The sequence below is a fragment of the Gymnoscopelus microlampas genome (genome assembly GCF_963454915.1).
Source record: "Gymnoscopelus microlampas genome assembly, chromosome: 8".
NCBI classification, from domain to species: Eukaryota; Metazoa; Chordata; class Actinopteri; order Myctophiformes; family Myctophidae; genus Gymnoscopelus; species Gymnoscopelus microlampas.
Window position 1 is genome coordinate 39,183,013 of NC_139945.1, and position 61,369 is coordinate 39,244,381.

At 41.3% G+C, this 61,369-nt stretch overlaps 2 protein-coding genes across 2 annotated transcripts; one reads left to right on the forward strand and one right to left on the reverse strand.

Moving 5' to 3' along the window:
* Positions 1-18,914: 18,914 nt before the first annotated feature.
* Positions 18,915-20,879, forward strand: LOC311050426 (succinate receptor 1-like). The gene is made up of 2 exons (XM_084064511.1): positions 18,915-18,960; positions 19,212-20,879. Exons 1-2 carry the CDS (start codon positions 18,958-18,960, stop codon positions 20,160-20,162), a joined length of 954 nt encoding a protein of 317 aa, XP_083920637.1. The 5' UTR covers positions 18,915-18,957; the 3' UTR covers positions 20,163-20,879.
* A 20,185-nt stretch (positions 20,880-41,064) lies between these two features.
* aadac (arylacetamide deacetylase) lies at positions 41,065-60,712 on the reverse strand. The gene is made up of 5 exons (XM_084064141.1): positions 59,656-60,712; positions 56,369-56,597; positions 51,210-51,279; positions 43,876-44,047; positions 41,065-43,040 (listed from the first exon to the last, which is right to left on the reverse strand). Exons 1-5 carry the CDS (start codon positions 59,794-59,796, stop codon positions 42,414-42,416), a joined length of 1,239 nt encoding a protein of 412 aa, XP_083920267.1. The 5' UTR covers positions 59,797-60,712; the 3' UTR covers positions 41,065-42,413.
* Positions 60,713-61,369: the final 657 nt, after the last annotated feature.

Below are 61,369 nucleotides of genomic sequence, written 5' to 3' on the forward strand. Positions count from 1 at the left end.
TGATACACACTGCCTCATTTTTTTGAACACATACAAAACTAAATCTACATGTGCATGGATTTGTCTGATTTTTCAAAAGAAGAATCGTTCTGGGTAGAAATGTAGATCATAATGTGTAAGAGTCAAAGAAGCTGCATTGGGTCAGAACAGAAGAAGGGCATATTTGGGGGGCATGGAGAAAGAGAGCTGCCTACAAGGTGTTGAAAGAAAAAGGACAAGACCAGCAAGCATACAGTAGATGTGAAAAAGTGTTGCATGAGAAGAAATGAGGACAGGGTGGTCACAGAGCGTGTGCCATGACGTGCAAGGATGTATAAGCTCAGTCGAATGCATAAATAAGAAAGATGAGGATTTAAATAAGGATTTACATCACAGGTTTTAAGTTGACTATGAAGAGGTCATTGAGTTTCATTAAAAGGAACGGAGACAAAGCAGTTCTACGAAACAGAGTTGTGCCAGGGCGAGGTCGAGAGACCTACGCAGGTTCATTTCGGATGCATCTCCATCCAGACCAAAATGCAATTTAGTTCCACCCCAACCTCCCCCTTTTTGACCCCCGCGACCACGTGGGCTCCATTTTCCTGCGCAGCATAACTCAAGGACGACAAGTCAGCCAGCCTATATGAGCTTAATCTAATCTGTGGGGCTGAATCAGGGCTCGTGGGGAGACAGGTATAGGGAGCGGTGATGATGTCACCCATGTCCTCTCTACCTGCTGAGAGAGAGAATGAGTGCAAAGAGCAGAAGAGCAGGAGACGGGGAAATTAAACTAGGAACAACACAGATTGTCTTTCCTTGCACTTTGTTCACACTGTTCTTTTTCTGTGTACAGCAGAAGTTGAGACAGGTGGTATAATCACCACCCGGACAGAAATGGAGGTGATGGACCCAGGGGTCCCTCTTTCCACAAAAGAGCAAAACCACGGAGACGACGGCTGAGTGCCAACATCAGTGTACAACATGGACATCATGTACCATGATGTATTCACTCTCATAAGCACACGTTTTTGCATTGTGAACATACACACACAAACTATATGTGAAAACAGACACCATTTTTACAGCACATTTATGTGAATCTGTCAGATAAATAGAGAAACCTCCTCGACCGGAGCAGGAACAACCTTTAGATAGCCTCTGAAAGTGGCTGTTTTCCCGATTTGTTCTGTCCGTGCTACCATTTCCTGCAGAAAAACACTGTTTGCCTCTTTTTCTTTCAAGCAAGGAGACCAAGACGGATCCTTGCGGGCATGATATTTTGAAGGGCTGTTGACCACCTTGACAATGCCTGGCGGGGTGAGGCGTACGTCCTCCAGAGCCAACACATACAAACCAGGAAGTCCAAAATTCGACACAGTGACGTCATCGTTCCCTGCCTCTCTCTAACCTGATATAGAGGTTTAGGATCTGGACATTCAAGGTCTCTGATCATTCTCCTGGCCTGTTTCGGGGGTAAATGGTAAAAATTATATCGCGCTTTTATCCAAAGCGCTTTACATAGATTGTGCATTACATTCACCCATTCACACACACATCCATACACCGATGGCGGAGGAAACCATGCAAGGCACCAACCTGCTCATCGGGAGCAGCGTCTTGCTCAAGGACACTTCGACACTAACCCTGGGGGTAAGTCAGACTGGAAATGTAACGTCGGTCGGTGCACATAATTTTAAACTCCCCCAACCCCCCCCCCCCCCCCCCCAAAAAAAAGAAAAGAAAGAAATCTTCATAAACACAGCTAAACGTGAGCAATTGCATTTCTCCAAGGAGCAAGCGTTTGCTCGCCTAATTTCTTTATTCCTGTGGTGCACCGACACATTAGTGACGTCCTCGGTGCTGAGAGACCCATACAATATATGCAAATCACAAACAGATGTTGCTGGTAGGCTTTTTTTTTGAATTTTTGTGTCACACAGCTGCAGTGTTGGGCCTACTTCAAACCAGGCCAAGATATGGGTAAAAAGTTTTTACTAAAAAATATTTTTATTAGCTTGTGGAATGGGCCACAAATGTGCATTCAAACTTCTGTTTAGCAAAGTGTATGCAGTAGGTAGCTCCGGTTTACATTTCTGGTAATGATATACACCCCTTTGCGTTTAGCCCTCAATGTTCTATTGCTACCTTGTACTAGCTCATGACTTGAATCCAAAACAGCTCCTTAACACACATTAGCTGTGCTCAACTGACCCTGAGAGCGGGACGCTATCAGGGGTTGAAGTAAGACATGACAGAGATGATATTAGCCCATGCTGCTGAGGCCAGTATTTAAGCTCTACGACATGTCGTCTGACTAGAACATAGTGATTAGCTGACGGTTAACTGACCCCACAGTGGTTTGGAATTGATGCGTCCCTGTAGAGACTAGGGAGGAGGCAATCATATCAGTAACGCTGAGAAAGCCTGACACAGCATACACTACCAGCGTGTGTAAAACAAGTCTTGCATTTTGCCTCTGGAACCAGTGATCCTGAAAATGCAATAAATATATATATATATATATATATATATACACACACACACACACACACACACACACACACACACACACACACATCTCAGAGGAAAGTGTGTGTGTGTGTGTGTGTGTGTGTGTGTGTGTGTGTGTGTGTGTGTGTGTGTGTGTGTGTGTGTGTGCGTGCGTGCGTGCGTGCGTGCGTGCGTGCGTGCGTGCGTGCGTGCGTGCGTGCGTCTGTGTGTGTGTGTGTGTGTGTGTGTGTGTGTACCTACCTCTCTGTGTGGATTTGGGAGTGAGTGTTATTGTAGGCTCGATTCGGACAATGGCAGTTTTTACGGGTCACTTCCTTCATTGGTTTCAAGTTAAATGCCCCTTTTCCAGCAGCTAGAGGAAGTAGAGGAGGGAACTTGCTGTAGCTGTCTCTCAGACACATACTTCACAGTGGTGCTTCTCTGGTTCCTTATTCCAGTAGAGCTGTGAATGTTAAATTGCCAATAGCAAATTGTACATTATTACAAATGATGGGCTTGTTTGTTTCTATGGAGAAAAAAAAAAGGATTGGAATGAGTTTGGTGAAGCACAGAGAAAGGAGCGGTAAAAAGCTCTGTTTGGTTTAAACTTTTAGGTATAAGTTATGCAGTCTATAGATCTCAGCCTATATTTTTAAACATCACTGACTGCCATCCATGTTGAAATGGTGTGGAAATATAAGTAGGCATAGGTAATTCACCATTTTGAAAGTCACTACGCTGTTCATCTTATCTAACATTATTGTTTTACTTATACAAGCCATTCAAATGTATGCATCACTGTATCAATCAATACCCCTGGAAAAAAATGTTCCTTACAAGTACTGCATTTCAAACTTGAATTTTAGCTTGAAAATAACCTTGATGATTCTGAGGGCTGCAGCCCCTAAGCTACTAGATAACTATATTAATTAATATGTTTCTATATATTAATTTACAACAATACTTTTAATGAACCTGCTACTAGTAACATGACATTACTTACTGAAAAATATGCTTTTTGTAAAAGTATTGAGCCCCTTTCACTTTGGTAAATCGATTCTCAATTCGATGAGGCACACAATGTTAATTACTCTCATAAACAATCTGCATTTGGGGTTCTTTTGTAGTTTAGAATAATAATGGTTCAGAATGAACAATAACAGATTCAACTAGAAAATTTGTTCCTCGGAGCACAAGTCTCCGCCAGCAGACCCACATTGGTGAGGATTTTTGGTAAGGAATTTATTCCAAGATTGGAACTTTTTCTGCTAATATCCCCTGACTAAATGTTAGCTTGGCTGATGGCACTGATGTCACTTCGAAACATGCAATGCAATGTTTCGAAGTGACTCACCTATTTATAGGTATGTATTTCGTCATGCGTCTTGCTAGCCAATCAAAGCACACCCTTTCAACATATTGTCACGTGTCACGTGAAGCTTGACCAATGTTAGCTTGGTGGAACCAAAGGAAATCAAACGAAAACATACTCTCAACTAGAAAAAAAAAATCTGTGGGACCTGTCACAAAGTTTGAGACCTGTACTATGCTGGGAACTGGAGTATGGCTGTTTAAAGCACAGCCAATACGAAGACAGAGGGGGTGGGGCTTCAGCATTACAGACCGTCCCTATAGAAGAAACCACAAAACGGCAATCATAACTGCGGTGTCAAGCGGGTGCCGCTCCGCACTGCAACACCGCAGCTACAGGCAGCGGCTCTGTGGATTCGTCTATTGGTGGTCTAAGCCATAGACATATAAAGGTAGATGCCTCCTTTGGCTCTGAGGTGCCTGTATCTCAGGCGCTATATTGGAGGGGGCAAGCTTCCGCATGCGTCACAGAAGGGGGCGTTCAGTAGGCCAATAAGAGGCAGGTGGGGGCGGGTCTTTTAGTAACCCAGCCCTTTACCCTTTAAGAGGCAGCCACGCAGCAACTAATCAGTTAAACACTGTGATTGGCCATTAGTCAACGCGCTGTGATTGGCCAGCAGTCACTTTGAGTGGCAGCGTGCCCCCTCTAATATGGCGGCCGCGATACAGGTCGCTCCAACGAACTGCAGCGGCCAATGAGGTATCTCTATAAGGTATATCTATGGTTTAAGCCCACAAACAAAATGGAGTTGGTAGCATCCTGCAAACTGGAGTTATTATGGCTGTTTATAGCCCAGCCAATAGGAAGAAAGAGGGGGAGGGTCGAAAAAGATCATTTCCGGGGTAAATACGTACAACGGAGACGTGGATGGTGCTAATAGTTGCTACTACTACTTTGCTTAGGGATGTTCAGCAATACAAATGTTATTGCGAGCGCAAGTGGAGCTTACTATGAAACCGTGCTCGGCTTGTAAGTGTCTCTGTCTCTCTGTGTGCAGTATCATGTGTGCACTGCCTGTGTGCAGCCAAGTAAATGTCCAATATAGACGTACCATACATCAAATGAAAGGTCTTTGAAAACTGAACACACCTGTCACGGTTGCGTTTAAGCCCGCCCCTTCCCCCGGAAGCCACGCCCTGGAGAAGGCTCCTAAAAACTCCCCATTGAAACCCCATGTTAAATGAAAAGTGCCCGAATTGCTCCCAAACTTTTTCTACCCCCCCTAAGTGGGGGTCTACGAACAAATACTTCGGCCTCGGATTTTGGCTCCGCCCCCCGGAAGTGGGTGAAACAGGCACTTCAAACATTTTGTTGAATTGTTCAAAAACATTCAAAAAATTGTTTTGGGGAATTTGTATTTTTCTAAGATGCTCCTTGTAACACAGAATTTTGTGGTATTTTTTTATTTTTAGCCGCCAGCTGAAAGCGCGGCTCTGTATTCACTCTGACTCTGACCCAACAGATGTCCGACATGTATTCAACACTTTTTTTGCTATTGGCTGTCCTGGCTGTCCTTCACTACTTCACAGCCAATGGGGAGACACTACTTTAAAGCCAATGGACGGCCGTCCTAGCCAATGGACGGCCGTCGTTTACAGCACCCGCCTTGGTATGTTGTTAGCTGCTAGCATGGCCTGCTACTTGTATTGTGTAACTGCTGGTTCATAATGCAACCTGATAATAATGTCCAAAGCATGTCTGTGAACGTTTACATCCATTACTGTGTTGGCATTAGTTGGGATTAATGATTATTAGCCAAACCAACTTAATATGAGCCGTTAGCGTGTTGCTAAGCTAACGGACGTTTAGCGTTAGCATGCGGCTAGCGTTAATGCTAACGTCGTCACCGTGACTGAACTAACAATGTAAACATCTCATCTACAAACTTTATGAACCTTACTGTGGTTAATGTTATCAGTGCTACCCAAGTAGTCCATTGAAAAGTATTATTTTGGTGTATTTTGTGTATTGTAACTTGGACACTGTAACTTAATGGTAGAGGGGGACGCGTTGTACGTTCAGAATGCCTCATGGGTAATGTAGTCATTTTCTGCTATTTCGGTTCTACTGTGATAGACTGTATTGGGGCAAAAAAAAGCCTGCCGCTGGCGGCTATATTATGACTTGTCATATCTTGTTTTTTTATTGGTTACTTTTTTTAAATATTTTTTTTCATTATTATTTTTTTGTTTTGTGTTCGCTTCCCGCGTTCGCGCGTCTTACTTGTGCATGTACACAGTGCATAACCCAATGTCTGCAAATACTTTGAGTGTGCATATCCCCGGGTATGGACTAGTTCTCATTATTATTATTATTATTATTAAGTATGGTGGGAGGCACACTTAATAATACACCTGTTTTAGAGGTCCATCAGTTAGCTTAATGAACTTGCAAAGGTTTAATCTGTGCCATGAACTGAAAATAGAAATACAACTACTCCTTCTCCTTTGGTTTTTACAGTGGATTACATAAAAGGTGAATGTCGCCACCTACTGTACCGGAGTGTGTAACATCATCTAATAGACCAATTATTTGTTTACCAACATTGAGACTGGATGCACAGGTGATTGTTTCATGCAATCAATTCTCAACCTGTTGTTTCAGGGTGCGCTGGTTTCAGCACACCCCAACCCCCTCTTTTGTGTTGGCTAGTGAGGCGCGTCCTAGCGAGACCTGACAGAATGGGTTTCATTGCACGCATACTGGTTGCACGCATACTGGTTCTTATCAGTGTGACGTCGTCTGTTAAGGGGTCTATACTAAATATTAAGCATGTTTTTTTTTTAAATCACTTTGAGACTGTAATTGTTTGTTCCCCATCTCCAACAGAAACTTAACAAAATATAATGTTAGAAGGCTAAACATTATTTCAAACATAATTAAAATATTGTTTTATTAAAAACAATGCTGACATGAAATTTAGGGGTGCTTGACAAGAACTTTCAGGAACATTGTGTAACGTACTGAATATAAACAAAACATGCACAAACAAAGAATTGTTGAGGTTTATGTAAATAATGTGACCAATGTTGTCAATGGACACATGTCAGACACACGTCAGCCCTCGAACGGATTTCATGTATTTCAAATGCACAGCCATAGATCAGATCTGTCAGATATTGTCCTCTAGTTCAGGGGTTCTCAACCTTTTCAGTAATGACATTATTTCCCGCGACCCCCCGCGTGCACGCACGCGGTCCCGTTCGTGCGCGCGAAGGTTATTTAATTATAATAGGTTATTTGATAATTGTTTATTATCAAAAAAAAATTGCAAAAAGTGGGTAAATTGAGTAAATTAACTGATAAAACATGAATTAATGATAACATAAAAAAATATTTTGTTTAAAAAAAAATTATTAATTTTTTTTTTTTTTTTTTTTTTTTCAAATTCACCAAAAAATCTGGTGACCCCCCCAAATTATTTGGCGACCCCCCTGGGGGTCGCGACCCCCAGGTTGAGAACCACTGCTCTAGTTTCATATCCATTTGAAAATTCTGTCAGAAAATGTGTGTTTAGTAAAATATTTCCACTTTTCCAAGAGCTGCACCCATTCGACGGGCCGAAATGATTGCTCATATGGGGCACACAATTGACAGGTGGGATTAATTACCCCACACCTGTCAATTGTGTGCCCCATAGGAAGTTTACATTTGTTGAGTCCAGCAACCTTTCGGCCCCTTGCAGGCAGAGAATGTCAGTGTGCAGCTGGTGGAAAAATATAAAAGAAAGATATTTTACTACTAAACACACGTTTTCTGACAGAACTTTCAAATGGACTCCAAGTTGTAGTAATTAACTATTGGGTGAGTACAGCGCCACAATACTTAATGCTGCCACGATCAGTGTAGGCTATAGGAGCGATCTATGGCTGTGTATTTGGAATACATGAAATGTATGTAATATCAAAGCCATTCTAGGGCTAAATGACATGTAGCAACTGGTATGGTCGTTTAAGTGTATGGTGTCTTCCTAAGTTTCTGCGCGTGCAATAACTTGGCCCATGTCATTCTGCTATTATACCCCCCTCTCCTCTACCTCCTGCATCTCTGCCACAAACAGCCTGGGGCACAACAACCCCTAGGCTGATTTTGTGCAGTAGTTTGTTTTCAACTTCAGGTCAAAAACTACAGCAGGCTACAAACATGGCAGACTAGCAAGTAGCAACGCAGCTGCACCAAAAACATTAATAATGAATGTGTTCGATTTTCATAGGTGTGTTCATGCAGAGCGCAAGGGTGGGCCAATGTGCAAGCATAGACAGTATTGACACCATGATTGACACATGCACCTAAAATGTAACACACCAATTATTCATTTAATTAGCTGCAGCTGTGCTGCTAACAGCAACATGCAGCCTACATGTCTTTAGCCTGCTGTAGTTTTTGACTTGAATCACTTGATTGGAAATAGGGGAAAACAATTAGCCTGACTCTGTATAAACCAAGCTATGCTCATGAAATGAACACATCTCAGCTAATCTGCACAAAACGTGAAGTGTAAAAGCAACAATGTATTGATGGGGAGTAAACTTACCATATTATTGCTGAGTGCCTGTCTCAAGTTGTTTGCAATGCAGCTGCGATTTTAACGAGATGGGAGGGCACTTGACATCACTGGCACTGCATCAGGTGAAAAGTGAAACAAAACTGACTGAAGGCAGCCAGCAAGAAACGGACGCTCCAAATTCGCCGTTTTTCGTCTTTGTTTTTTTTCTTCACGCCGTTTGGTGCCCCCCAAGGGTTGGTGCCCTGTGCTTCAGCACCTCAAGCCCGTTGGATAAGCCACCACTGCCTCTATTATTCAGTTTGATAGCTGCTCCGAGAAACAATGGATGGATTATTGAGATGTTCTCTGTGACAGGCCTAGGTGCAAAATGTGTGAGTGAGAGAGAGAGAGAGTGGTAGAGGGGGGCTGGTTCAATTTGAACATGATTCTTTAGGAAATGATCAGTGCATCATAAAATCTTAATCTTTATTCAAATCTTAATTTTAATTCAAATCGATTAAATTAGATTAATTTGATATGAATAATCCATTTCAATGCAGAATTATTTTAAAAAGTGAGGGACTTATTATCTCACGATTCCAGAAGGAGCTTATTTTGTTCTCATGGGAGCGGTATATTGTGCTCAGTAGTTGTGACAAAAATATCTCAATCCAATGGTTAATCTTCCATGAAAATGTTGGTCATGACCGAAAGATACAAGTGGTCAAAATGTGTATAAGGCGCATACAAGCCTGATGACCTTTGCTGCGTGTCACGTCACTCTCTGTCTCTCTTTCCTGTTTCCTATCTGTTTCTACTGTACTATTCAAAATAAAGGCAGAAAAGCCCCCCAAAAATATATATTTTTTAAGTGTTTCCTTATAGGAGAGTGGCTGGCATATCCCTTGGGGATAAGGTGAGAAACTCATCCGCTGAGGGACTCAGAGTATAGCTCCTTTGAGTAGAAAGGAGCCGGTATGTTTGGACATGTAGTAAGCTAGCTCTGGTTCATAGCGTTAGAAGGAGTTCTCCTTAACGCTATGGACCAGAGCTAGTAGTAAGCATGCCTCCTGGTCACCTGAGGTTTTCCAGTCACATCGAGCTGCATGGGAGAAGGCCATGAGGACCAGGTGGAGGGATTATGCTGTATCTCCACGCCTCTGGTAACCCCTGTCAAAGCTGACTAACGTGGGCCAGGAAAAGGGAGTCTGGGGTCCCCTGCTGGAACTTCTAACAGATAAGTGGTTGAAGATGGATGGAGGATTGAAAATATATATACTTTTAATTCACATTTACTCATTCTCATTTACTCTAGTATTGGAGAGAAGCAGTGGAATATAGACAATACAAACTACACATATTCAACCCATTAAAGATTTTTGATTTTAGTGTTGGCTATTCAAAAATAGCAGATCTACAATCTCACTCGAGCTTGTACATCTACTTTTTTTTTTTTACATTTTTGAAAAATCTTTTTTGAAGGCATTTGTAGAATCGGCCCAGGTCTAATGGGTTAAATTCAGAGATGGAAGAGTAGCAGTAATGTAAGAGGACAGGACAGGAGTGTTTGAGAGGAGGATGTCGCACGCACGCACGCACGCACGCGCGCACACACACACACACACACACACACACACACACACACACACACACACACACACACACACACACACACACACACACACACACACACACACACACACACACACACACACACACGCACACACACACACACAAGAATATCACTGCCTGCAATGTTGCTACACCACCTGCTGTACTGTAGTGCATGTCACAATAAATCGATGCACACACGTACAGTACAAAATACGCGTATGGGCCCCAGGCACACAACACCCCCCCCCCCCCCCCCCCCCCCGCGCCCCATCGAGTTCTGGTCCAATTAACTGTCCGTCGAGTGTCATCAATGTTGATAATTAGTACAGAGTTGTACTGATAAGGTTCTAAGTGTGTCACCTTCCACAACTGGGGCAGGGTAAACTGCAGGGGCTCAGGGGATCGCCCCACTCAGAATGGGGCCACCATACTACGCACACACACACACACACACACACACACTTCAGACGGGCACACGATACTACACACACAGTCAATCACACCTCAGACAGGCACACATACTATACATGCAGCGGCTCACTTATAGGCTCTCTCTCTCTCTCTCTCTCTCTCTCTCTCTCTCTCTCTCTCTCTCTCTCTCTCTCTCTCTCAGCATGCACGTATGCATGCACTCACGCGCGTGCGCGCACACACACACACACACACACACACACACACACACACACACACACACTCTCTCTCACACGCACACACATGCGTGTACTAGCACACACACACACACACATGCACACGCAGACATGCACACGCAGACATGTGCACACACGCACACACACACAGATTATAAGTTTGCATTTACACTTTGACACTTTTTATTTATATTTATGTATTTATTTATTACATTATTATTATTATTATTAGTAGTAGTTGTAGTAGTAGTATTAGTATTATATTTTTCTGTGTCTGTCCGTCATAACTGTGATACTGCCATTACAACAAAATGTAGGTCTGTCTGTCTCTCCGTCTATAGCATTGGTTCTCAAAGTGGGGTCCGGGGACCCCCAGGGGTCCTTGAGGGGGTTCCAGGGGGTCCCCAGCAAAATGTGTGAATATAGCATCACAATAATTGTAACCTTTTATACTTTGGCTATTCAAAAAAAAGCAGATATACAAGCTCATGAGCTTGTAGATCTGCTATTTTTTTTTAAATCTTGAAGATTCGCGCAAATCTTTGAATATATTTCTTTTAAAGCGAACATTTCAACACAAATCTTTTGCTTCTGGGAGTCCCTGGCACAACATATTTTCAGATGGGGGTCCGCGGCCAAATATATATCAATTTGGGGGTCCCTGGCATGAAAAAGTTTGAGAAGCACTGGTCTATAGTATCTATCTCATACAACACAGGCAATGGGGCATACAGTAGGACCTTTCATTTGCTCACTTCATTACCAATCTATGAGTATCTATTGCTCCAACACTATCTATCTCCCCACCGCCTGCACCTTCCATTTCCTGTCCATCTAACTGCTAACTGTTCTTCACTTCTCTTTTGTTTTTGTTTTTTTGTTGTTGTTGGCTTTTTTTTGGTAATGGACTCATCATTTTAAAACGTAGATTGACAGGAAATGGGGAGAGACAGATGGGGAGTGACACGCATGCAGCAAAGGTCGTCGGGAATGGGATTTGAACCCAAGACACGCTGTCAGACCCGAAGTGCCCGGACCGCAAGGCCAGCGATCCGGGCTTTATTAAACTACTTTTTATAATAATAACTTGCAAGTTCCACTGACAGCAGTTGGCACAATGTTGTACTTGCAGTGCCTGTGTTTGTGGATCATACTGCCCTCTAATGGGGAATAAATACATCTACAGTAGCATCACAGGTAACAGAGTACTAACTTTAATGACCTGGCCTTCCAAAATAGCCAGATCCAAATTCCCAAAATAGCCATGTGTTGTTCATCAAACCGACACCATTCCATTCACCATAATTTATTGAGTTGCTATTTGTACAGTAATGCATTTAAGCAATATTTCATGGGATATCATTTGTATAGTCATATTTGTTTTTATATAATGTTTGTACAGTAGCCGACAGTATAGTTATCCCCGTGGCACTTCAGCACTCCTCTCTCTCTCTCTCAATCTCTCAATCTCCCCACACACGCACGCACGCACGCACGCACGCACGCACGCACGCACGCACGCACGCACGCACACACACACACACACACACACACACACACACACACACACCCACATACAGTAACTGTGTCAGGGTGGTTGTAACTTAATCCACCAGCTGAGGTCATGACCTGTTAGTTTAAAATAGAGCATTAAATCATTAAGCCTTGATAGATGGGGCAGAAAAGGAGGGGGGTAGATAGATGGCAGTACAGTCACCTGATTTAAGGGAACATGCAAGTCTGAACTTTCTTGAAAGATCAAACAGGGAATCAATCAGAAAAACATGTTTTACCTCTGCAATCTCAGGCAATGAGCACAGGATGGTGCTATATCTACACATGACTTGTGGACTGCATCTTGGTTTATGAGTATCAGTCGTTTAGGAGTAATCTGGTGAAGAATATTATTCTTATATTCTGTAGTGTACTGTATGGTGTTCTGTATGGAACGTAGCAGGGTAAGGCATAAACTACATATGCAGCTCTTTCTGAATGTGGCTAGATTCATATCAAAACAATACCAAACAGGACATATTTCCAGGGCATTATATACTAGTGACTTTTCTGTTTTTGCTCTGCATTGTACAGTATATCTTCGCAGAAAATTGCCGATCTACAAGCTCTCAATATGTTTTGTTGTGACACGTTGATAGCTTGTATCTACCGTCCATTTTCTTCTAAAGTGTTTACCAGAATAGGGATGCTATGGGGTTTAACATAGCTCTCAAATTTCTAAAGTGACTAAAGCCACATTTCTTGTCATTACCCAGAGATAAGACATTTTAATCAGGTTCTCTCAGATCACACAATCATTTAGCTAGCCTCACGTCTTAGTAACCTAACTAGCCTAACCAGCAAAACACATCATGCTAACGAAGATAATAATCTCTGTTAATTTATATGACAGCATATGGAAGGACACTTACGGGTCAATTCTGACCCCCAGGCGTCTATATTGGCGCCCTAATGTTCTCCCTTAATACTAAATCTTTTGGTGAACCAATGAAAAGTATTAACAAGAGCTTGTGACTAAATGATTACTATAGTGTACATTGGATCCATTGGAACGATATCCTTCAACTGTAGGGCCTAGATTACGCATGCATACATTATCAACATACATGATCATGATACTGAATGCCCAGCAGTCAGGTTATTAAGGAAAATTCATTGATCTTTAACTTCTTTTCTTTCTTTTCTTTTCTTTTTTTGCCCTTTTACCTGCAATTTAGTCTCATGCCAATTAATTCCTCCCCACACACATTTGTGTGTTGTCACCAGGCCTGTAATTTCGTCATTTTATGGGCACAGCCACTTGGCCTTTGGTGGCATATATTTTTTTTGCGCACAAACGTCAAATGCCAGGGCAGGAAGGTCATCAAATGAAACAATGATTTAAAGTCCACATAATTCTTTAAAGGAGACACACCATGAATTTCATTTTTATTTTATTTTTATTTTTTGGGCTCCCCAGTGTCTCTTGTACCCCAAAAAATATTTTTTTTCAACATTCAGTCATTCATTCTCATTTCAGAGATTTTCAGAATAGGCGTGTCTGAACAGGCCATCTCAGAATGGCATGTTTGCTTACATCACGAACCATTCTGCCCATGTATTTTGACAGAATTGCTCAGTAGCACCCCTCTGCCCAACAGGACGTTTTGCTATTGCAGCTGAAAGTGCTTTATAAGCCTGAGAGAATTGACTTGGGATGAGTATATATCTGAGTGTTGATTTAGGCTCAAACCTTTTGAAAATGGTTTGAGGGACATACACCATATGATATTAAATATCACTTTTTTTTTTTTTTTTAATGTCTCCTTTAAAGCTGTTTATTTCACGCTCAGCCCTGCATCAGACTCACTGGACTCTTTTGAGGATGGAGAGAGGGTTATGTGGGGTTAAGAATTCAGAATCGTAGGAGTATGTGCATAGACAAATATCACCCTCCCCACCCCAGCTTCCCTCCCCTGAACACAAGCCAATTGTGTTCTTATAGATGCTCAACAAAGCCGTATGCGCCGGAGTGGATTCACTAATTTTCTTAATTTGACATGAGTTTTCTTTTTTTTTAAACCTACGTCAAGACAAAGGAATTCTGGATGTTGTAATGTAGAAAGTGCACAGGTCCCCAAGGAATGCCTTGGTGGTAATAAAGGTTATTGTAATCCTTTGCCACTAGAGAGCACTATTATACCACATGGAAGTGCTATAATGAAAAAAGCTACAGTATAGGCCCATGAATAACCATTTGCTTGTACTGTATCTTTTTCATTTGTTAGTTGAGCCCTGAGGCGATTGCAAAACTATCATGAGTGATGATGTCTGTCTGCCTACCCATGCTGCTCTCTCTGACTATGCTTTTATCAGTTCATTCAGATGTTAACGCCCAGTGATTAGATAAGCTAATCCCTAATTATTAGATAAGCATAGTCAGTGGGCTGGAGCGGCGATCTGTCACAGTCCGCTCTTCAGCTCATGGAAGTTTTGAACATTTTGTCCTACTTCTGTTCTTGTTCCCTGTTTGGTTTAGGTGTTTTGTTCTTGTTTCTTAGCTCTGTATGTTGTGTATTAGTTTTTCATTCTGGTGATTCTATCCCTATCCCTGTGTTGATTGTCTAGTTGAGTTCTCCTGTGTAGTTATCAGTTCCTTGCTATTCATAGCTCCATGTTAGTGTGACCATGTGTTTATTCTGTTTAGCTTAGCCTATTACCAGTTTGTCATGAAAGTTTGTGTTTGGGCTCTATTGTTTGGAAACCACCTGCCTACATTTTGCCAGTTTTTGGAACAACCTTTGTTATTCAAAGAAATAATTTAAGTTGAACCTTTGCTGCATTTGGGTCCCATTCCTCAATCACCTTAACACAATGCTCTGCTAATCGCCACAGAGTGTGTGTGTGTGTGTGTGTGTGTGTGTGTGTGTGTGTGTGTGTGTGTGTGTGTGTGTGTGTGTGTGTGTGTGTGTGTGTGTGTGGTATGCATGCATGTGGGCCTACAGTATGTATGTATGCATGTAGGTATGCAATGAGTCATCAATACACAGTATCATCATCAAATCACAAAAGAAGGCCATCAACTTTCATAACAGATCTCTTTCTCAATCCCGTTTCTGCAACAAACAGTAACATTTGTTGCATTTTTCAGGCTCCCTATGGGTGTAAGTGAAACCGCTTTTGGCTCTGCATTTTTAGTGATATATTTAGATATTTCCTATTAATTTGATCAGACACGTGCCCTCCTAAATATCTCATTGAAAACACACACTCTTGGTTCTGGTAACTGAAATTGTTTATCTAGTGCATAAAGAGACTGTCATTTTTCAATTAGTTGTTTCATGCATGAATTTCATGCATGCACGTGATGCAACTTTACAGTGCTGAAAATAATAGCATAATGAAATTCACACATTTCTATGAATGTGTGAGCGTGGAACACACACGAGTGAGTGCTTGTGCCTGAGGTAAATCTCACTGAAATCATTGGAGGAAGAAAACTCTTTATCACTGAGCGTGGTTCTGTTCCTGCGACAGAAAGGCTGGAAACATCTGTAGCAGCCTCTGAATGCCTGGGAATAATAACAGCCATCGTGACTTGATGTGAGAAAGGAGCCTTCTGTTCTGTTCTGTATTCAATGTCAACAAAGTCACTGTAGCTCCTTCAGATATTCAGTGCCTGTGTAGATGTGGGAACATGATATTCTCAATTTATTGTTTTCCATACATAAAGACAACAGACAATCACAATAAAATCACAACAAAATGCATATAGACAAAACCACATAAATTGTTGTTGTTTTGCGGAATGTTTCGGGTGTCTTATCACTATCAGGTGTGTTTTTGACCTTGGTCAGTTTTGTTTTCACCGAACCTATCTTCCAGTCAAAACACTGGATTGGGAATATTTGTACTGCACCATAGCTTTTTTCCATGTGTAGCAATGCCACAGCACTGGATTTCTTTGAGTGCTTCCTTAATTCCAGAGAGGTTTCAGCAGAGTGTGGTAGATTGTGGAAGTGCTTTTTTCAACAAAGCACTGGTGCAATACATCAGCTTTAGCTGTTGGTGTCTGACAGTGTGAAATGCCATGCTTTTAGTAGCTCAGTTACATTTTAGGAATTATTATTTATATTCATTTTTAAGTAGCTTACCCAGTACTGGTCTTAAGCCAGTTGATGAGCCATGTGGCTCAACTGCCCACACCTCTCAGAGCCCTTATTCAGAAACAGGGAAAACATTTCCAAGAATCCCTGCTCAATCAAGGGCAGTGGCCTTATCTGAACTTATAAAGGCATTTTGTATAATATTTTGAATGAAACCGATCTGAACACGCCCCAAGTATGTACATGTCTGTAAGCAGTCATTGGTTGGACTTTGCCTGATGTAAGCACAATGAATTGTTTGTTTATAGCAGTTGATGATACAGGCATAGGGGCTGGTCTCTTTTTGGCCATTTGCATAGAGGCAGGAGAGGTGACGCTGCAGTAATGTAGAAATTAAGATAATACTGTATATAATACCATTCATAGGCTGGGTTGTTTAAGGACAGGACTGTTTTGTTCTCTTCCATCCTCACATGTCTTTCTCTGCAGGGAAGAGTAAGGGTGTTGTTTTACCCTCTCTATCCCTCTGACTACTAGGAGTAGACTGTGTGCTTTCGAGGTATGCCAATATTACTAAAGCTCCATTGCCATAATACACCATCAACACCACGGTGCACTGGAGAAGGAGGGGTTGCCTTCTGTGTTGAGATTGCCCTTTCCCCTCTCAGTGGCTGCGTTGTGGCCCGCTGGTACTGTGGGCCTTGAACTTTAGTTCAAATTTAAAGAACGTAGCCAGTGCACATTGAGCATGCCTGGGACACACAGACAGACACAAGTTTTGTGATTTAATAGATAGAAGATAGACGAAAAGACAACAAAACAGATATCATGATCATTTCAACGTATTACATAGTCTAATGGCTTAAGTGACTAAGTGGGGTACATTCTTTCTTGCGTTCTTTTGGGAGGAGTACACCAACTTATTTTAAATAGATGATGAACAGCTTGCTAGGCAAATGGAGAAGTGTGGGCCGATATTTAGCTTCAAGTGTTGAATTATCATTGAAGTGTGAATTATGAAGAAATTAAAAAAAAGGTGAGTATTTTATCCAATAGTCATCTTAGTTACTGTTTGGAAACCAAATAAGGTGTGGTGATAGTACAGCTCATAATATTTGCCTGATGAAGACCTAACAGTCGAAACGTTGCAGTAATAATAAAAAGCGAGTTTCTTGGAGCTTGAAACAGTGTGCGGACCTCCTCCCTCTTTTTCTTGATAGTACAGCTCAACCATCATAAAAGCTTTTGTGAACTAAGACTAATTTAACAGACTTCTAGAGATTGGAAACTCGTTGTTGGACTCGGTACTCTAAGTCATCTTTAATTTGGCTTCCTTTGTGTACTTAAATGATATTACTCATATTTTGATGATACAACAAACATAGTCAATCATAGTAACGTGTGCTATAATGCCAATACAAGGCAAGGTAAGTCAAAAAAGGAACATAAAAGTGCTTTACACATAATACACAACATTAAAAGCATTAAGGAACAATGCAAAATAAAGACAGTATAAAAGGATTTGAATACAACTACAAATAGTTCTTATGTAAGATATCTTAGAAAATAAGAAGCTAAACTAAAGCAGATACAAACATGAAAATAAAGTTACAGTAGCCTACAGCAGAAATGTATACAAAACCTCAATAAAAGGCAGCGGCAAACAGAACAGTATTTATGTAGCTTTGATTTTAAAATGAATTGAGAGTTGTAAGACCTGCGGTTTTCTGAGAGTCTGTTCCAGATATGTGGTGCATAAAAACTGAACTCCACTTTTAGTTGTGACTGCCAGTGTAAATACAGTAGATGATATGCTCCACTTTCTTGGTAACGACTTGAGCTGTCGAGCAGCTGTGTTCTGAATCAACTGCAGCTGTCCTGATCGATTTTTAGGGAGACCTATATAAAGACAGCATTACAGTAGTCTTAGTCACGAGAAAGTATTAAGTCCTTTCATCCTTGATTTGTTCCTAATAGGCACAGTTTGTAATTGCCTTAATGTGGTCTGAGTCTAAGACTACACCAAGATGGTGTGTTGTGGCTAGGGTCGTTAATGTGGTGTGAGTCTAAGACTACACCAAGATGGTGTGTTATGGCTAGGGTTTAGTTTTTTTCACAATTGAAACTGAAAACTGACTTTTAATTGTTTGTCCTTGGCTCCAAAAACAATTACTCCAGTTTTGACTTTATTAAAATGAAGAAAATTCTGGCACATTCAATTGTTGATTTGTTCAATGCATTTACTCAGTACTCGTATTGGACCATAGTTCCCTGGTGATATGGTTATGTAAATATTATGTCTTCTGCATAATTATAGTAACCTAGTTTGTTATTTTCCATAATATGAGCCAGTGAGAGCATGTACAGTAGATGTTGAACAGAAGAGGACAGACCCAGAGCTACCTCAGTTTACCCATGATACTAGTGTATCATGGTCTTTCCATGTACTGTAAACATTGAACTGAAGCGAGGAAACTGTTTTCCTTGACCTTTGGTTCAGTAGCTGTAAATAAACATAATAACATTACTAATACAATGTAAATTAGTGCGCTAAATACACAATACAGAACAGAATGTAGTAAAATATGTAGTTTTATTAACCTCACAGATTTTCCATATTATTTGCAATAATAAAAAACGATAATGAAATACACCACCAGCACGCATTGATGCACATACTGTTTTCAGTCAACAGAGTGGATTCACCTAGAGCAGCACCCTCTACTTCCTGTCCCTGTTCCCAGGAGCTACGCTGTACCAAAGGACAGAATGGTAAGACTCATACCTTATAACATTCATGTTTGTGATATATTGCAATACCAATTGTGTTAGCATACTCATATCTGCTACTGAACAATCTCTAAAGAAAAAAAGTAAAACAGTAACATTATTGGAGGACATGGTCATTGAACTTGATTGCTCCATGCTGAAAATGCTCCAATTGTTTCTCTTCTCTTCTCTTCTCTTCTCTTCTCTTCTCTTCTGTTCTGTTCTCTTCTCTTCTCTTCTCTTCTCTTCTCCAGGTGTTCAACTGCACACAGCTGGATGATGTCCTAGAGCTATATTACCTGTCACCACTCTATGCTCTGGAGTTCTGTCTTGGTTTCCCTGGCAACCTGTTAGTTGTCATTGGCTATGTGGTTTGTCTGCAAGAGTGGCGGAGCATCAATATTTACCTTTTCAACCTGGCAGTGTCCGACCTCCTGTTCCTATGCACACTGCCTCGCCTCTCCTGCCTCTATGCAAATGGCCAAAAAGAGACCAGCCCCTATGCCTGTATCATCAACCGCTATCTCCTGCACGTCAATCTTTATTCCTCCATTCTCTTCATGGTCTGGGTGAGTGTGGACCGCTTTCTGCTCGTCAGACACCCGACACGAAACCACTTCCTGCTAAGACCAAAGGTTGCGATGGCAGTAGCTGGGCTGAGCTGGCTGGCAGTCAACATCCAAGTGGCTCCGCTGATAGTGCTTATGTCCCAGGACATGCAGAAGGCAAACTGCAGCCGCTGCACAGACTTTGCCAGCCTGAGTGGCAACACAAATGCATTGGGCTACAGCATGGGACTGACCCTGACCGGCTATGTTCTCCCTCTCCTGGGGCTTTGCCTATCCTCCTACCATATTGCGCGTCTTCTAAAGGTACAGGAAGGGGCTTTACAGCGCAGGACCCCTTGCTACAAGCGGCCTCTCAGGGTTGTGACAGCAGCGGCTGCGATGTTCCTGGTTCTCTACTCTCCCTACCATGTGATGAGGAATGTGAGGATAGCATCTCGGCAGGAATGGTCAGGGATGGAGCTATGTACCAGGATGTACATAGAGGGTCTGTACATCCTGACTCGACCAATCGCCTTCTTACACAGTGTTATTAACCCCGTCTTCTATTTCCTCATGGGTGACCAGTTCAGAGAGCTCCTATTGCTTAAACTTAGAGAGCTGTTGAGGAAGACAGGACGATGGAGGGGTGCATCATGACAACACTTAAAGGAAGGGTACGTGATTTTCTTTGGTTAGATTTAAGTGTTAAACAGCTTTATATTCTGATAATGGATGGATAAAATTGGTATCTCATTGCATTTTCTGTTCAATAAAGAGCTGGAGAAATGGGGAGACTCCTGTTACTGAACACACACTCTAGCAATGATTACTATCAGAATATAGTGCTTTAACCTTTTAACAAAAAACTTTTTGTTTTAACCAAATAATATCACTTACCCTACAAATATGGTCAAAACATAAAGATACAGTACATACACACAAATGGCTGTTGCATATTATTTCTCAGATTATCATCACCTTTCCAATTGTTTTGTTTGGTGACATGTTTTGCATTCATTTTAATCTATGGTAATATACAGTATGTGAAACCACTATAATATGAATGTTCAGATTATTATACTATCCTGTATAAAAGTCCTGGTATTTCTTGTCATCGACTGTTATTTTTTTCCATATTAATGTAATCTCTATAAACACCGACAGCACTCAGGGTGATTCAATTCACCATATTCACACTGTGGCCATTTTGCTCTTATACTTGGGCGTTTCTTCCCAACCCGCAAATATGACGTGAGAGCCAACGTGACCACTGTGTGAATATAGTCAATTGAATCTTTCAATTAGTTGTTTTTGTTTTACATAATATTATTCAAGATGACCACACAAAAAAATACATCTGTATCTCCTAATTCATGTCACATGAAATTATGAACAAATATTATTTTATTGATGATCTAGCCTAGAGATTATAGCCACATACACTGTATCTGCACTGACATTAAAGCTGCACTATGTAACTTTCCTCTTCTACCCCGGATTTGAACCCGGTTTCCTGCTCAAGTGCTGACATTTTTACCATTCAGCGAATAGAGACTGCCTGCTTGCTCAGGGGATGAATTGAAAAATAGAGTGTCAGATCCTGTGTCTAGTGAGACATGACCTTTGACACGATCTAAAACGTCTCAATATAAGAGCGGTGAGACAAAATACTACCACCCCAATTGTATAAGTTATATTGTATTAACATACTCTACCATACAGATAGGACAAAATACTATTTTATTCATTAAAAAAAGTTACTTAGTGCTGCTTTACTGTAAGTGATAATTAGGTTTCAAGAGACTGTATTTTGGAATGTCAGCAATGTGAACGTTGAGTGCGAAGATTCCGCTCTGTCAGTTTGGAGGAGACATTATTACATCCAATATATTTCACCATCAATCATAACTACTGTCTCTGTTCTTTTGTCTATCCTCTGTACAGTCTTAGTATAACTTTTGCTGCACCAATTAAGCGTCTCTCCTCCAAAGCACTGGGCAACAGAACAGCAGGTCAAACCATTAGAAAAAGAAAAATCACACCCTGTGTGAAGAGAGTGGTGCCTTTGATGAGCCCCGTATTGATGTTGTCATCAATGTTTGTTTATTGGACATACATACATACGGACGGACACATGGACAAAGTCAGATATAGGAGTGGTTGGCACCACTCAAAAATGTTTGAGAATTAGCCAAAGAGTGCGAAATAATTCAACCTCACTTCTCTCCCAATCACTTTTCAGTTGCACAGTGACATTCCAATAACTTGTTTATGTGGTATTGTTTTGTGTGGAATATACATTTCTTTTTAGTTCTTGGCATCTACAGTATATGAATAGTTTCTAATATTGCAGGAATGTTTCTGATAATCTTCTAGGAACCTTTTGTTTTCTTTTTAGCTTGTCATCTCATATGTCAGTACCTTGGCCATCTACATGTTTTTAGATAAGAGTAAGTAACTAAACATATACACAGGGTGAACATATGTGTTGTTCTTTATACATAGTCCAAAAAGGTAGATACAATGCTGAAAGTCAGACAAGCCTAATATCTTTAGTCATCTAATATCTTTAGTCTTGTATTTAATAATGGAAATCCTTTGCAGCATCGAAGGTTGTAGCACATTATTGTTGCGACCTTTTCAACAGAGTCATTTTTCAACACTGTCATCCTAACCAAGGGGTTCATGGCTGAAATATTAAGAAAGAATGTTTTGATGACCTTCTCCTGGCTGGACTTGGCTGGACCTGGCTGCTCCCTGCCAAGAATGGCAGGGAGTACCAACAAGAGTTGCACTTTCATCATAATCCCTTACAGTGCATTACATCAATCTGGCATCATGCCACTCATGGTTTGTGTATATGTGTATGCAAGAATAAGATTTAAGGTAGGTACACACACACACACACACACACACACACACACACACACACACACACACACAGAATCTCACACACACAGGTACACAATGGCTCCCTGCTTAGCACTCAGCATCAAGGCTTTAGGCTTGGATTGGGGGTACAGTAAGTTCCTGTGACATACTATTGTCATGTCCAGAGAATGTACTTGTCTATCAAGCTGCCTCACGTTAAGGAAAAATTAGTTAGGTTCCTGACAGCCACATCATGGCAGGCTAATGAAAATGTAAACTAGAAAAAGTGCTCCTCGGAGCAAAGGTCTCCGCCAGCAATGTTGGGAATTCGCCAATCAGGATGGATGAAAAATCGGATCCGTCTTGATCACTTGACTATTGAGATAATGAAGGAGTAACATCATAACAATTGTTTTACATAAGTCGGCCTCCTGGTGGCGCTATAAAAGGCAGATGTGAAAAATGCAGAGCAAAGGTTTTTCCTCTGCCTCTAGGGAGTGGGCATACAAAGTTTTACACACAACAGTGCAATTATAAGTAAAACACGAATCAGCCTGTTATAGCGCCACCATGAGGCTGATTTGAAAACGAAAAAAGTGCCATTTCTTCCTTGACCTAGTGGGAAAGTGTGTGCAAAATGTCATGGAAATTGCACGCTGTGTTCATGATTTGAGGCATTTTGTTCAAAACAGAGTGTCCTGCCAATTTTAGCCAATCAGGATGGAATATGAAAAATCAGATTTTGTTTAATGACTATAGAGATACTGTGTACCGATTTGTGTGATGTTTGGACAAAATCTGTAGAAGTACTGTCAAAAAATGTGTTTTTCAAAAATCGGCCGCCTGGTGGCGCTATAACAGACAGACGTTCTGCTCTAGCATCCAGGGAGTGTGTGTGCACAGTTTCGCTGCGAACAAGCCAACAGTGCCGGAGATTAGCTGTTCACAGACGGAAGAACGGACAGACGGATGGGCGGGCGGACGGACGGACGGACGGACGTACAGGGTGCAAAACATAGTCTCGGCCATGCCTTTGGCCTGGTGGAGACAATAATAATAACTTCTGCATTCACCCAGCAGATTAATCTATAAAAAATATTTCTTGTGCTTTTTTTCTCCGCCAGGCTGAAGGCGTGGCAGAGACTATGTTTTACACTCTGTCTGTCTGTCCGTCCGTCCGTCCGTCCGTCCGTCCGTCCGTCCGTCCATGCGTGTGTGTGTGTCCGTCCATCCGTAGAGCTCTCCGGCACCATTGGACCGGTTGCAGCAAACTGTGCACGCACATTCCCTGGATGCCAGAGCAGAACCTCTGCCCCGAATGGTTCAGATCGGCCTGTTATAGCACCACCAGGAGGTCAATTTTTGGAAAAACATTTTTCTATATTACAGATTTTATCCAAACATCACAGAAATCGGTATACAGTATCTCTATAGTCATTAAACGAAACAGGTCTTTCAAAATTTTCAGATTCCAACCTGATTGGCTAAGCTTTTTGATATTACTCCTACAGACTTTGTCCAAACATCACGCAAATCGGTACACATTATCTCTATAGTCATGTGATCAGGATGGATCTGTCTGATTCTTCATGTTCCATCAACATTGCTGGCCCACAATAACCTACCTGACCTGGCGGAGACCTGTGCTCCGAGGAGCACTTTTTCTAGTTACCCCTTTTTCTCCCCAATTTAGTCGTTATGCCAATGAATTCCTCCCCACACACATTTATGTATTGTCACTGCTGTTGTATCCTACTGACTCACCTGCCAGTGAGGAGCCCCCACCGGGAGGACGCAGAGCCTTCGTCCTACTCCTCCCGCCTAACACCCCCTGCTGACAGGTGCCGCCCAAGCCCTAAGGAATACCTGCAGTGACATATCACCCTCCCTGCCCGGCTTTCCTCCCCCGAACACAGGCCAATTGTGTTCGTATAGACTATAGACGCTCGACAAAGCCAGATGCACCACGGTGGATTCTAACTCAATAGCTTTTTGATGAGCCCTCAATGCAGAGCTGTTAGGAATTAAACACTTAAACCCTACAGTGGTTAGCACTTGATAATGGCAGTAATACCATCTGAGTGCCTCTGTGGTACCACAGAGGCGCCACTACTACTTGGTGGTGCCACATTTGACACCTTTTTTTAAGGTGTAGTGTGGCTGATCGGCCACCATGTGGCGCATGTGAGTCCATGAACCCTACAGTACATAAGGGGAAGGGTGAATGCATTTAAAAGTGAATGTTATTTTTATTTTTTGTAAACATAGAAAATAAGGGAATGAGTCCTTAGGATGAATTGAAAAGCAATTATTTCTTTAAACACAACTGTGTTTCATGGTGGAAGAAGTGCACAGACATTTTACTTAAGTAAAAGTAGCAATACCACAATATAAAAATACTCTATTTTTATATTTACTTATTTTTAAATATACTTACCAAAAGCTAAAGTTCTACAATGTTTGAAAGTAGCCGATCTAGCTTGTAGATCGGCTATTTTCAAATGGCTGTGGTATAAAATAGGGCTAAAGTGGTTATTATGTATGTTTTATTATATAACAATTTATATCTGCAAAGTAACTAAAGTTTTCAAATAATTGTAGTAGTGGAGTAAAAGTACACTATTTGCCTTTGCAGGTGTAGTGGAGTAGAAACAAAAGTGCACTAATACTCCAGTACAGTAAAAAGAAAACACTTCATCATTTTCCCCAAGGTTCTATGGAACCCAGGCGGGATTCGTACCCGATCCTCTCACCTTTGAGAAACATCTCACTAACCACTAGACTACCAGTTCAGTTGACATGATGGCTGTATGTGATCCCAAGACACTACACACAGAATGGGGCATCTCACTTCCAGCTGAACCATGTTACTTGAGTAAAAGTACAAAGGTGTTGGCATCAAAATATACGTAAAGTACCAAAAGCTAAAGTACTACAATGTTTGAAAGTAGCCGATCTAGCTTGTAGATCGGCTATTTTCAAATGGCTGTGGTATAAAATAGGGCTAAAGTGGTTAATATGTATGTTTTATTATATAACAATTTATATCTGCAAAGTAACTAAAGTTTTCAAATAATTGTAGTAGTGGAGTACAAGTACACTAAATAAGAAAAAGAGGTTGCGCATCAAAGATGGGTTTTCTCAGTGGAGTGCTAGACCCAAAGTCAGTATACATATCAAAAAAGGAATTAAAAAAAAATCCAAAAAGGTAGCACATCCAAAAACGTCAATTAAATGGAGGACAAATTACTCACATTTCCACTTTTTTATTGGCACACCAATAAAGTGAACGCTTACGCGTTTCGGCTATGAGCCTTCCTCAGAGCATACACTAATTTGCCTTTGAAGGTGTAATGGAGTAGAAGTAAAAGTGCACTAATACTCCAGTACAGTAAAAAGAAAACACTTCATCATTTTCCCCAAGGTTCTATGGAAACCAAGCGGGATTCGTACCCGGTCCTCTCACCTTTGAGAAACATCTCAATAACCACTAGACTACCGGTTCAGTTGACAAGATGGCTGTATGTGATCACTAGACACTACACACAGAATGGGGCATCTCACTTCCAGCTGAACCAGTGCTATGTTACTTGAGTAAAAGTACAAAGGTATTGGCATCAAAATATACTTAAAGTACCAAAAGCTAATGTAGATGGTAAGAGAGAGAGGGAGATTTTCATTTCATTTTATTTATTTCAATTATGGTTTACATGATCACATTCATATTTTTTTTACATATTCCATAACTGAAAAGGAGCAGTTAGAAGATAAATCTTATTTATACCTGCCCCTTTCTACCATTAAAATCATCAAATATCCTACCAACCAGTACATCATGATTCATCAAAAACTAAAACTAGAAGGAGAAAACTAAACGGAAAAGAAATGAGAGAACAAAGAACGAGAGCATGAGAAAATCACACAAAATTTAACCAGAACTAAAAAAACAAAAAAACTTAACAACAACAATGACCAAAAAAATGAAGATTAACCATCCAATTCATACTTGATCATTTTCCCCCTTTTGAACACTCTCTTAAACTGAAACACTGTTGTACAACTCTTCAACTCCTTGCTTTGCGAATTCCATAATTGTATACCTGTAACAGAGATACACATTTGTTTTAATGTTGTTCGAGCAAACAGATGTTTAAAATCATCTCTTCTGTTGGCCTCTTCCTGCGAGTTCAAATTAAATAACTTCTGTAACTGTTTTGGCAACCCTCTGTATTTCGCTTTGTACACGACTAATAATGTTCGTAGCTCAATTAAATCCATTATTTTCAACAAACCTGATAAAATAAAAAGTCTGTTAGTATGTGCTCTGAAATCCTCTTTGTAAATAACCAAAGGAATGGTGTTACTCTCATATGTGTTGCCCCACACTTCCAGACATTTGAGGTAAGGGGGGAGGGGATCTTGAAGTGAATTGATCTAATGTACCAAGCCAAAACAGGTTATGCTAATGCACAGGCTGTCTGATCTCACAAGAACATGGGCTTCACAGTGAAACACATCACAGCAAATGAATACAGTACAGTAACTTCAGTCCTGCATAACCAACCAAGTAACCAAGTAAAAAATCAGATAGTACATGAACAACTCCGACCATAGTACATGACCAAAAACTACACAACCCAAACCTCTACCAAAGCGGTCTTGCCCTTTAACTTGTGCGATGTTTTAGGCTGACCTAGGATCAGGTTAGTTAGCAGCGACATGAATGGCTGTGCATTTCATTACGTGGTGGAAAGCCTGACACAAGGTTTATGGCTTGACTTGTGTGATGATTATACTGGTTTATATAAATACACCTTTAACCTGTAAATGCAATCAGCAGGACACCGCAGGGAGTTGAACCCCATCCTAGTGAACCAGAAGTGCCATACCAGTGTCTTTTACATCTTTGACTCATTTACAGGTTGAAGAAACCACATATTAACGTTCACTCTCTCTGAGAGTGTGAATGTTAGAGTTTACCTGTGGTCATAATGAGATCTACTTTTGTGTATTCTTTTATATCAAAGGTCCCTAAAATTAGATTTTTAATGAATTCCTGTAAACGCAAAATAGAGAATAAATAAATACACCCATACCCGTATCCTCTAAAATGTAGTTACGATGGGCACGATTTGCATGAGTGCTGTGACCACTTTTACATTACGTCTAATGAGTGCTCGGGCCTGCGTGTAAGCGCGCATACTGGTTCTTATCAGTGTGACGTCTGGAAATGAGTCTAAACTATTTGAGTACACGTTGTGATGAGCGGTCGCTGTTTGTTTCATTTGAACTTAAGCTTGAAGGTCACAGTTGGGTCCAGCTCATCAAGACCAAACCTTAGGCTATCCACAAATAGGGCTTTCACGACTAGAGATTTTTACTGGTCGACTAATTTGACCCAGTGGTAGTTTTCTTTTTGCCATTGTTTTAATGCCATTACTATTGTTATTATCCTCCTTCCTTTATTTCTATGCCATTTCAAGGGAAGCGCTTCTGGCACAGCAGCACAGCAGTGTCTCCAAGGATCCTCAAAAGGGGGTTATTGCTCAATAATAGCCTATTATTGGGCATACTTTTGACCCCCTTTTGATAAAAATAAAGGCAGGAGGATAATAATAATAATAATAGTAGTAATGGCATTAAAACAATGGCAATTTATTTGATCAACTATTCGACTAGTACCAACAAGGTCGACTAGTGGTTACACAAGTCGACTAGTTGGTGAAAGCCCTAGTGTGTGTGTGTATGCATGCATGCATACATGTATGTTTCTAAACCACTGTTCTAAATCCTAATAGTTTCTGAAAAACTTGGGCCTTTATATACATACAGTATATAGCTAAAATCTAAAATGTGGACAAAGTACTCTTTTTTACTTAAAGGGATATTTCACTTTCAAAAAAACCTTTGGTCATTTTATCGTCTACTCAGGCCTTTGTGAACCCCCCAGACAAGTTGCTCGATTCAGTATTTAGATATTTGATATAAATTGTATCAGACATGCCCCCTTCCTATACAAACCATTGTAACTTCAAACTCTATTTTAATCATGTTAGATTCATCAAAAACACCCGTCCTTGGTTTTGGTGACTCATCCTGCCCTCCTAATGAGGGGGCCGTGTTTTTACAATTACTTTTTTCATTTATTTAAAATAAAACAATTATAAAATAAATGAAAGAATTAATCGGAAAAACACGGCCCCCTCATGCATTAGGAGGGCAGGGTGAGACCCCAGAACCAAGGACGGGTGTTTTCGATGAATCTAACATGGTTAAAATGGAGTTTGAAGTTACAATGGGTTTGTATAGGAAGGGGGGCATGTCTGATAAAATGAATATCAAATATCTAAATACTGAATCGAGCAACTTAAAAAAAACTGTCTGGGGGACTCACAAAGGCCTGAGTAGACGATAAAATGACCAAAAGTTTTTTGGAAAGTGAAATATCCCTTTAAGTAAAAGTACCAATACTGCAATGTAGATATACTCTGTTACAAGTAAAAGTCAGAAATTCAGAATTTACTTGAGTAAAAGTACAAAAGTATTGGTATACACATTTACCTACCAAGTAGAAAGTACTCATTATGTAGAATGTTCCATTTCACAATTTTTCAAATGTAAAAAAAACAACTTGAAAATAGAAAATCTACAAGCTCGTAGCTCGTAGATCGATTTTCAAATGGCCGAAATGTATACATAGGGCTACAACTAGTAACTCAAGTCTTCAAATAAATGTAATGGAGTAAAAGTATAATATTTGCCTCTGAGATGTAGTGGAGTAGAAGTATTGAAAATTGGAAATACTCCGGTAAAGTAAGAATTCCTCAGATTTGTACTTACTTTACACCACTAGGTTTTAATGGGTTAAATGGCCTGTCTTGGTTCAAAGCCCACTCACCACGACAAGGTGCAGGCCGAGAGTGGGGACAGGACAAGACTAACTCTGACGAGACAACATGAAACATACATTACAAACAAACAAACATGAAACATATATTACAAACAAACATGAATTACAAACAAACATGAAACATGCATTACAAACAAACATGAAACATGCATTACAAACAACAAACATGAAACATGTATTACAAACAAACATGAAACATGTATTACAAACAAACATGACTTACAAACAGATATGAAACATGTATTACAAACAAACATGAAACATGTATTACAAACAAACATGAATAACAAACAAACAGGAAACATGTATTACAAACAAACATGAATTACAAACAAACAGGAAACATGTATTACAAACAGAAGTGAGACCTGGAAGGAGGTGGATGAAGGAGGTGGTGGTGGTGGTGGTGGTGGTAGAAGGAGGGTGATAGAGGTAGGTGTTAGAAGGAGGGTGATAGATTTAGGTGGTAGAAGGAGGGTGATAGAGGTAGGTGGTGGTAGAAGGAGGGTGATAGAGGTAGGTGGTAGAAGGAGGGTGACAGAGGTAGGTGGTGGTAGAAGGAGGGTGATAGAGGTAGGTGGTAGAAGGAGGGTGATAGAGGTAGGTGGTGGTAGAAGGAGGGTGGTGGAAGGAGGGTGGTAGAAGGAGATTGGTAGAAGGAGGTGGTGGTGGAGGAAAGAGGGGGTGGTGGAAGGAGGGTGGTAGGTGGTGGTGGAAGGAGGGTGTGTAGGACCTTGTGTTCTCCAGAGCTTGCTCTCCCTCTAACCTCTCTGTTACCTCCCTAAATAACTCTGACCATCACTTCATAACCTTCTCCCTCTCTCTTTCTAAACCTACTCACCCGCAGACCGTCACCACTTGACGTAACCTGAGGTCCCTAAACCCCTCCATTCTCTCTCAACGTGTCGTTTCCAACCAGCTTTCTCACCATCTCTCAGAGAACCTGTTGATCCCAACCAGTCAGGATTCAAACCGGCCCACTCTACGGAAACTGCACTCCTTGTAGTCACAGAAGCACTACATGCTGCCCAGGCTGCCTCCCACTCTGCAGTCCTGATTCTTCTAGACCCATCAGCAGCATTTGACACAGTGAACCACCAGCTGGGTTCTCCTCCTACCTAACTGGCCGGACCTAACAGGTTTCTTGGAAAGATTTGCTCTCCTCTCCCCGCACCCTCCGAACCGGGGTCCCCCAGCTATCTGTACTTGGCCCCCTCATTTTCTCCTTGTACACTAAATCTCTTGGCGCTGTTATCTCTGTGCACAATCTATCTTATCACTGCTATGCCGATAACACTCAAATGTTTCCATCCTTCCCCCACGTCTGCCAAACAGGTGGAAGAGTGCATCACTGCATGTCTGGCTGACTTCTCACAGTGGATGTCTTCACACCACCTCAAGCTGAACCCAGACAAGACTGAACTTCACTTCTTCCTAGCTAAGTCCTGCCCCATGCAAGATCTAACCATTTCTATAGACAACGCCCTGGTAATTTTGGTTCCAACAGCCAAGAACCTTGGTGTTGTCCTGGACAGTCAGCTCTCATTCAGGAGCCACTATCACAGCGGCCACTCAATCCTGTAGGTTTACACTCTATAACATTCGAAGGATCAGACCCTTCCTCACCCAGGAGTCAGCCCAGCTCCTTATCCGGACATCAGTCATATCAAAACTGGACTATGGTAACTCTGTCCTTACCGGCCTCCCGGCATGTGCACTTTAGTCTCTCCAAATGATCCAGAATGCCACAGCACGCTTGATCTTCAACCAGCCAAACTTAGCACATGTCTCCCCCTTCTCTGCTCCCTGCATTGGCTCCCAGTTACTGCCCGCACAGAGTACAAAACACTGACATTGGCCTACAAAGCAACCAAAGGTATGGCACCCCCATATCTTCAAAGCCTGATCCAACCCTACAACCCCTCCCACTCTGTCAGATCAGCTAACACAGGGAAGCTGTCAGAACCTTGTCTAAAACATCCAGGACAACACTCCACACGTCCCAGACTCTTCTCCCTTCTGGCTCCCAACCTATGGAATGAACTCCCCATTGCAGTTAGAACTGCAGACTCACTCCCAATCTTCTGCCCTAATCTGAAGACTCACATCTTCAGACTCCACCTCAGCCCGTAGCACTTGCCCTAGCCTTGACAACCTTGCAGGATTATGCAAGGCTAAAATGTTAGATAGCATGTTATGTAGACTGATGCCAGGTCATTGTTGACCTGGCATCCTATAGTGTGTATAGGTTCAATGTACAGGCTGATGATAGGTTCTTGGTTTACTTATGTATTAGTTTATTGGTTTACTTATGTATTACTTTATTATTAGATTATTAGTTTACTTATTTATTACTTTATTATTAGATTACCATTTCGATGCATTTGATGCATTATATTGTGTTGTCCTTGCTTACTGTAAATCACTCTGGATTAAGAGCGTCTGCTAAATGTCTAGATTGTAAATTGTGGTAGAAGGTGGTGGAAGGAGGTGGTGGAAGGAGGGTGGTAATAGTTTACTTATTTATTACTTTATTATTAGATTACCATTTCGATGCATTTGATGCATTATATTGTGTTGTCCTTGCTTACTGTAAATCACTCTGGATTAAGAGCGTCTGCTAAATGTCTAGATTGTAAATTGTGGTAGAAGGTGGTGGAAGGAGGTGGTGGAAGGAGGGTGGTAAAAGGTGGTGGTGGTGGAAGGAGGTGGTGGAGGAAGGAGCTTTAAAATGTAGGCATTTTGCAGATGCTTAATCCAGAGCGATTAATACATAAACGTAATTAATACATACGTAAACCAAGGACCTATCATCAGCATGTACATTGAAACTATACACTCTATAGGATGCCAGGTCAACAATTACCATCTGATTACATAACATCCTATCGAAGTTACATTTTAGCCTTTGCATAAGCCTGCAAGGTCGTGAAGGCTAGGGCAAGTGCTACAGGCTTAGGTGGAGTCTGAAGAGGTGAGTCTTCAGATTATGGCAGAAGGTTGAGAGTGAGTCTGCAGTTCTAATTGCAATGGGGAGTTCATTCCATAGTTTGGGAGCCAGAAGGGAGAAGAGTATGGGACGTGTGGAGCGTTGTCCTGGATGTTTTAGCGAAGGTTCTGACCGCTTCCCTGTGTTAGCTGATCTGAGAGAGCGGGGGGGGGGGTTGTAGGGTTGGATCAGGCTTTGAAGATATGGGGTGCCATACCTTTGGTTGCTTTGTAGGCCAATGTCAGTGTTTTGTACTCTGTGCGAGGCAGTAACTGGGAGCCAATAGAGGGAGCGGAGAAGATGAAGACATGTGACCCTTTTTGGCTGGTTGAAGACCAAAAGTTCCATTCTGGATCATTTGGAGAGGCTTAAGTGCACATGCCAGGAGGCCAGCCAGGAGAGAGTTACAATAGTTTAGTTTTGATATGACTGATGGCTGGATAAGGAGCTGGGCTGACTCCTGGGTGAGGAAGGGTCTGATCCTTCGAGTGTTACAGAGTGTAAACCTACAGGATCGAGTGGCCGCTGTGCACAACAGAGCTGCTCCGCGTTGAAGATCGGGGTCATCTGGGGTCGGGTTTCCTGTTGGCCTTCACCCGACCCCATAGCGAATACATCGGGGGACGTGCCTTCTCTTTTTCACCGAAGTGTACCGGAATGGCTTCTCCTTCTGAAAAAAATAAAGCTACCAAACAAAAAAAAGAAAAATGCTCATTATTAGATTGTTCATAAAATATCATGAAATAACTTTGCTAGATGTTTGCATTGTATAGTTACCTTGCCGTGATGTAACTCAGGTGGGCGAGAAACAAAAAATAGTTTCTCCATTGGTTTGAAATTGATGATCGTGTGACCCCACCCCCCCCCCCCCCCCCCCCACACACACCTTTAAGATGACCAGGTCCAGGCCTGGATTTACACAGTTCCCCCCCAACCCAGCCAGAAAAAAGTGACCTTTGGTACCTACCAAAAAGTGACTTTTGGGACCTACCAAACAGTGTCCTTTTGGTACCTACCAAACAGTGACCTTACAAATGAACAAGGTCTTATGGACCTTTTCAAAATGACCAGGTACAGCCTGGATTTGCAGAGGCAGATGAAAACAAAAACTACACTACCAACATAGTCATAGATTCAACGTCGGCCTTCAAACCTGAAAAAAAGAGCAAAAATCTTTAACCACATCATCACACGTACGACCCAAACGGCATCCAACACGAACAGCATAGCTGTATTCACCACAAGCATCATCCAACAAACTGCAGCATAAAGCAACTGCAGCATCCAGCAAAGGAAAAGGAAAAATGACCAGGTAGGACCGTCACAATTATTATTACATAAAAAGTATTTGAGATAACCGCAATACTTTTTTGGGGATCATAGTCATAATCGTTTCCATGTTGAAAAATGTTCATATATTTTTTAAACATTTTCAAAAAATTGTGGAAATAGCCGAACTACACGCTCAAAACGCATCACGACGTGATGCGTTTTGAGCGTGTAGCTCGCCTTTTGTTTACGAAGCCTAAAAAAAGCCAGACAAAGTTTTATTCAAAATGTCAGTAAGACGCAATTAAATAGTTAAATCGCAATTATTTGAGCGACAATTTATCGCCAAGTTCAACGTCATAATGGTGACAGCCCTAAAGAGGTTCCTTACTTTGAGCCGTCTTCAGAGGAAACCCCCGGCCGACCTGGGTCTTTCGGCAGCGGAAACCAACCGGTGTTTAACATCGAGGTGGATACAAAAGCACAGAACGCACTGTCGTGGATTTATGCATCAACGAAGACACATACACACTGTCGTGACACACTGTCGTGTGCACAAAACACACTGAAGTGGAATTATGTGATAAATCAGCGATCGATACACCGGATGGAGACCACCGCAGGCAGACCAGGGCCAGCGCCGCAGAGGAATCCCCCCCGCCCCATGCAGACAAATCCGTGGATAGAGAGAGATCTCCAAGCTCTCGATCTCTAGGGCATCCTCGGGTTGAGCCTTCCAGCGGTGTATCCTGTCATCTTCATCCTCGGTCCGTCCGTCCAGGGCTGTCATGATTACAAATTTAAGTTGACGATTAATTGTCATACAAATAATAATACTTCAACGATTATGCAAAATAATTGCGATTATCTCAAATAATTGCAATAGACGATTATGTAAGAATTGTGACAGGCCTACGTACATCTGGCTAGCTTCACCAGATCACCTCTGCGTCGTCATTAGAGGTGGATGTTCTGGGAGGGTGTTATACTGTAGGTGAGAACCTCAGTCTTCTGGGCATTTATGGCGCAACCTCGGCACAGTCCGTCTCCACTCTGAGAAACAAACAAACAAACAAACATTAATTCAAGTGACCGAGAGCCAGATAAATACCAGATATATACGTATACTGTATCCTGTACACAGCATAGTTTATCTAATCAAACTTATATAGCATCCCTATGCTGAGGGGAACATTAGTCGAAAATAGCAGATGGCAAAGTGGTTTTGGGAAAAAGGAGCAAATCAAGTACAGAGCCAAAGGTCAAGTTTACAAAGTGTTGACGGTTTAAGTGGTTAAATGTCTACCATTCATTCACACAACACTGATAGTCAATGAATCTATCGATGAAACCCATGGAAAAACTTTAATCTGCGACACAATTTTACTATATATATATATATATGCAAAATGCATTCACTTATTCCAGTCTATTCCAGTTTGCATACCAAAATCCAATTTCAATATGCTAGATCAATTTATTACTTATTTTATTTGGAACAAAATAAAAGTCCCCACGGTTATCTAAAGCAGTGGTTCTCAAACTTTTTCCTGTCAAGGACCCCCAAATTGACACTTATTAGCCCACGGACCCCCATTTGAAAAGATAAGCCAGGGACCCCCATAAGAGAAGATTTTTACGGCTCTAGCAGTGATTCTCAATCATTGTAATTTAAGGACCCCCCCGTTTGACATGCATTAGGCTACGGACCCCCAATTAATGGTATTTCTATCTCTGGGACCCCAATTCATATTGTAAAATCAATGTTAATGTAACTCTGAGAGTGTACAAATGGAACCAAATGGACCCGTTAGGGTCTCAGAGTTACAGACCCATAAGGGTCCATTTGGTTCCTATAAATTATTTAGCTGGGGACCCCCTGGTATCCCCTCAAGTACCCCTGGGGGTCCCCGGACCCCACTTTGAGAACCAATGATGTAAAGCATTCTTAGAGATCAAAGAACCTTGGCGGTCTTGCACTACCAAATACACAACTACATTACATTAGAAACATGACATACTGGCGGCATCAACAAAACAACGCTGAACAGTCCACCTGGATACAAATAGGCTCTATGCACAGTAGCAGTGGTGTAAAGTAACTAAGTGCATTTACTCAAGTACATTTTGAATTCCAGACTTTTACTTGTAACAAGAGTAGTTCTACATTTCAGTATAGAGACTTTTACTTAAGTAAACACATTGAGTACTTTTTCCACCACGGCATAGTATCCATATTAATTGGGCCCCTGACTTACTTTCTTCACAGGTGTTACCAATGATTCTAATGAAGGCTCTGTTTCATTCAGTGTAGCACCAAGGGGCAAGGCTTGGATATTTACGATGAGGCCAACACGGAAGCTTATGAATGGCCAGAGTGAGGCACTGTTTTACCCTGCGCCGACCTGAAGTGTCAGAAATCATTTATTTTAGCGCAAGTGAATGGGTTTTTGACAAACTTTAGACTAGATTTTCTTACCGTAATAAAAATTGTCATAAATTCTATATGCTTCCAGTCGCTAGTTTAAAGTCTCCTTTCTTTTTTTTTTTAAACTTTCTTTTTATTTTATTTTTCTTAGAGCAGGTTAGGTCATGTTGGGCATCACATATACATTAAATTAGTACATTTCTGGCAAAGTTAACATTCTCATCATCATGATATGCGTTTTGCTAAATTATGGTCCCATTTATTCTAAAATTGACGATAAAGTAGGCTATGCTCCAGGAGGGGCGGGATGATTTGATTGACAACCTACACAACCAATAGCATTCATTCCCCGCCCCCGCTCTTGATTGACAAGCTACCCAACCAATAGCATTTTTGGGGGTGTTTTCCGGTTCGCTGGTCACGTGTCTGGTCTCAACCAATAGCGTTTGAGTTCCGGCGTGGCCAACTGTATATATTAACAATGGAGGAATGCATGTTCCTGAAATATCGGCTTCATTTTCGTTCTGTAGAAAGCAGGGGAGTGGCATTGTCCATTCATTTATACAGTCTATGTGTAGCACAGTGGTTCTTTTAATTTCAAGGACTCCCATAACTCTGAGTGTTCAAATGAACCAGTGAGGGTCCATTTGGTTGTATGTGTACACTCTCAGAGTTACAGATATATAAGGGGCCATCTGGAACCCCCCTCAAGAACACTTTGAGACCCAATGGTGTAGCAGAGTGTCTCCAGTGAGCCATCAAACACACTATCAGCACCCTGACTCTGTTTGACCAGAATGGAAAAGAGCCTTAATTAGTATCATTGGTAACACCTGTAAAAGGAAGTAAGGAAGAGGCCCAATTTATTTCCAGTATGGCTTCTGTTCATAGAGCCCATTGAAACATCCATAATGTATCTCATCATCACTGCCAGCACACGTCTTCCTCACTACCTCTAAACACTACAAACTACACCACTAACCTACAAACTCACTACCTCTAAACATTACAAACTACACCACTAACCTACAAATAACATACTACCTCTAAACATTACAAACTACACCAGTAGTTCTCAAACTTTTTCATGTCAAGGACCCCAAATTTGATATATATTTGGCCACGGACCCCGATCTGAAAATGTTTTGTACCTCCAGAAGCAAAGATATGAGTAAAAAATGTTTGTTTAAAAAAAATACATATATTCAGAGGTTTTCACAAATTTTCAAAAATAGCAGATCTACAAGCTCATAGCACGGCACTCAGTGTCTCAGCATCACAAACAAACACAGCTCAATAATACAACATATTCCCTTCACAAACATCACACAACATAGCTCTTCATCCTTACTAGTTGTTGCTTTTCCAAAGGAACATCAAAGTGAAATTACACACAATTCCATCAATTCCTTAATGCTGAACAGCTAATTAGCTAAGCTATCACACCTGTAGAATGGCCATGTTTCACATGACGCTCGTCTGTCAAAAGCGTCATGGAACAACTTGTTCCTGGTTTGCGAATTTTTGACATTTACAAGCCGTACATCTACATAAACGTTCACATTTCAAATATAAAGTGCTGACCCCCAAGCCATGGATGTAACCAGTTAAAGTGCACTGGTCTAAGTATCCGTATCGTCCGTATTGTTCAATAAAAAGCTTTTTAATCCGATCACCAGCCATTTTCTCCAATGCTTTCAACTACGCGCCCCTATCGGCTGGGAGGTGTATTGCACTCTGATATATTACAAATAAAAAATAAAATGGCCGCCGATCGGATTAAAAATGCGTTTTATTGAACAATACGGAAGATACGAGTACAGTGCGCCCCAACTTGTTACATCAGTAGCTTGAGGGTCAGCACTTTATATTTGAAATCGGAACGTTAATGTAGATGTGATTGTTGTAAATGTAAAAAAAAAAATCGCAAACCAGGAACAAGTGGTTCCATGACTGTCATGGTATGACTCGAGTCATGTTTCAGGGCTACTGTAGAAACTTACCTCAGTTTTTGTCGGTTGGAGATAATTCATTGTGTTTCCACGGTCTGGTTTTAGCAGCTTTTTTTTTTACCACCCTGGTAAACATTATGAGTTGTTTAGTTCACTCTTTTTACTTCGAAACATTGCAGAGCTGACTGTCTGTGAGTGTTTGTCGGTCGGTGTATTTGTGAGAGAGGGGGCAGGCCCGATAATTTGTGCTTCAAATAGCCCCTCCCCTCCCCCCCCCCAATTGGCTCTATTCACAGCAGCCATATTATGAAGACCTTCACAGGTGTTACCAATGATACTAATGAAGGCTCTGTTCCATTCTGGTCAAACAGAGTCAGGGTGCTGATATTGTGCATGTTGGCCCACTGGAAACACTCTGACTCTGTTACACCAGTGGGTCTACAGTACTCATGGGCTTCCAAATGGCCCCTTACAGGTGTGTAACTCTGAGAGTGTAGAAATGTACATTTGTACTACACTCTCAGTAATGGGGATTGTGGACACCACTGTGCTACACTAAATGGAACAGAGCCTTCATTAGTATCATTGGTAACACCTGTGAAGGAAGTGATAATATGGCTGCTGTGCATAGAGCCTATATTAAACCTGGCTTCTATGGCAGGTTTTCTCAAAGTGGGTGCAGTCAGTGGTGGAAAAAGTACACAAATGTTTTACTTAAGTAAAGGTATCAATACTGCAACGTACTGTATGTATATATATATATATATATATATATATATATATATATATATATATATATATACACTGTATACTTAGTTGATCTGATTCCCAAGGGCTCTGTACTAGGCCCCCTCCTGTTTTCGCTCTACACTAAATATCTTCATCGAAAATAGCAGACAAGCTCACATCACGTTGTGAGCTTGTAGATCGGCTGTTTCCTGCACATTTTTGCCACAGAATAGGGACGCAAGGCTTCAAGTGGTTAAGTGTCTTGCAGCTGCTCAGGAACAGTTTGACATGTAGCTGGGAGAGCCAAGCCTCGTGACCATCTGATTACCCAACGGTCTCTCTACCCACTCAGCTGTGACCGCCCCAAATACATTACAGTACAGTGGACGTATTAATAATGATGAATCACTTCTTGCGGTAGGAACAAAAACCAACATTGTTGAGTTATACAATACATACTGTATTTAGTTTGGTTCCGCAAAGTCACAGTCACAATTAAGAAGCCAACTCCCTCACACACTGTCCTCTCATATTGGACCCTCTACTGACTACTTTTAACCTGAACCCACCTCTTCACACTTTAACTGAATTTAACCACCCTGCTTTGTATGTACACCATTCTGTTGTGGAAACGATTCTTTGAATAAAATTAAAAAATAGCAAAGGCGTACACTGAGATGAACAAAGAACATGAAGATTTGAAATGATAATTCAAATCTTCATGTGCTTTTAATTTTAAAATTAATGTTGTGAACCTTTTTCAAGCCTTTCTAATAAGATAACGCAAGGTGGTGGTGCATGTGTTTACAGAATGAAAATGCAATGGTTGGTGGTAATTTCAGGCAATAGTAAAAAATTAAGTAGTAATTTATTCCTTTCATCTCTGCAAATGAAAACATGAATTGATCAAAAACATTGTATCATGCATCATATTAGATCGTAGTGTCAATGGTAGAGGGGGAATCTGTTTTATACCTGACTCGACCTCCTACTGTACCATTATTTGCAAATAGCATTAAAATTGGCTGTGAAATGAACATGGTTTATTTTCAAGGGTACAGAGAACTATCATATTTACAGCTTACAGCAGGCCTAAGATCCCTTGTTACGTGTTTATGGATCTTATGAATCATGCTTGTTCATGAATGCATTCCTGTGTGTGTGTGTGTGTGTGTGTGTGTGTGTGTGTGTGTGTGCGTGTTGTGTTTGGTGATTGGTCGAGTCAGGATGTACAGCCCCTTTATGTGTGCACACACGTGTACTAACATGTCCAAGAACTCGTGTGTGCTGTAATTAAGAATAATCCTCAGAAAAGCCCTATTTATTTCCAGTGCTGTTCAGGTACTGTCTTTCTTAATCCTTTTCACGTTTCTTTCATTATCCCTCCATAGTCTGAGAAGACAATGAGAACAGTACTTCCCTACAAGCTCTAGCTTTCATGTACAGATGGATAAAATGCATGCATACTAACACGTGTGTGTGTGTGTGTGTGTGTGTGTGTGTGTGTGTGTGTGTGTGTGTGTGTGTGTGTGTGTGTGTGTGTGTGTGTGTGTGTGTGTGTGTGTGTGTGTGCGCATGTATTGAATGCACACATTGAAGATCCTTGCTCCAAAACTATAGTGTATACAAGATAAAATGACAGAGAATCTATGAATGCAATTCTTCTCATAAATAAGCTGTGCAAGTTCTCTGTATGCCCAGAGGGGAAAGGGAGGTGTGTGTGGCTTGATGATGTTGTGTCCTTAACAGTGAGAATGACCTATTTAAATCACCTCCTTATATAATTGGCCCGTTTGCACTCATCCATCATCCTCTCAGTAATCTGGGAAAAAAACTAAATTCCAGCCTTCTGAATTTGTGTAGGTGTGCATACTGTAGCTATGGATTTCTGCACACACTGACTGTACTACAGCATAATGTTTTACTTCCAACAGGAAATCCTTTACCCATATGCAGCTCAAAGATGGCTTGGTCCTGCACACTGTCTCTCTATGTGCGGTAGTATCCCTCTCATCCTTATTATTGGTCAGTTATATTGTTTCAGTGCTTATGCATTTCTTAGGATTGGCACTGTACTTCTCCCTTTTAGTTATACATCTAAACCCATGCTCCCACACACAATACACCCACACACAGTACATTTGCACATTTTGTGGAATTTGTCCTCTGCATTTAACACATCCTATATTAGGAACAGGGGGCAAGTGCCACTATACAGCAGTACGATTGTGCTCATGATTGGAAAAAAGTTGCTGCATTCATGCTTTCACCAGTGGTTGGCAGCATAAAACGCACGCACGCACGCACGCACGCACGCACGCACGCACACACACACACACACACACACACACGCCAATGAGACACTTTTGGGAGGGAAACAAAGACATGGTCAAGAATTGAGAGGTGCGATCATTCAATTTATTGTCAGAATAGATTAAAAATAATACGTCCCTTCTCATTTGCACAGAGGACAAAAAATTAAATACACATCCTATTTACAAGTATATGTTAAGGAGGGGTGTGGTGCAGTACTCAGGCAAGGATTTATGATGAGTCAGCAGCTATACAGTATTTGGTGATCAAGTGTAATGTGGTTATAGAAGTCAATGGATTCTTTCTGTTTTCAATATAGAAGAGATGTGGGGGAAAAAATGGGATGCTCCGGGGAGCAACTTCAATTGGTTATTGCTTTGACGTCAAAATGTTTCCTATCAACTGTGACCCATGTTCAGTCCCAAAGCATTGATAATATATTTGATCACAAACACACGAAAGACAAAGTCACTCTAAAATGATATTTTTCTTTTTTTAAGCTTTTCCCTCTGTGGTCTCTGCTAGTCATTTCATGTTCAGAGCAGTCACGCTGCAAGAGAGAGAGAGGTAAAGAAAGATACCAGTTATTAGAGAGAGTGAGAGAGAGAGAGAGAGAGAGATTGATGGAGATATGTTTCATTCCATCTCACATGGTGGCTGGACCTTGGGGCTATATGAGATCTACGTTTTGTACACCAGTAGACCAGTGGCAGACAGCATGTCCATGGTGTGCACATTCCAACGGGTTATTACTGTTTGGCAACGTTCACAAGCTTTCTTCATTATGTAACTGTTGAAATGAAAGGAAGCCCAATATTTCGCCATGCTTTTTAGAGGTGCTTTTTGAAATGAAACCAGATGCCAGAACTTGTTTTGGTTGTAATTAAATACCCATAAAATACCCATACCAGAGCACATTTGTTTCTGTGCAGTCCTTTAAGTTTCTATGTTCTACATTGTCATAGTGCACAACACGCCAGATTCTTAAATGAATACAAAATGTATATATTTAAATTAATTGAATAAAGCTTGTGATTGTTTAGTGTAATGTGCTGGAAAATAATCCGGTAAGCTTTTGCTTTGCAAATTCAACACTAATCTAATGTGAAAAACATGACTTGAACAATCAAGCCCAGTTAGGTTTCAAAATCAGTTGCAATTGATGAATGTGTCAACTTTTGCCAAATTAAATATTGCCTTGCAGCACTGTAGAACTGTCAGAAGTAATTTTCTGCTTCATTAAGATTAATGTATTCCAAAAACTCAATTTGCGATTGGGGAAAGAAAAGCGAAAACCTCATGGTCCCATTGGTATCTGAGACAAGACGTGGATATAATGCAGAAGAAAACTCCAAGAGAAAATGTACAAAAAAAGAATTTAGCACATACAGTAAAACAACAGAGTTGCACTGTCAGGAATGACCATTGAACACTTTTTCCTTCAGTTTTACAAGTTTTCCTTGAGCCATCTGACATAGTTTTCCGTCATGCGGCGTGCAATCAGGAAGTCAGTGGGCCACACCGTGAACATCAGTGCTCCGTGGAAACCTGCGTCGTAATGTTCGTGTGTCACTTCCACGCCGGCAGCACGGAGACGTGTGACGTACATGATACCGTCATCCCGGAGAACATCATACTCACACGTCAGCACATAGGCCTTGGGTAGAGAGCGTAAAGTGTCATCTGGTACCAGCAGCGGCGAGGCCCGTGGATCGGCAATGGATTGAGATGGCACAATTACATTGGCTGCCTCACCTCCCGCATCCTGTGGTACAGTCGGAGCACTGTAGTTGTATTTCCCGCGGAAGGATTCGGGCAGGAAAGCACTCCAGTTGACAAACTTGAGCAGGCGCGCTGACTCGGGGCTGTTGTGGGTGTTCGCCAGCATGGCCTTGAAGAGGGCCTTGTCACTGGTGAAGTATTCACTCCAGAAGCGCACCATGAGGGTGCGTGGCAGAAGGGGCATATCTTGATTCTGCATGTACGATGGGGTGTAGAGGTCCAATGCCTGTAGTACAGGGTACAGCAGCGCTTGGACTTTCAAGTGAACCTGCCGCCCTGGCTCCTGCTGTAACTGTAGGGACAGAGGAAAAACGAGAGTTTGGCAGAGAGAGTATTTAGGTAAGGGATGAGCATGCTATGAACTGCATTTGTGGTGCAACGTTCCACCAAGAGTTGACATATCTAAACCTTAGCCCTATATAAACCTTCACAAGAGAAAACTTGTGAAGGTTTTCCCCTTTAACTGCTTCAGAGCAATTAAAGGGGGTGTAAGAGATATACAGTATATATTTTCTGTTGTTAAAATACATGCTAAATAGCAAGTAACAGGGGCTCTTAAGTATGAAATAAATATATTTTCAGGTCGAGATACCAATTTCATCCAGTCAGGAGAGAGAACTCATACAGGATGCAGGAAAACACGTGAAATTGAAAGTGATGAAACTAAGAAATGAGCATACAAAGTTGGAACAATATAAAATTGAAGCAGTTAAATGTGTTGTCTTTCCCTATAGGATGAAATACAGTAGGTTGCCAGACCTGAAATGTATTTTCTGTTTATTAAAAAGCTGGAGAGACGGGGAGACCCACTGAAAAAACACTACATGTAAAGCAATGAAAAAAAAAAATTTCTTTTTTTTTCTTTTCGGTACCACTATCCTCACGACCACCCCATCCCACACACACCAACTGCACAAGAGGTTAAGGCAGGTTTAATATGTTCAGAAACATTGGCTTCACTGATATTCCGAGCATTACCGGTACTTTTACTCTCAACCATTGTCATTGACATAATACAATGCATCTTATTTTTCTATGCATCAGTTATTGTTGACCCATCTGTTTCTAAAATAAATGTAAATAAATACATTTCTGTTAAAATGAAAAATTTACATGAGTTTGAGTACCTGCTGAGACACTGCAGCTGCCAGATTCCCCCCAGCACTGTCCCCAGACACAGCGATACGTCCTGGGTCCACAGAGTACTGGGCAAGCACATCCTTCTGGAGGAAATGTTTGACCACACGGTAAACGTCCTCATATGGCACAGGGAAGTGGTGTGCTGGGGCCAGACGGTACCTGACAAAAACAAAAAAGGAGCAATTCACAGGTAAAACTGGAGCATTAAAAGCCATTAAACACACAGTCTAATCTAAGCCTATGGAAATGTGCCCTTTGACAGTGATGATGATTGACAGATTCAGTGCAATGATAAATAATACACTTATTATAAACTATAAAGACACTGTGGCAATATTGATAGGAACCAATGTGTGTAGGTAAAGAAAAAGCCAAACGGCACAGAAAGAAGATGATGGATTCCCCGTTCTCCATAAGTCCACCAGAAAACTTTGATTTCTCAGACTTTCCAAGCCCCGCCATTTGGATCCGCAGATTTGAAAGGTTCAGAGACTATCAAGTAAATTCATTAGCTTACACCATGGGTGATAAAGCTGATGACATTCTGAGCACACTGAGCTTAAGTGACACAGACACAAATAAATACAGTAAAGTAAAAGAGGCTTTTGATAAATATTTCATTTGGAAACATAATGTGATCTACGAACAATGCAGATTTAACAAAAGAGGTCAAGAGCCAGGTGAATCAGCTGAATCGTTCATTTCACACTGCCAACGTGGTGCAGGTGCACTGCAGGAGGACATGATTAGAGACAGGTTGGTGGTAGGCATAAGACACCAGGGCCTGTCAGAGAGCCTGCAGATGGACAGAGAATTAACGCTGGCAAAAGCTGTCCTAAAATTATCACGAAGAGATTAAGAAACAGCAGCCCACTGTACATGACACAAATAGTCCTGACCAGAAAGAAGCTAATGTGGATATGATGAAATTCCAAAAAAAAAATCAAAGACAAACTCAGACAGGGAAAAGTGCCCAAGGCAAGGGTCAAAATGACTATGAAAAAGGGCAGAAGAGATGTGGAGGATGTGGCAAAGCACCACCACATAACCTGAACAACTGTGTTGCAAGGGATGCAGAGTGCCAGAAATGCCACAAAAGGCCACTATGCAGTCCTCTGTAAAACAAAGCCAAGCGTGGATGAAATCCAGGAACAGGAGGTAGAGACTGTTTTATTGGGACATGTGTCCACAGGTGGTCAGTCAAAAACATGGCAGAAGACGCTGATGTTGAATGGCCAACAAACCACCTTTAAGCTGGACACAGGAGCGGACGTGACAGCCATTGCAGCTAAAGTCTACTCAAAGAAGCAACATGGCCCACTGCTGGGACTAGGCAACAACACTCTACAAGTGAGAGGTCAGTTCAATGGCGTCATAAAATTCAAAGCAGAAAACCAGACAACTGAACAACCAGTGTTTGTAATACAAAGATTAGCTACCCCACTAATTGGTCTGCCAGCAATTGAAGCACTGCAGTTAGCCTACACAGTTGACAGTATTCAGGAGCAGACAGCTGACATTAAAAGGCTGTATCCCAACGTTTTCACAGGCCTGGGAAGCCTGCAAGGCATGTAAAAAATTAAGCTGACAGAGGATGCCACGTCCTATGCATTGTCACTGCCACGCCGTGTACCTATACCCTTGATAGACAAAGTTAAAGAGGAGATCCAGAGAATGGAGACTCTGGGAGTGATTGCGCCTATCGATGAGCCGACAGAGTGGTGTGCAGGATTGTTGTGGCACCAAAGCCCAACGGAAAAATCTGAATCTGCGTGGATCTGACCCACCTAAATCAATACAGCTGCCGTGAAAGACTCATTCTGCCGACAGTCGACAAAACCCTCGCCAAGCTGTACAAAACTCGTTCATCACACCGTTCGGGAGGTACTGTTTTCACAGATTGACATTCGGGATTTCGTCAGCACCCAAGCACTTTCAGAAGAGGCTAACACAGATGCTGGCAGGACTGGAAGTAACAGTGTGTCATGCAGATGACATCCTTGTTATTGGGTCATCGCGTGAACAACATGACCATAGGCTGAGCAAAGTGTTTTAGAGAGACTACAGAAGGAGAGGCTGACACTCAATGATGATAAATGGTAGTTTGCTGTGGACCGTGTCAAGTGAAAGGGCTGTGTGAACGGTCAAATCTCTCCTGAAGAAGGGAGAGGATCCCCACAAGGCCCTCATGGCTTACAGAGCCACACCCCTGGCACAAGGTGCATCTCCTGCACAGCTGCTGATGGGTCAAAACATCAGGACGCCTCAGTCAGGAGAAGTTGGAGCCGAGGTGGCCGGACCTACAGCCTTTCAAAGAGAAGGATCAGGACACGAAGGAGAAACAAGCATCCTGGTTCAATAAAAGACACCCCACACAGCAGAGACAAGAGCTCAGACCAGGACAAAGAGTCTGGGTAAAGAACACTGAGCACCCAGCCAAGGTCCAGCCAAGACACCAAGGTCCTACAACATCGAACTGCCCTCGGGAAGTCTCAGTCTGGAGAAACCGATACCACATCAGGGTCATTCCAGAGACATCAGGGCGCATGATAAAAAGACCATAATCAGTCAGATTGGACTTATAATAACCAGTGTCTTAGATAGAAAGCTGTGGATAAACAGGGCAGACTAACCCCTGCACAGCTTAGGGGACTCAGGCAGTCTACCCTGACCCCTGGATAGGAAAAGTACATTTAAGTTAATTTAATTCATTAATATTTGGTTTGTTTAAAAGAAAAGAGACATTACAAGTAATTCAGTTGCAAAGTTATATTGTGTGAAACATAAATGTTATACTGAGGTATTCTTTAACAGTTGATTACATACAGTACACTCCTGAGTTAAAGTAATACAAAGCAGGTCCTCAAATAAAAATTTTTTAGCAGCCTCTGCTGGTCATTACCGTCACTGCAGGCCGTTCGTTTATTCCTGCGTTACCCAGAATTCCATTTGTTTTCACCGGAAGACGGAAGCGTTTAAAAAAGCGTTCTTTTAATTGTTTTATACTATCTGTGGATCATTTCTCTTAGCCAGTGGAGCTTTAGTTACCGTGAGCTGTGTTTTCTTTTTCTGTTGTTTTTCGATCTTCAAATCCTACAGCGTGAGATTCCTTTTTGTTATTAGCGCGGTAGTTCCTGGCCAAACAGGAAACCGGTGCGGTTGTTCCTGGCCAAACAGGAAACCGGTGCATTTCCGTTTCCGTTTTCCGGCCGGATGACGTCATTTTCGCGGGAATGGCTAACCTAACCACCGTTTCAATAGAAAATATAATAAGAAAGGCTTTCGCAAAATTCATGGAGTGGGTGTTGTGAAACATTTGCCACTCACAAAAGATATACAATTTAACTTTAGTTTTGTTGAAAAAGTTACCTAGTATTACTTTAAAGTATAAGAAAATAATTGTGTTTGTGTAAGTGCAGTAAAAGAAATGTTGGTACTTCACTAAAAGGGGGAGATGTGGAGATATTTCTAAGAACTCTTATAGGGGTGTGCCGATACACTAATTTCATGAAACCATACGATATGATATTGGGCTCACGACATCGATACGATACAATATATGGCACTTTTTTATTATGAAAATATATGGGGGGAAAAAAAGCTTATGAAAATATATGTGGGGGGGAAAGCAAATGCAAACAAACAAATACTTCTGTTTTAGCATTATTATTGCAAAAAAAAAAAAAAAACATTTTTGTTTTCCAAAACGATACATATCGTCACGAAAACTTATCGCGATATATCGCGGGACGATATACCGGCACACCCCTAGAACTAATGTGTGTAGGTACGGGGAAGACATTAGGTCGACGCACTCATTCATTCATACTTGACGTTGATATTACCAGTTGTCAATAAAGCTACCTAAAAGGATACACGCCCGTCTCATCTACATTAGTTATAGTGTATACTAATAGAGCCTGTTACAGATACTATTGATCAAATTATGACATTTGTTTTATAAGGAAATGGAACTGCATGATCAGCACATTACATGTGACCTGCTCTGGTCTGTCTCCACGCTCCACCTAAACCATCGTAAGGAGTGAAGGTTTTGGCAGAAGTGGAGGTTTGGACAGGCCAATGTTGCAATTTACACAATTTATAACCCACTTTGTTTCTGAGAACATAAACTGCCCAAGCATAAATATGTCTTGTGCGGCACTACAGTATGTGTTAAAACATTTTTGATATAAACATGGTCAGAAGCTGACCATATAAGATAAACTAATCTGTGATTATGTGGATGTTCAGGAAAAGGGTATAGAGTAGTAGACGCAAGAAGAATCCATAAGATTTTATTTGTTACTCATTCATACAAGTTGTGCAATGTTGGTGTGGCATGTCCGCAAGACTGTGCAACAACATTGGCATAACATGCAAAAGGTAATACTGGGTTTCAAGAAAAACATCACATGCCCCACATCATAATGGGAAGTCATAGCTGAATGGGTAGAGAGCCCGCCTGGTAGGCAGGAGGTCCCAGGTTCGTGCCCAGGCAATGTGTCGAGGGGTCCCCGAGTAAGACAATTAACCCCTAACTGCCCCCCACACTCACTTGAGAAGCACTCGGCTGGGTGAAGCTGAAAACCACATTTGAAAACCACATTTCCCCCGTGGGATGAAATAGAGCACAGGTCTCCGCCCGGTCAGGTAGGTTATTGTGGGCCAGCAATGTTCGGAGTTCACCAATCAGGATGGAATATGAAAAATCGGACGGATCCGTCTTGATCACTTGTGGGTTCTAGCCAACACAATTGATTGTAATGCTGCACTTTCTTGACTATACACACATTCATGAACAAAAACACTATTATACCGGTGTGCCATGTAGCCCAGCTTTGCAGAGTCTGCTAATTGCAATGCATTTAGATCAAAGTCCTTTATTAATTTTCACCGGTTGAGCCCATAGACAAATATGTAGACGCCTCATTGGCCACTGGGGCCGTACATCATCTCCCCACCCCTCCACCCCATTCACTTCTCCACTTGAATTAAGAGACTGACAACTTACTTCTGGTCCCTTAAAGGGACGGTCACAGGCACACAGATACAGGTACAGGTACGTCACACAGATACAGGAAGTAATGTGAGATAGCCAGTCTTGCTTTCCTATCGTTTGTCTTTACCCATGCCGAGCAGCCGATGGCCTCACACCTTGACAAGTGAAAGTGCACATGCACATATGTGCATGACAATGATGTGGGTGCAAGGCTAGCTAATGTTTGCAGGCTATCCACATAATGACAACACTGACCTGGGGAACATAGGACCCTGGAAACATAGGTACTGTATGGCCCTGGATGTGTTGCAAAACTGTGGTATTGCTGTTGAAATAACATCCAAATATTTAAGCTTTAAGATAAGTTTTGTCAACAATGTCACAACAGCTGCTCTTCCTTTGCCTTGGCCTCTGACCTGCTGTCGACACGATAAGGATTCAATCCACTTTGTGCTTTCAGAAAACTATAGTTCTATAGATTATTACTCATGCTTGGGTTTCAGAACCTAGGAATATCTGATACGGAAACCACAAGCACATAATAATCATTTTACACTCTCCCCTGTTCAACACTGGAATACAATTTGTGCATCAACCATTATATTATGTTAAAGGTCCTTCAGGCGTATTGCCCTCTCACTTTATGTTTGTTAACTGCAAAAACTAAAACATTCAGAGAAGGCAAATGTATGATTTTAAAGGAACTTCAGGCACATTGCCCTCTCACTTTGTGCTGTTAACTGCAAAAACTAAAACATTCAGAGAAGGCAAAAGTGGGAGGCTGAACAAGAGGGTTACAGTGTTTGTGGAATGAGTGAGTCCAGTGTTGCTTTTACAGGGAAGGCCTGGCTGGCAAGACCTGGTCTAATATAAACCTGATAACTCCCCTCTGCCATACTGTGAATAATGAGGATGGACAGGCGCATGGGGCTATCACAACAACAGAATTATATGCTTTGTGTATGTGTACTTGTGTGTGGGTGGAAAGAGGAAAGTTGAGAGAGATCAGTGTATAATCCAGTAGGGAAATAGTGTTAATCACCTTTATACCATTGGCCACAGACAATACTCAATTCTGATTAGCCAGGGGGTGTGCATTATTTTCAGATAACCGCATGGCTGTGGTCTTAATGAATATGCAAAACAAGAAAAGTGTGCTCAGCCAGATCTGGTTGTCTACCCAGTGCTATGGGAGTCGTGGGCTGCAGCCGCCAGGACACAAGGAAGCTGCGGGGACAAATAGTTTGTACGATAGACGTTTACCCTATGGGTAGAAGTGAAAGCTGTTTTGGAGGCCCCTTACTTTGTTTTGTGTGGGGGAACAAAAAGAGAATTTCAATCTTATTTGATAGCATTTGTGGTACCTCTTATGGGTGGAACTGAAATCACTTTTAGCTCTGCATTGTTTAGAGGCCTCTCAATGTGTTATTCAAATTTGGTTTACTACACATATGGCATTCATTAAGCTTCATAAAGTTTTTTGCAAAACGGGCCCTCCTGCAAATTTTGCAAGACAATCGTAGCTAATCAGAATGGAATATAGAAACTGACTGATACATCTTGACCACATGACTCAAGAGAGAACGTGTTGCAATTTGTGTGAGATTTGGAGAAAATCTGTTGGAGCTGTAGCAAAATGTGTTTGAAGAAAATGCTAAATGGCGGAAAGTCTTGACAGGCAGAAATAAGGTTCTTCCTTGGCCTATTAGGAGTGTGCATGCAAAGTTTCACACTGATCAATCCGTCAGTGCCCGAGTACTTGTTCAGACACAGAAAAACGGACGGGGCGAAAACATAATCTCCACCTCCTGGCTATTCCAGCCTGGCGGAGATAATAAACACTGTATGGTTATTCAACCTAACAATAGTTACAAACTGTCTGTAACAACATGGATTTCAATATAACTTTCAGATTTTAGGGGGAGCATGAACCTTATGCAGTTGATTGTAAAAGACATGACTATTGTCAATTGACTGACTCAGTTGGAACTTGTTTCTAGGGCGTTGAGGCTTCCCCCCGTTGCTGGAGATATAACCTAACATTTTTTGCAAGGTTGGCAGAAATAGTGCCAACACTTGGGACGTGGCCATATAAGCAAGATAATCAAATCTGAGCCAAAGAATTATACATTCTGTGGAGGAAAACTGCAGTAATTAGCCTCTGAGGCATGCATTATTTTTCAATAACCATAAGGCTCAGAGTTGACTTATACATTATACACAGTCCTCCCTCTCACAGCCGGTTGTTAAATGTCATGCAAATAAAATAACCACTGAGCAGAACCCGTCAAGTCAATGGATACAGAGTGACATACTCACTCTACATTGAGGACCACCGCGTTGAGTTCCGTCACCATTTTTCTGGCCAGGAGATCATATGGACTCATCCCTGCATGGACACATAATACACAGCAGAATCCGTGCAAGTGTTAATTTAACTGTGAGAGTGTAAAAAGGGTCCATATTGACATTCAGAGTTAAACACTCTGGATTTTACTGTGTAGCAGCCACACATGTCAAAGTTACTCTTACAGAACAACACACCATTTTGCTGGAGTACATCCTGTACTGTGGAAGGAAGGCAGTTTCTGCATTTTAGCCTCTCGTAACCATGAGGGTTCAGTGCTTCCAGAATAGGACTGTGGCATAAAGCTGGGAAATGCTGGAGCACAACGATCTTCTTAAAGAAATAAATATATATTTTAATAAGTGCAAGGAAGAGGCTAACACTAGGGGTCAATGGGGTCATCTTCAGTGTTATGCAAGTTCACACTTCACAAGAGCGAGCTCTTAAAAAAAAAAAAAAAAAAAGACTTCATAGTTCACAAGTTCATAGTCCCAAAAAAATAACTAGCACTTCCATTCTTCAATTGTTTTCTGATCTGAGCTATTCTTTTTCAATAGAACCTCCTCTTCCCCATCTATCCCCAGCCCCACTTCCCAAACTAGATAAATCACTGTATACTATTACTATAGAGTCAGAGACAGAGACTACTTTTAAAAGCCAAGAAAACCACTTAAACAATGTGTCAAATTATTATGCAGAAAGTAAAAAAAAAAAAGTGCAGTACAGGTATTGGCCTTCATTTAACTAATTTCCGATACGAATTTAATTGATTATAAGTCCTCACTCTGTGCAAGGCATTGTTTAATTCAGTTTAAAATAGTTCACAGAGCTCACATGTCTAAGGCCAAACCTGCAAGTATATACCCTGACATAAACCCTACCTGCGACAAGTGCAAGAATACTGACGCAACCCTCATCCACCAATACTGGATGTGTACACAATTACAACCATTTTGCCCAGACCCCCTAATAGCGCTGTTCGCCACTGCTGGAGGGGAGGATTCCGCATTGACGCGTACAGAGTGCCGTATGGTGGACTTTGCCTTGTTGCTCGCTAGACGTGCTGTTCTGCTCCGATGGAAGGATGCTGCCCCCCCCCCGTGCTCACTCAGTGGCTTCGTGATATAATGTCTTGTCTTAAACTGGAGATGTTGCGATTCTCAATAGTCGGCTCCGAGAAAAAAATCTACAAGACCCGGGGTCCGTTTATGACATTCTACCACAACACACAGGCTGCATAGTGTGGAGTATTCCTAAACGTATACCAAACCACAGAAAACCTAAAAAGTACTTTTTAAAAATATCTGTTTTATTCTATCTGCTCTGATTATTTTTCGTGCCTTTTGTTTTTCCTCTTGTTTCTAATTTTTATCTTATCATTGTGCCCTTACAACTGTCCTGGGGATTGAGGGTGGGGGGAGGGTGGGATAGGGGAATGTGGTATGTACATTTTGTTTGTCCTTTTGTGATACAATTTATGAAGAAGATGCTATGTATGTACAGTATATGGCCTTGTATTAAAACCTAATAAAAATATCTTGAAAATAAAGAATTGAATTGATTATATTAAACCATTCAAGTCGACCATACCAGCCCTGACGAAAAAGGATAGTCATTTTGTATTTTAAAACAAAATGCCAGACACCAGAGATCATTCTGCAGTACTGCTTTCCTAACCACCGTTCATTATTGCAAACAATGGCTACATATCTGCAAGGACCTATGCGTTTATCTGCCAGGACCAGGACCTACAGTATGTTACGTGGCTAAGTCATGGCAACACAGCGTTTCCATCTGTTACAAGCCCAGTGTCAAGCAACCCATGTAGCATACTTGGCTAACGTAACAGTGTATAGTCCTTTCACCACAAATGCTGTTACGGCTCTGTGACACACAGAGTTTCTTTTGTCAGTTTTCCCTTTATTACCAACAGTGTTAATTTTGACAGCAAATTCTGATTTAGTCTCTAGTCTTAGTCTTTTGAATAACACACCATTTAGTTTTAGTCCTATTTTAGTCATCTGAAATTGTTCAGTCTTAGTCTAGTCTTAGTCGACTAAATATCAAAATTTTAGTCTTTTAGTCTTAGTCAACAAAATGAACACTGATTACCAACAAAAACATAGTGTCGCAACAATCTGTCCCTGGTTCTATACTGGAGGTGCTAGTATCGTTGCTAGCACACGGCTGATTGCAAGACATCTCGCTCTTTCAGGTTGATGCCGTGGGCATGTCCACTCATTATTCTAACCACCATCCATGGTGATGAAACGTGCAGTCCCTAGGTGTACTAACAGCGCTGAAGTAATTGTCCCCCATGAACGTGCGGTTCATTTAAGGGTCATGGTTAGTTGGTTTGAAGGTAATTCAGTAATTGTCCTATGGGACCTACTGTATAATAAGCAGCTCAAAATGCTATTATCCACCGCCACTGCTTTCCACTGTGTTGTCAATCATGGAATACCTTTACCACGCAAGGATAATATCTTAAAGTTGACAAATTAATGACGTAACAGTTTACAGGGACAATTTTGTTGTTTGATTAAAGGATAATTGGATGGTATGTTTTGGTTAAAAGGAAAAGTATTTTGTTAAAAAGTGTTCTGATAATAATCATTGCTAGCGTGTAATGTTTGTTGTTCAATAACAGTCTCCCTGTCTCTCCATTAATAAACCTGAATTGCATTTTCAGGTTTGTTGCCTCAGCCAATCAGGAGAGAGTACCAAGTTATCAGCTTAAATTTTATAGTGTTCTAGTTCTAATTTGGTCTGCTCGCTTCTTTGTCATCACATCACTCATCACTTGTTTTCTTTAATGTATAAGTTCTCTCTCTTGATAGGATAAAATTGGTATTCCGACTTGAAAATGCATTTTCTGTTAACTAAAGAGTTGGAGAAACAGAGAGACTCCTGTTACTGAACACAGACTCTATAATGATTGCTATCAGAATATATAGAGCAATCTAACGATTGATTATTTTACCAAAACAATGTCACCTTTAATTTAAACAACAGTATTTTCAGGACAAAATATTTCAGCATTGGCTCTAGTATCTCAGGTGCTAGTGCTACTATGCAGTTTGTAATAGTAATGGTAAATTCAGGTTCTCAGGTAAATCACCTCTTATCAATTAATCAATGAGGAATTGATAAGGTGAACCAACAATCAATTAAGGATTTACTCACAAATGTGCATCTCTAGTAGGCATTGTTGAGGATGTATGCATATCAATGTATCCCAAGTATATTACAGTAAGCCTGAATAACTATTTTTACTGACGTTTTAAGATGTAGGCTATGTGACATCAGGGAGATACTTCAAGCCAGTTCGCCAGATAACTTCTAATGAATGTAGCTACAGTAACTGTCAGAAAGCCTTTTCAATCGTACAGAAAAGCCACACAGTTATTGGACTGTGTCTTGTTTTATTATCAATTCAACATATTGTAGAGACAGTGTGAGCTGTGTCAAATTGCATTTCAATTCCTTTAGTTTTGGCTTACCCAGGCTGGCCACCCTCTGAGGTGCCATCACTCCAGCAGACGGTGCAATATTTCCTCAGGTTACTGAAGCGGTGTGTGTGTGTGTGTGTGTGTGTGTGTGTGTGTGTGTGTGTGTGTGTGTGTGTGTGTGTGTGTGTGTGTGTGTGTGTGTGTGTGTGTGTGTGTGTGTGCGTGTGTGTGTGTAAACCAATTTGTATCGGGGATATTTTCATGACATCAGAGATATACTATATCAATACTTCAGTCAGGACCATTAATATTTATTAGCAGCATAAACAATGCAATACCTTTATGTTTGGCTTCATGATTCTGTTCAGATCCCCCCTCCTTATCCTGTAGCATACAGCAGTGTTTCTCAATCTTTTCAGGCCGTGACCCCCCAAAATGATCATATTTGAACTGGGGACCCCCCACCCTGACAAGCACTTGGAATTGTAGGAGTTGAGGCATTACATTTAGTTTGACTCGGTTCCACAGATAAATATTGTGAAAATAGCGTTTTTATAGCATAGTTTGTTGATTACTTTTGATGCAATAATGGTCTTTTTTCTTTTCTTTCTTTCATTCTTTTGAGACAAAAATGTCTCAAAAGTCCTTAAATCGTCACTTCACTGAGACGTCATCTGGAGACCCCCAAAATCATGTGAAGACCCCCCTGGGGATTCCGACCCACAGGTTGAGAACCACTGGCATACAGGATAAAGCAGGGGGCCTACAATAAATCCCCCACAGTGATAGAGACTGAACCGATACTGTACGTGCTCAGCTGAGACATCAGCTGACTATCTGTTTGAAAGCTACAGGAGCTTGATTATGTGCCTGAATAAACATCATGCTCTTCCTTGCGATTGCCTGCTGGGGGATCACATTAATGCCGGGGACACGAGCAACCTGAACATGCTACCCTCGACGGGGTGGAGGAGGTGGCGATTGGCGAAGGTGCGCATAGCGAGGAAGCTGGATCCTATGGACAACCACTCACACCCCCTCCACATGGAGATCGTGGGGCAATTGACCAGAAGGGGAAATGATAGATTCATCTACCCCAATGGGAAAGACAATAGGCTTAGACTGTCTTTTGTGCCGGTAGCTATGAAGATTTATAATGAGGCACATGATCGTTGCTCTGCTCGTTCAATTGTATAATTAGCTCTGAAGTAACAACAGCTCATTACAGTAAGGACAATGTCTGACATGGTTACTGTGTGTACAAGTATTATTTATTTTGTCCTTCCTTCATTGTTGAGGGTGTATACTGTTGTATATTTTGTTCATTATTGATGATGTTTCTTTTGTGTGTGGTGTCTTTAACCTGCTGTATCCACAGTACATTTCCTTGCCCTGTAACTTAACTGCTGTGCTGCCTTTGGCGACGGAATTTCCCTCACAGGATCAACAAAGGTCTTGATATTGTATCTTATCTCAATTTCTCAAAACCCTTTCACCTAATATTGGATCATCTCTCTCATTTGTCTTTTTGGATTAGGGCATCTACCATTTCTCTTGTTTCTGGAATATATTTCCTACTCAAACTCCTTATTAGAAAATATATTTACATGGATTGTGGTTAATAAAAGTTTTTCTTCTTAAATGTATTCAGTGGAAAAGAAGATTAACCCTCCACTCACGCGAGCTGCCCAGACACCATCCTCCTCCGTGCAGGTATATGACAGCCCTCCTGAGCTCAGTGTGAGCACCCAGCAGCTTGGGTTGGTACAGCACCACCTCCACCCCGTCAAGCTGTTCTTCTGTTACTTGCACATACTCATCAGACACAGGAACCACCCCCTCAGCCAGGGTGATGAAGTACATCACTCCCATGTAGTCCTTCAGGCCAAGTAACTCGCTCAAGTCTGCCTGGAGAGAATGTGAGTGACAGAAAAGAGAGGCAGATAAAGGAACATATAGTCCATTGTATTGTTCAACAAATTCTCAATTCAATACAGCTGGTAAACATTAAGAACACAAACACGTATGGACACCAGCGGCAGACAATTCCGATGGCTGACAGTTCAGAGTTCATCTTGAGTTGAGGCAGCTAATAGCACTGGGAAGAACCCATACACCACCATGACTAAGCCCATTCAAAAGTCAAAAGAAGCCTTTTAGCTTCAATAAAGGGCTTATGTGTTCAATTGTGTGACTACAATATAACACATCTCTTGGTGAATACTGCATTGTGAAACATAAACCATATGACTATAAGTCAACAGGAGTATATCCCCATTAGAAATAACTCATTCAAAGATCATAAGTGCATGACTGGTCATGTGAGGCAGGCAGTCAGAGGTTGATAGTGCATAACACAGATCAGCTGAACACATAATCACAGCAGGTTCAGCAGTCATCTGTAAAATCCACTGTCAGGATCCCATATTATCCTGCAAATGAGACTAAACTCACGCAAGTATAAATCCATTCAAAGTTCTGCACAAGGAAAAGCCAACAGTTCATGGGCACAACACCAGAAGAAGCTCCTATGACCTTTTCCCCCCTAGATCAAATGCATTCTACTATACTGCCACCAAATTTGGAACAGCCATGAACCTTCTCGAGTCCCCATCCAAATTTAAAACTGACCTAAAAACATGGCTGTCCTCAAATTATAATTGGACTTAGATCATTTTATCTCCTACTAGCTTGCCCCCAGAGAGTCAAACAACGCACTCCCTCAGCGTGCTCCATGTAAAGAGCCCTGTGGGAATGTCATCCTCTGCCCCCCGCCCTCACCCCACTTTATTATACGTAAATATACCTATTATTGCTTTTGTTGCTGATATGTAATGCATGCATGTACTGTATGTCTTGATGATGAATCAAGTACAAGAGAAACAATCCACCCCAGGGCTTTTTTTTTACTGTACTACCCTACTGTTTTCAGACTTGTTAATAAAGTATTCAATCAATCAAACTGATTAAGTTGAAAGATTAGAAGGAACGCTGCTTCTCAAACTTTTCTCTAGCCTTTAACCACTCCCTTAACCCCAACATCCGCACTGTGGGGAAAGCTTTCGCAGAAAATCGACAAGCTCACAGCGCGTTGCGTCGATCGCAGTGGTGTAAAGTAACTAAGTGCATTTACTGAAGTACTGTACTTAAGTACAATTTTGAGGTACTTTTATTTTACTGGAGTATTTCCAATTGTCTATACTTTTACTTCTACTCCACTACATCTCAGAGGAAAATATTGTACTTTTACTCCACTACAATTATTTGAAAACTTTAGTCACTAGATACTTTGCAGATACAAATTATTGCATTATAAAACATACATTAACCACTTTAGCCCTATTTTATACCTAGGCTATTTGAAAATAGCAGATCTACAAGCTCGCGATGCGACGCGTTGTGAGCTTGTAGATCTGCTATTTTCAAACATCTTAGCACTTTTACTTTTGGTACTTTAAGTACATTTTAATATCAATACTTTTGTACTTTTACTTAAGTACTTTTTAATTCCAGACTTTTACTTGTAACAGAGTACTTCTACATTGCGGTATTGATACTTTTACTCAACATTTGAGTAGTTGTTCCACCACAGGTTAATCGGCTATTTTCAGCAAAAGCTTTCCCCACAATAACAGAAAACACCCATTTGGGGTTTAAGTGGTTAAAGTTCAGTTTCTCCTCTGTTTATTTGTTTGGCTTTTATGCTGTAGTACATTATTGCAGTACATACTGTATTGGTTGAAACACTGAAACATTAGTTGCCTTTTGTGGTTTGTGCGTGCACGTGCGTGCGTGGATGTGCTGTGTTGAAGCATGAAGTATGAGCGAGTGAGACAGACACAGAAAGAGGCCAGCAAAAACTGTTTATGAAATTAATACATGAATAATATATAGAGCAGTAGATGAATAAATTAAGTAAATTTAGAATGTTTGTACTGTAAATGGAATATTAAGTTCCCTGAAATGAGGATTCACAATCCATAAAGTTTATTCTACATCAAACATGATGGAACTGCTCATAGAACTGAAAAGGACTGGCTTTATTTTGTCCACACTTGAGTACAATTCTTTATATGTGTTCTTTTAATTATGTGCAAAAATATCATTTTACTTTTGTTCCCCACCACAAAATGTCTCTATACATTTACTCAGTACTGTGCTCAGCATGCAATTTTGAGGTAACCTATACTTTTACTTTAGTATTTCCATTATCATTTCTATGCTACTTCTGTTCCACTACATGTCAGAGGCAAATCAACTACAACTTTACAGCTTTAGTTACTTTGCAGATTTATATGATTAATACAAAATATACATTAACTGATAAATGATGATGTATTATATTAGGCTATAGGCTAGGCGCTAGGTTATCAATAGGCCATTAGCAACTAAAGCGATAAACACATGAATGCATATGCATGCATATAATCCAATAATATGACTGTGAAATATGAGCCATTTTGCATAATGAGCACTTTTACTTTGCTCATAGTCTATATTTTTATTTTGAAACCAATGCTTTTGTACTTTTACTCAAGTAAAATGCAGGACAATTTCTAACATTGTGGTGTTGTTAATTTTAGGTTACTTAATAATATGAGTAGCCTAATCCACTTCCACCACTGCTTGCAGCCATATAAGGATGTGACATCACAGTCTAATCACAGCAATAAACATTACCATAGATTTCCTTAATAGGCTCTATAATTAGAACAGGTGAGCAGGACTTGAGGACTATACAATAGACATGGATTAGTCTCTGACATAATCTGGTAGCCTATCTAAATCTACACAGCAACCTCAGCAATTCAACCTGACAATGCATTGGACAAGGAAAACAAAACTGCAACAAAACCACGGTGAGCTGAATTGAAACAAGAATTGCTTTTCAATAATGTTGTTATATGAATAACAAAGGCAAAAAAAGGACAAACAAATAAGGGTAAACGCTTGTAGCTATACTTACCAGATGGCTGAGACTTCTGAAGAAAGAGTTGGTCAGCATAAGTTTCCATCTCTCCCCTATCTCCTCGGGAATGGGCTCATAAATGTAATAAGCGGTAAATGAGCCCATGAACAGGATTAGAAACACACCCTTCAGCCTCATTTTAGCCGCACGGTCCCACTCCCCCAGCAATTGATTACAAGGTGCTGCTGGACAAATAGGATGTTACGCTAAGCTTGGTAACAATTCACTCCCGTGCGGGCAAATAAGCTGCTATTAAATGTTGGATACAGGCCACTTGTTATTAAGGTCATTTATCGGCAAGGAGGAGATGACCGGGGCTTTTCATCGTGGTTATCACTGCTGTGCTGCACGTCCCGTCACGCATGTCGGTGGCCCTGTTTCACAACCGTCCTCCGCACCGGTGGAAATGCGGGGTTCATTAATGTACCGACCGGCTGGTGTTGAGAAGACAGGCGCGCGCGCCGCGCCCCCCCCAGTGGCTCACGAGGCAAGCCGTCCCGAATACCAAAACAGTCGCCCCAAAAAACAGTCGCCCCCGGGGCAAATCCGGCGACCTCGGAACGGTTGCCACCTGCTATTCCTAAACGTAACCTCAGTCAAACTATGCCTAAACCTAACCTTATTCCTAAACGTAACCTCAGAAAACTATGCCTAAACCTTACCTTATTCCTAAACGTACCCTCAGTAAAACGGTGCCAAAACGGTGCCTGACCTTATTCCTAAAACTTGACGAAAAAAATAGGGGTGAGCGTGTTTTGGGGCGAGTCTTCCGGTCAGTCCTTTGGCCCACGACGCAAATTCCTCAGGTGCCGCTCGAGCGTCCAGGCAGCCGGGCACTCTTACTCTATTCACCCCCGCGTGGAGCAGCGAGCAAACTTTGTCCTTAATAGACTATTCCTCCTCTGGACGGAACTGCTGCTACACAACGACTGAAAAACATAGCTGGTCCACGCGTCTTTCCCTGTAGTGCAGTCTTTCATTTGAGTTTTGAATCAGTCCAAATATCCGACGCACCTCTGCTGCACGCAGTCGAGTAATAACTATAGTCCGTCTGTTACGCTTCTATATCCCATGGCTATAAATACCCAAGTCACTTTAGGAATACGAGAACCAGAGAACCCCTCTGGCTATGCATAATCGTGTTGCCCTATAGAGGGAATAGATAGTGGCAACCTACGCTAATTATGGTGACAGGCAGATACACCTACAGGGGGGATGCTGCGAAATGCATCACTTTCTTAATGCAGAGTTGGCTATGAGGGCAATGATAACACCTGTGCTCTCACATGTAACATGTTTGAGAAGCAGTGTAATAATTAAAAGTAAAGCTGTCAGTGTCATGTAATGTCACAAAGCAGTGATAAGAGCTTTTTTATTTTATTATCTTGCTGCCTAATTATAGCCTAAAAACATTACTTAGATAAAAGTGCAATAATTGCAATTTGACTCTGAGCCTCACATTGCACCTGTCTTTACACAATGACATCATAGTGTGCCTTCTGCCTTTTCCGCACATTAGCCTACTCTACTGACAAACCTATACCATGTGTGGAATAATGTCAGTGTGTGCAGTGTTTGTCTGTGTTCGTCATATAGGCCCACCAAGAACCTTATTTTCCTTCAGAAATGACAACTGACAAAAATAACAGCCCAAAGAAAACAAGTTCATATTCATTTTTAAACAGCACTGTTTCAACTTGAGAAATCAATA

Excerpts from the sequence above, each read along its gene's own strand:
- aadac (XM_084064141.1), bottom strand. The coding sequence starts at position 59,796 with ATGAGGCTGAAGGGTGTGTTTCTAATCCTGTTCATGGGCTCATTTACC. Across the intron at positions 44,048-51,209 it reads GCGGTGGTCCTCAATGTAGA|GTACCGTCTGGCCCCAGCAC; the intron begins GTGAGTATGTCA and ends TGTTTTTGTCAG. Across the intron at positions 43,041-43,875 it reads CAGCTGCAGTGTCTCAGCAG|TTACAGCAGGAGCCAGGGCG; the intron begins GTACTCAAACTC and ends CTGTCCCTACAG.